The sequence below is a fragment of the Caloenas nicobarica genome, chromosome 15 (assembly GCF_036013445.1).
Source record: "Caloenas nicobarica isolate bCalNic1 chromosome 15, bCalNic1.hap1, whole genome shotgun sequence".
Classification (NCBI taxonomy): Eukaryota; Metazoa; Chordata; class Aves; order Columbiformes; family Columbidae; genus Caloenas; species Caloenas nicobarica.
The window spans coordinates 9,984,893-10,045,840 of record NC_088259.1 but is presented as its reverse complement, the minus strand read 5'-3'; the positions used below and the strand labels follow the sequence as shown (position 1 = coordinate 10,045,840).

The 60,948-nt window shown below is 48.4% G+C and overlaps 1 protein-coding gene across 1 annotated transcript; it reads right to left on the bottom strand.

Annotated features, from left to right (window-relative positions):
- Positions 1 to 524: 524 nt before the first annotated feature.
- On the bottom strand, positions 525 to 31,657 carry MYT1 (myelin transcription factor 1). Its single transcript, XM_065645511.1, has 21 exons — positions 31,603 to 31,657; positions 29,749 to 29,779; positions 26,493 to 26,555; positions 25,209 to 25,456; positions 23,565 to 24,434; positions 22,760 to 22,894; positions 21,273 to 21,363; positions 19,582 to 19,695; positions 18,003 to 18,217; positions 15,228 to 15,352; positions 14,280 to 14,549; positions 13,673 to 13,827; positions 12,627 to 12,689; positions 12,355 to 12,423; positions 9,006 to 9,068; positions 8,320 to 8,403; positions 4,451 to 4,672; positions 3,786 to 3,877; positions 2,754 to 2,857; positions 2,498 to 2,641; positions 525 to 665 (listed from the first exon to the last, which is right to left on the bottom strand). The coding sequence occupies exons 1-21, from the start codon at positions 31,655 to 31,657 to the stop codon at positions 525 to 527; spliced, it is 3,354 nt and encodes a 1,117-aa protein (XP_065501583.1).
- Positions 31,658 to 60,948: the final 29,291 nt, after the last annotated feature.

Here is a 60,948-nt window from a genome sequence, read left to right as displayed (position 1 = left end):
TTACAGGTAGCTTGCCGCTCCAGCACTTGTAGCAATACAGAACGTAATTCATGTGTGAGTAGGTGATCTGGACATACGATCATAGACGACATGAGGGTTTAAGCCAGTCTTATGCTAGTCTTGGATCAGACAAGACCCTGTTCTTGAAATGTTTCAACCCTTGGATCAACTCTGCGAGAGCGTGGCAGCTCAGGAAAGCTGTCTGCTCTTCACCAGCTACCAAGCCCCACAGCCTACTGGAGAATTTAACCTTCCATCCTCATCTACCTTGTGGTCCAAGTAGAAAAAATCCCACTTTTCTCAAGAAGGTCCAAAGTTAAGTAAACGAGAACATTGAGTTCGATCAGTTCCACGTCTCAGAAATGGCCTCTTGGTTACATTTTGGTCCTTTTTTTTAAAAAAAAGTTTGTTGTTTTTTTTTTTTTTTCATTCATTAAACAAGTTTTCTAACTTGTAAACCTGAATACTTGGAGGGAAAGTTCCATCTTACGGTCTGTTTGTTTCCTCATCTCCATCCCGTGGCACTAAACCTGGATGCCCTTGACAGCTTGCTTGATGCTCTCCAGCAGGTCCTTGTTCTCTGGGTTCTGGTAGCAGTCCTGGTTGGTGTACATGTCGGTCAGCGTGTTCACGTACGCGTCAAAGTTCTGCTCGCTAATTGGCTCCTGCAGCCAAAAAAGCCAAATAAAGGAGTTAGCGGTAGAGCAGAAGGCTGAGATGTTTCTTTGAGGGACCTGGGGGGTTCAGCTGGAGAACAGGAGCTGAGGGGAGACCTTCTGATCTCTGACCTGCCTGAAAGGAGTTTGGAGCCAGGGGGGGTCGGGCTCTGCTCCCAAGGAACAAGCGCCAGGACCAGAGGAAACGGCCTCAAGTTGCACCAGGGGAGGTTGAGGTTGGATCTTGGGAACAATTTCTTCCCCAAAGGGCTGTCGGGCACTGGAACAGGCTGCCCAGGGCAGTGGTGGAGTCACCATCCCTGGAGGGGTTGAACGGACACGGAGATGAGGTTCTCAGGGACATGGGTAGTGCCTGGGTTGGAGTAACGTTTGGACTTGATCTTGAGGGACTTTTCCAACCAAAATGATTCTATGATTCTATTTGCAATTAATCATCTGTATGCATCAACAGCCGAGGGTCTCCAGGTCAGAGCCTTTTTGTGCCCGTGCTGTACGTACGGGAATCTCATCGTGCAACCCCTGATCCTGACTTATCTTAACTGGGTCCTTAATTATATTTATTGGCCTCGTGGAACTATTAACAGCATCAGCTTAAGCGTGTGCAGGCAGCTGGATGGACTTGAGGCTGAATTAAGCCGTGGAAATGAAGGGCTGGGGGACAAGAGGAGGCAGGGGCTGCTGGAGCATCATGGAAGGAATCAAAGGCAAAGCCAGGACAGAAGCCGGGTCACCTTGGGCTCACATCTGCCCACACCAGCACCCTGCTGCGGCACAGCATCGCTTTTGAGGGGCGTCGTGGAAACCTTGCAAATATCTAACTTGGAGTTAACGGGGGGGGAAAGAAAGGGAGGAGGAAGAAAAAGAACAGGAATAAAAAGAGCATACAGGTCTCGTGGGCATGATTTAATTGGAGTTGCCTGAAACCTTGAAAAAAATATTTGCTGAACAGTTTATTTGACCTTTATGTGTCAAATACTTTACAGAAAAGCACTCAGTGAGTGGTTTTCTGCCAGTGAGGCAGCTGGGTGAATACTATCCAAAACCGCTCTGCTGGAGGGTGGCTCCTCTCCAACCAGCCTGAATTTAAATACGAACCCCAATGAAAAAGATTCCGCCCCCACTTCCCCCCCCCCCAAAAAAAAAAAAAGGCAGAAAAAATAAATCAAAAGCTCATTCCTCTAATCATTGTGATGGTCTTTATGAGTTATAAGAGGACAGATTCCCCGACAACACGGGCCCCCCTCCATACACCTGGTTTTGACAACAGTAATTACATCGCTGTGAATAGCAAGGAGGTAATTAATAGCCTTTTGTGGTTTTACTATTTTAATGCAGTCTTTTCATTTTGCACTAACTCTGTGGTAACATGCTGTGGGCTGTTAGACCTTGTTAAATTAAACAAAATACACTCTCTTTAAGAATGCTATTCTTTGGCTGCCAGCTATTCAAAACTGAATTGAAACTACCTGCATTATAATAGGAGCTTTAAGATCTTTCTGACGTTGAAATCCAATCCCTCCTGATCTCTGCTGGTGCTGTCTTAGCCTAAAAGGCGCTGAGTGCCCTTGATAAAGTTTCCTATTTTGTGATAATGCTCCCAGATGTAATGAGACAGAACAATAGATACAAAGGGAGATCAGCAGAAAATGACAACAAAAGGGAGATACAATGCAAGCTTCAGAGATAAGGCTAAAGTACTGATCTTATAAAGGACGTATAGGTGTATGGAGAGAAATTCTCCCACTTTAATTGTACATAAGCCTTATTGTGAATTTGGTTTGGCACAGCTCCCTTGATCGCACTGGCTGAAAGTTTCTTACCATGTGCGGAAGGCGAATATTGGCAAGACTTTGGATTAGAGCCTGGCTCAACCCTGAGAGCTCCAGGAACAGGGCTTCGTTTTGCTCCTCTATGATTTTGTTCTCCTCCTCAATGTTCTTCAGGTTCTTCTCCATGGTGGAGATCTGCAGAGCAAGGAGCACAGCAGGGTGACCAGCCCACATGTGACAGCACCCACCACCACCCATGGCTTGGCCACGCATCCCCGATCTTGGGCACACAGCCGAGGACACAAACCTGCGACTGCAGTTTCACCATGGCCGCTTCCATCTCCGAGTTGGACTCGTTCAGCTCACTGATCTCCTTGTTCAGCTGCTTGATCTCTTCATCGTTCTCCAGAACTGCAGGAGAGAAGGTCATGGGCACTCAGCAAACACTCATGGGCAAAGCAAAAATGTTGGGTTTTCTGCTGAGCCCGTCCTGATCACAGACATTAACACTCGCAAAGTCCTCACCTTTGTGTCCTCAAAATAGGATCCACATCTCACCTGTGGTTTTTATTATTTAAAAAAAAATTTTTAGTAACATTCTTAGCATCATGGTTCAATGATACTTTAGAGGTCAATATGTAAATGCAAAAGCCAACAACAGTGTAGCAGCTGGAGTCCAGCATCTCCACACACCCTGCAAGGTTGATTGCCCTGAAAACTCAGGTCATTCTCTCCAGTCCTGAGTTTGGGAAGATGCCGTTTAAAAAACTAATGCATGTCTTGGTTAGAAATTCCAAGGTTCATAAAATAAAGCAATATTTCTAGCAGAGTGTGGGTATTTATAGGTTCCAAACTGTATAAGTATTCAAGTAAAATGCCTGAACCTTGTCCAATACCACAGAAATCTCAGTAATAGCAATGGAAATGCAAAGTGCCATCGCTAACAAAATTCCAGATCCAGAAATATCTGCGGGGTTAAAAGCCCTGACTAGGTGAAAATTGCTGAATGACTGCAAGGGATTTGTAAAAACGTCAGTCAATATTTCAAAAAATATCTCAATTTCATCATTAATTCTTTTTGCCTGGAATTTCGCCCTGGAAACTCCTTCTTTATCATTTCACCTGCTCCCTCCCAGGGTGTCACTGGGGAGTGGTGCCGGTACCACACCACCCCAGATAGACAAGCAACCTGAGAAATGGGGGTTCATAGCATGTGACAAGCTTGAAAATCTGAGGCCAGATTTCAGTTGTCAAAACCTCCCCAGTCTACAAAGAAAAAGATAAATGGGCTCAATACCCTGACACACACCTGCAAGGCAAGAGGAGTGAAAATCCTTACCATCGCTGGTCTTGAACTTTGTGTTGAGAATTTCATCCCCTGAGAGTTTTCCTTTCTTCCCAGCAAAAGTAGCTCTTGGACACCCTGACAAACTGAAAAGCGAGTAAAAATGGGTTTCATAAACTCTCGGTATTTATAGGTGCTTATGTTCCCAACAAGAGCACGTACCATTTGGTGGAGTTCATGCTGCGAGACAGTTCTTCTAAAAGCTTTTTACGGTACAGAGGAAATTGCTTTATGAATAATGCCACAAAACTCCCCATTTATGAAGCGAGAGCAATTTTCTCTGAACAAAGATTTTAAAACACATTGTTTCCTAAAAGACAGGACATGACAGGTGAGGAAGGTGAGATGAGTCTAGTTGGTTTGGGTATCAAACACTCTCTTTGGGGTGCCCAAGTTTGGTTCATAAAAGGACATTGTATTATTAATTTTCATTATTTTGCCCAATCCACATCTCACCATTGCAATATTAAAACAATAACGCGTTTTCTTCCATGCAGAAAGCTCCAATGTTGGAGCAACCTGACTGAGGCCAGCACCAAAAGCACCAGACACTGAGCCTTCATGAAGAGCTGAGCGATGCCCAAGCAGCATCTACCGCCGGGTGGAGCTGTCCATGGCAATGTTGTCGCTCTCCTGGTGATTCCCACCCCGTGATTTACCTTCTGTGAGTGAGGAAGCTCCCGTTGGCGTGGCCGGAGCCATCACAGCCTGGGGTAGGGCAGGTTGGACCTTCGTTCTTCAATGATTTCCAGGAAAACGAGGAGCCATTGAGCGATCCTTCCTTCTGCCTGCGGGCTGCGAGGGGACACCCCGACGCGCTCCGGTGAGAGGCGTATTTGCCACTGATGTGTCCAAGCCCAACGCAGCCAGGAACCGGACACCTGGGCAGAGGGAATTACCAACATTTGCAGCATGGGAATGAAGAGGGATGTAAGAAAATGAGAGATGAGCAGGAACGAGGGAGGCTGGGAAGAGAGCTTTGCATTGGGGAATCTCATCTGGGCTTCATGCTTAGTTGATGGAAATGGCAGATGGGAAATTAAGAGCTAAAAGTGTCCACAACTGTGGGTTTGGTGCCTCATTGAGAGCAAAGACAGCAGGCTGGGCTTCCTGACTTTGGACCCTGACATTACCCCGAGCCTGACACGCTCACACTGAACCATCACACATTTACAGCTGGCTCTGCCCAGTGTTACTGCCGAGGAACCCAAGGTCATCAACTTCATCACCCTACACCAGCATGGTCAATGCGATCCAGAAGACTGCCTGTGCCCCTGGGGACACAACCCTACCCTGGGGACCAGCCCTTGCACTGGGAACCAGTCAAGCTGCAACCTGTGCTCCAAAAAGCTGCAAACCAGCTCCTGTAAGGAGAGTGTCCAAGGGGTTTCCGAGCCCATAACTCACCGGACAGGATGAATGAACCCAGGGCACTGTTCAGCCTGCAGCCTCAAGTTGCACCAAGGGAGGCTGAGATTGGAAATCAGGAACAATTTCTTCCCAGAAAGGGCTGTCAGGCATTGAAACAGGCTGCCCAGGGCAGTGGTGGAGTCACCATCCATGGAGGGGTTGAACGGACGGAGATGAGGTTCTCAGGGACATGGGGTAGTACCAGGGGTGGGTTAACGGTTGGACTCAAAGATCTTAAGGGTCTTTTCCAACCCAAATGACTCTATGATGCTATGATTCCCTCCTCTTGCTTCACATCCCATGGCTACTGAGAGATCAACCTGCTCTCACAAGGGGATAAAACTGGGAATTACCATCAAACCAGCACACAAACCCTCCTGCCCCCACCATTTACTGGTTAGGGTGGGTGGGAGGTGCAGGGGTGGAAGCTGCTAATTGCCAGGAAGACGATGAACGCCTCTAAAAAGCTCACAAAACTCTCCATCTAATGATATACTCACTAAATTCAGCCATTCAACAGAGCCCGGTGTATCTATTAAGGTTTCTGCTGTGGTTTGCATTTGTTTAAAGATGCTAGCCAATTATAAATACACTTAAAAGTTTATTACTCAAGGGAGGCTACTCTAAAAAAAGCGGGAGTGGGAGGAAAAATAGGTAAGAAATGGCAAAAATAACCCCGTGTCCTTGGTTTGAAAGCAATTAGGGACTTAAGTTTCCCCAGCAAAATATCCGCTGAGCTGCTCCTGAAAATCGCAAGCTGCGTTTCACCGCAGAAATGATTACCCTGATTGTTTATATTTCGTACAAAAGGGAGATGACAGCAGAACGGGGGGAGTTGCACACCCAGCCTTTTCCCAAGATAATTTGAAAAATGCTGATCTCGATTTTAATCAGCTGCAAATGCAGCACAATTCACTTATAATATCCCTGCCAGCAGGATCCTCAGTAAATTCATAACATCATTGCTTTTATATGATCACGAGCAAATTACTGAATCCTCAGGAGGAAAAGGAGAAGGAAAAAAAAAAAAAAAAAAAAGAGTGAGAAAGAGACGAACCCCAGCAGTTAGAACACAGCCGTTATGGTCCAACCGTTACATATTTTACACTGTTAATTTAACTTTCATTACACTTTCATTGTTAAAAAAATAAACCAGAGCCTTATTGTGCAAAACAGCTGGCTTAGGCTTCTTTTTAATAAATTTTTTTTTTAATTGTTATTATTTAACGGAAGCATTGGTAGCGTTTGATCAATTAGGCAGCGGCGGACGCTTCCGTTGTATGGCAGGGCTGGGCTGGAGGTTGAGGTGATCTGTTCAATCCCATCTTGAGCAAATTACTTGAAGGATGAACAGCAGAAACAACAGGGACTAAATGACTTTCTCCTCGGTGACGATGTGCAAAACTCGGCTGGGTTCCAAGCGGCACTCAGTGCAGACGGAGGATGGATTTATCGAGTCAAAGCTCCTTAATGCAAACCTGCACCGGGCACATCCAAACCTGCACCGGGAGTATCCGAACCTGCTCTGGGTGCATTTTGCTGCAGGAGGTGGAACAGGAGCTTTCCAAGGGCTGGGGGAAGATGGTGGCGAAGGGACCACTGCACTGTGTTGCTTTGCAAATCTCAGAGGAGCTTCTGCTCCTTCTGGGCATTTTGGAGGAGCAGGGTTCCTGCTCCTGCCATGGGACATTAGGGAACGGCGTCATGCCCCCAAGGCCACCCAGGGTGGTAAAACACTCGCCCAGGTTGCCCAGAGAGGTGGTGGGTGCCCCATCCCTGGAGTTATCCCAGGTCAGACTGGACGGGGCTCTGAGCAACCTGAGCTGGTGCAGATGTCCCTGCTCGTGGCAGGAGTGGCACTGGGGGAGCTGGGAAGGTCCCTCCAACCCAAACTGTTCTGTGATTCTATGAAATGTGCAACAGCCGGCAGTTGCACAGCAGCATTGGCTGCTTGTCCTTTCCTTCACTGTGTGCTCAATGGCACGGCATTACAATACCACCAGCAATTCAGTGTATTTCAGCCAAAACAGGATTTTTTTCCCCACAGATTCTAAAGTAGGTTGCTTAATTTTTAATAAACTCTGCTAACTCCTGCTAATTATCGCACGGCTCATTGAACCGGGAGGCTTTCCTTCCTGTAGACTGAGGAGTAAGAACAGAGCAGATGGCTCAAATATCATCTTTCCTAAAGGTCCTTCCCATGGCTCCTGCATCCCAGTTTCCCGCAGCCCCCTGGGGCTCTTCCGCACCCAACGGTTTATGCTCCAGCTCAGTCTTTGCTCCAGGGCAAAACCCAGCTCTGCGGAGAGACTCAGCTCTGCAAGGACAAGACCTGCAGTAGGGCTGAAATGGGGAAGAAAAGATGCATTTGAGGACAGCCTGCAGAGCCAAAGGGGTTTAGATGGAAATGCCATCACTCCTGGCCATCCAACAACTCTGGGAAGGTGTTGATAAGTTTTTCCACATTTCTTTTTACCCAGCTCCACCTGCACTTGCTGGGTGAGTGGGGATGCTTTGGGTTAACCAAAAGTAAGATGCTGGAGTCAGTGCTGGCCCCGGCCTGGCCATAAAGGCTTTGATGTCCTGTAGCTGTGTGGGGTTGAGGTACAGACCCCAAACCCGAGCCCGTGATGCTCAGGCTTTCTTAAAGTCAGAACAAATGGATTTCACAGAAAATAAAAGCTCTTGAGGCAGACCAAGAGATATTTAAAATCTCTGTTCACACTAGGAATAAACCCTAATAAATGTTTTGCTTGACTGTGGGGTTTTACCCTCATTTACAACACTGGTGGGGGTTTTTAGGAATTATATAAAGTGCAGGTAGGAAGGAACTGTTTATGCTCTACCAGCCTACCTTTCACATCTGCAAAAACAAATACGAAAAAAATACACCAATGCCTCCCCACCACCTGACTTTCCAAGCAAATTTCAAAATCACAACACCATTGCTGGGATCAGGGAGAAATTCCCCGGAAAGCAGCAGAAGAGCTCGGGCAGATGATGCTCGGAGCAGCGTGAGCCGGGGGGGGATGCAGCACGGATGCTGCTCCCCCTGCGTCAATCTGTGCGAGCCAAAGCCAAGTAAAAAGCTCCGCTTGGGAGCTTCATCCAGACTTACTTCATCAGTTCTGGGTCTTCTTTATCATCCTTTGTCGGTGTGATCTTGATCCCGCTTTTCTTGGCACGAGGGCAGCCTGACAGACTGTGGTTAAAAAGAGAAGAAAGGCCTGTCTGACTGGCAGAATCACTGCATTTGCTATTCCCCCGCTTCAGTCATCTCTCCCTTGAATTTTGCACAGTATTTTTTGATCTCTCTCTTTTTGCAGCTTCACATCACGAGGAGAAGTCAGGAGGAAAAAAAAAATAAAATAAAAAATTGAGGGAGATGGACAGTAATTAATGGTGTCTAGATGAGACGATATCTGCTAACAGCCTGCGATGTTTAATGGAATTGTTGAAACAGAAGGCTCAGATCTCTGCTATTAATGCTCTAAAGTGATAATAGAAGTCATAAATAGGTAGCATTATTAACAGGAACATTGCATCAGCTAAAATCTGACCCTTTGTCTTTTATTCTGTTGAAGGGGGCTTCTAATCAGATGCTGGAAACATCAAAAAAATAAAAAAGAGAAGTCAGATTAAAGAGATGAAAATAGGCTTCAGTTGTCAGTAACATTAATGTTTTATTCAGAACTTTACAACTCTGCCCACTGCAGGGGAAAGAAAAAAAAAAAGAAAAAAGAAAAAAAAATAAAAACAAAACAAAAAGAGGCTACCGCAAAAATAATTTAAGGGAGATCTTACCTTCTATGCGATGCATAATTTCCTGTTATGTGACCAGAGCCATCACAACCAGGAGTAGGGCACCTGCGGAGGAAAGGGATGCTCAGATTAGCCTGGGGCCATGAGCAGGGGATCGACACTTTGCGGCAGCTCATTTCAAAGAGAAATCTGGGGGCCATCACCACAGAAGCAGGATTTTTTTTTTCTTCCTGCCACTTCTCCCTCTGTAAGAACAAGGTCTGGTCTGCAATATCCACGGCACCAAAGTTGATGCATCGCTGCACGATGTTGGTGTTGGAGAGGAACATCAGCGGGACACAGCGGGGACGTTGGGAGCACAGTGGGTGGCTGCTCTCCAGCACAGGGTCACAGGTCCCAGCCTCTGTCCCCACCCTCACGAAAGGGACAGCTCAAGAGATGACAATAGGCCCAAAATGACCTCCAGAACGGTATCTGTCATCTTGAGGAAGCCATAAGGAGACAGCAGGTACCACCCAGGGCCATAGGGCTGGATGCAAACATGGACAAGAAACCAGAAATACGGCCTACGGCTCTGAACAATGGGGCCACCTTGGCCACCACAAAGGGGAAGCCCAACAGAAGGTCTCAGCTCAGGTCTAGGTGACTTGGTGGGTGCTAATGTCACTGAGGGCAAACAGACACCCCACTGCAGGAGGGTCCTCGGGGTCCAAAATGGGCAGATGTCTCTGATGGAGGAATAGGAGGGAGAAGGTTGGGTGAACCTCAGGTCTCCTCCTTCCGTAACACCATGGGCAAGGGACAGCAGTGTCTGCAGGAGGACAACGGGACCTTGGGCTGGGGATCACCAGGTCACCACGCACCGTGCATCAACAGCTTCTGGTGCTTCGGTGCAAAATCTGCCCCTCGGTCCTCAACTGCTGCTGATACAAAGGGGACTTCGAAGATGCAGCCATGATCATGGGGCTGAAGGTAAAGCATCCAGCTCTCCGGGCCGTGGTTGAAAGCGAAGCCTGGGGAATCGTTCTGTGATCACACAAACCTGCACAAAGGCTGGCAGGGGCCAAGATAATGGCACAAGTTCAGCACCACATCATTAACGGTGCAAGAGCGAGGAAGGTGTGGGGTTATGAAGTACCACGTGCACAAAGATCTGCTCCGAATGCTGTAGGTGACGCAGCAGACATAAAAGTTGTCATGGGGACAAGGACGAGAGGCGAGGAGTGCTCGCCGAGGACGTGTCAATTAACCAGGGCTTTTTGAGCCAAGCGATTAGGACCGGGAGGAGAAAATCCACAGTGCTGCCACGGGATGAGTGGGAGATGCTCAACCACTCGCTTAGGAGCTGTTAAAATAGAACGCAAAACTATTTCTTGTTGTTGTTCTAGCTTCAGGGTGGGATGAAATAATGGAAACACTAACACCGAACTCCTTTTGCCTTTCAGGACTTTTAAAGAGGGGAGAGAAGTGATTTGATTTTTATTTTTAATTATCTGGAGACAAATCATACCGCCAGAGACCTTTTATTGCATGCTCCAGCCTGGAGCTATTTTTTTTTATAACAAGGATATTAACCCCTGAAATAGAATTTATAATAGAAACACTGACATGGCCTTATCTGAAGTTGTGAAAAGGTATGACTCTGCTATCTGTAATATCATCTCCAAATCCTCTTCCTCCATCCTCTGTTCCCATTCTTGCTAGAAAAAAAAAACAGTACTTGGGAAACAACACTAAAAAGCTTTGCTTTGGCCAAAAATCTCCTGGTTTACAGAGGATTTTGATAAAAAGTGCTGACATCAGGTGCCCAAGGGGAGTAGGGGACGCTGCACAGCAAAGCTTAGCACAATGCTCGGTCTCACAGACGAGCCCCTTTGCTTTATCTTGGGGCCCTTACTGGAAACAGGCACCGTTCTGGAGAGCTTTTAATATCTCTAACACTAATTGCCTGATCACTGGGCTATTCTTTAAGGCTGTTGGAGAAACACCAGTTCAGCAAAGCTCTCTTAAGAGGTTCTTGCAAAACATATATCGCCAATAATGCATGATTAAGCGTACTTAGTGCTAATCATGCGCATCCTTTCCATCCACTGGCATATTCTATTAATATAAACTAATCCAGCTACTTTTTCCACCTCTGTGATAAGTAGCAGGCGGTTAATGAGCATTTTTCCTGGTACCAGCACCCACATTGGTTCCAGACCCACGCTGGCCTCCGGACCACCAAGAAAAGGATTTGGGACTTTACCAACCACCTTAATGACCAAAGGGGCTCCCACCTGCCTCTGCTATGACTCCAGACATCACTTTTTGCATATACAGGACACAGGGCATTATTATTTTTTTCATTACGAGCCTGTGCAATGTGAAGTCCTCCATGAGGTTTTACCCTCAGTAGAGGCTCCTCAGTTATAGTTATGAATATTTCAGTGTCTAAATAATCCTGAAACTGGATTCAGCAAAGTGGGAAGCTCAGAGGAGAATTGGACTCCAAAGGCAGGCTGGCTCTGTGGAAGAGATGCTGAAAAAAATTTCACAATTAGCTTTCCCCCAAAGATGCAGGTTGGGTGGAGGAGGGTTATGGTCCCACCAGTGTCTCCATCTATTTTAAATACAATTTCTATCAAACCTTTCTTTAGGGGAAGCAACCTACGAGAGTATCTGGGAAACCCCCTGTAAAGAATAAACTCCTCTTGAAAATGAGGACTTTTGGGAAGACAGCAGTAAAGCTGAAAACAGGATTCAGAGGAAGATATTTGAATGAAAATTTCAAAACCAGGTTCGCTTGTTCTTGCTTCCTCATCCATTCCCTCACAAATCAAACAGCAAATGAACAAATGAACAGCAACCTCTGTCACTACATCCCAAATGGTCCCTCAAATTTAGCATTAAAATCAGGTTCTCCAAAAGCATTGGCTTTGCTGTGTCCTGGCAGTGTTTTCCCAGCTGTGTCTCTACCCAAAAATAAAACGCACGCCTTTATCTAGGCTTTGGATTATTTGAGAGATGTACAAAAAATGTTGAATGAAAAGGGTTGTGGCACAAATTAGGGAACAAAAGCTTGGGGAAAAAAATGTCAAATGAAGAAAAAAATAGCATACAGATTTCTACAGTGCCCAAAGGAAACCTGCCATGGGTCCGCGTTATCTCCAGTTACTGCCATGATCCCCCCTCCCCAAAATAAACCTCTTCTCAACGCAGCAGCTTGAGGTTGGACTCCACCAGAGCTCCTTGCAGGCAGATTTTCATCAGCTCTTTGAAAGGAGGAGGGAGGGGATGGAAAAGCCAAAGCAGAGCAAGAGGAGGGGCAGCAGTGAGGGGGAAGAGAGAAAAAAGGGTGGGAAAAAAAAAAAAGAAAAAAAAGGGAGTTCCAAGTTGAGCGCAAACATACTTGAGGTCAGCAGAGTGGGCAGCCATGAGGTTTCTGAGGCTCTTGTCAGCAAGAGGACAACCAGAAAGGCTGAAAGAGAAGAGATGGAATATCTGGATAAGCAAAAAAAAAAAAAAAAAAAAAAAGGAGAAAGAAAAAGGGTGTGGGGAGGGAGGGGGCAACAGAAGGTGGGGAGGAAATAGAACCAAACTATCCACATGGTCAAAAAATATACTAAAAAAATTTAAAAATGTTGTCTTGGAGTCCAAATTGTGAAAGAAGGGTCAACCCACCTGCGGTGAGAGGCATAGTTTCCCGTTATGTGTCCACTGCCATCACAGCCTGGGGTCGGGCAACTGGGCAACAAAAACAACAACAGGAGGGTCAGTGCTGGGAAGGAACAGTCACCCTGAGCCGCAGGACCGCGATGTCCCCTGAGCCCCCCGGTCTGGCTGGGGCAGCTCAGCCAGACCCCCAACACTGGCTCCTTCCATCCAACCGCAGCATGCGTGCATATGTTTGCATGCAAATAAACCAGCTGTTTCCCCCTTGGCTCCCTTTCCTCCCTTTTTTATTCCCAAAAGATCTCAAGGATTCTCAAAAAAATTTGAAATAAAATGAAAAAAATTGTGGAAAATGTGTAGAAGATGTTCAAAATACTTAGCTGCTTGGTTTGCTTGGCAGTGGAAGACTTAAAGCAGCTTGTATGTGGCACAAACACCAGTGCCTCAGTGCTGCCAATATTGAAGCTCTGGCTGCAGGAATCAGTTTGTTCCCTGAAAGCATCAGATTTCAGCTTTCTGAAAGGATTTTTTTTTTTTTTCAGCCCTTATAGCTGCAAAAATAGCTTGATAACACTGCCTGCCCAAAGCCAGGGGGTGTGTGAGAGAGCAGGGATGTCCTGGGACACTGCAGGGATGTCCTGGGACATTTCAGCCCAGTGTCCCCAAATGAGAGGGCAGGAGATCAGGCAGTCTCCATCACTGTGCCAGAAACATCATTGCAGTAAAATACCAGGGAGAACAGGCTCTACAAGGAGGTTTCCACATCCACAAATCCTGAGAGCACTGAGCTCCCCAGAAAGATCCCTTATCATTGCAGACTTTCAAGGCCACATGGAAATGTACTTTGCCTCAATGATCTGCAGTTGTGTGAAAACAGAGTTTCTCTCTCAGCTTTCATTTGAACTGCTTAGATAAGACCAATCACAATAAAAAAGAGAACTACACTTCTACTTTTTAAAATATATTTGCTAACAACTTTTGTCTCCTGCCAACCTGTCTGTGCTGGGTACATGTTTTGTACGTTTTGGAAGAAGAGCCAAGAAGGCAAGACTTACGTGAGCAGCTCTTTCTTGATGTCCTTGGAGAGGAATTTAAGCTTGAAGTTGCTTAAAGTAACTTCCCCGGGGTATTTTCGTTCTTCAAAGTTTTCCTCCGACACTTCTTGCTCATCAGCTTCCGAGGAGGCAAAAGAGTGGGCAGCAGGCTCTGACTGCAAGAAAACAGCCAGAAAAAGCAGTTGTAGTGGTGGTCATTGTTGCTGAGCCACGGTGGGAAAGGAACCCAGGCTCATCCATGTTAGTGCAGCATTGCTGACACTCCTGAGCCCTTTGCAAGCACTTTGAAGTGCCCAAAACCAGAGAGCAAATAGGAGAAAGTCACCAGGAGCAGTGCTGGTGCAATGGACTGAAAGGATTTACAATGAGGAAAACACTGCAGAGCCAGGAGAAGGCAAGTGGTGGGATCTTCCTTGGCAAAAGCATCTGCCTCCTGCCCAATTGTCCACAGACGATGTCTGATAGCACTGATGAAGCTAATAATACTTCTCTCCTAGGCTCAAAGGACAAACTAGAGGTTCTAGGGGCAAACAGGACAACTGTGCAAGCACACATGGCATTCAGTCCCCCATGAGATGTTATTTAAGCATCAAGAGTCACTGCTCACCTCTTCTGGCTCCTCTTCCCGCTGCCGGTTTGGTTTCGTGTAGTCGATGGGCCCATCCCACTCATCCTGGCGGGAGGTCTGGCTGGACTGGGGGGAGGTCATGGTGCTGCTCGTGGCACTGGTGCTGTTTTGGCGCTGGGACATGTCTGGGGACTTGACGCTGGGACTGCTGCTGCAGCTGCTGCTGCTGGGAAAGGTGCTCTCCCGCTTGCGGTGCTTGTTCATACTCAAGTCCAGGGTCCCGTTTTCATCCACCTCAATGTCCATGGACTGGAAGGTTGGAAACATGCCCAACATTACCAGCTGCCAGCAATTCCCTACAGGGATCTTGTCCCCATTTGGCTTTTGCCGTGTGCGGAGCAGGTTATTCATGTCCCATCCTCTCCACAGTCAGAAGGAACAGAATGGAAGGGATGTTCTTTCATAAATATTTCAGAAACATGCCATGCAAATGCACTCCTCTACTACCAGCAATCTGGCATTTTGACTCAGTTGCTTGAACACAGGCATCTAGTGCCATTTAAGATGCCCCACAACAGCGAAGACATCTGCTCAAGGCTGAGGGTGCAATGTGGGACTTCTGGAAAACCCATGTTCCTCTGAAAAACAGCTGGAGGTCAGCCTGGGTGCAACTGGAGAATCTCAAATGGCATCAGATACAAACCAGCGAGCAACTGAAACCAGTCCTGAGACTCTGCTTGGGAGCGGCGCTCATCTCAGATGGGTAATTTGAGCCGTGATGCATCTCCATAACACACTAAGAGCCAAGATTACCTCCTCCAAACCGCATCACCCAATGCAGGGAGTGAAAGGGTGATATGAGTCTCTGAATTTTATCAGTATTTAAAGATTAAAATGAAAAGGAATGCAAAAAAGGGGTATTTCTCCCATCCCAAACTTCATTTTAATCCCTCTGCTGCGTGGCGGTGGGGTGGTCCCTGTGCTCACCTTGCTGGGGGCTTCTTGTTGCTTGGTGCTGAGATTCTCCGGCATTTCCCAGCAGCGGGTGGAGAGGTTGAGGATGGCGGTGGCCGCCATGTGCGCGGCCTCGGCGTCATGGGAGTAGTCGAAGGCTGTGGAGGAAGATGAAGTGCTCTTCACGTAACTGCCGGAGGGGCTGTGGCTGGGGGAAGAGGCCTTTGGAAAAGGTTTGGCTGGAAGAAAAAGAGGAGGAACAACACAAGGCTCATGTATCACGGCACAGGCAGCATTGAGAGGTTAAGTCAGTCCAAAACAGGTAATATATAGGTAGTTCCAGTGGTTATTGCCCATCCACAGGCTATTTTGTTGCCCGGGATGTGCAATAGGAGTGGTCCTGGCTGTGGCTCGTGTAAATGGTCTCTCGGTGTGAAAACTTAATTCATTAACTGACTCTGCCATCAAGTCCCCAAAACATGCATGCTTTTCTACAGTCCTCAGTGGAAGTGGTTAAAGGAAAAAGCTTAGAGAATCTTCCTGGCTCTTTTTTTTTAATCGTTGATAACCTATCTGCAGAGCTGAATTATGGGGAGATTTCTTGTAGCACGTTTGAAAACTTACAATTTAAAAAATTACATTAATAGCAAAACCATGGCCATGAAATAAGAGCTTCCAATGATAACACCAGTGAAATATGGATTTTCTGGCAGCTGACATATCATTTAAATAAGCCTGAATAACAGGATTTATTACACAGCCGCTCATGGTCACAGCACCGCACGGTTAATGTCTGTCACACCATGCAGCAGCGCAACCCTGGAGAGAAAATTTCTCTTTACACCCTATGAGTGTAAAGAGTGAGTACTTCCCAGGGTTAACCCACAATAAAACTTGCCCTAATCTTGAACCTGGACCCATTCAGGAGGGCCCTGACCCACACAGAGTCCATCTGGATCAGTAGTTCCAGTGGGTGCAAACTGGGGATCATTTGATTTTGAACAACCACAAGATTGTATTCTGAACCAATGAGCAAAATCTTCAAATTCCTAATTCATTTCACTCTGCCATTTTTGGTGGAAAAAAATCCACCCCCTTCAGTGAGAGTCTCGCCAGGGAAGACTCACAAGCTTTGGCCCGACAATGGCAAAGCAGCGAGACAATCCTGGCTGACGTGGCTACAGAGCAAAGCGATTTCATTATTCCCATTACAAACTCATAATATAAGACACTATAAAATGCTAATCTTCCCGAGGACTGCTTTCTTCCTCATTGTGTGCGTATATAATGCATATTGACATTAATGGGAGTTATGCACACACATGCAGAGGAATATAAATCCCTCTGGATGAAGATCTCTTTAAAATAAGTTCTGAGTGAAAGGAACAGATTTCCCCACTATGATTGGCAATCATATTAATCTTGTCGCTTTGATTAACTCATTGGCGGTTTGCCCAAATGGTTATTCTTGTGTATGGCTACTTGTTTTCGAGTCCGGTTTAATCCATGTCTTTGCGGCAGGGTGCAGGTATTCACCAGCCCAACCTGACAATATCCAGGACTGTGAGATGCCAATTGCAATTTCACACCACAGGCTCAGCGATGCTTTTCCATTTCATAAGTATTTCTACCACTTATAGACTCGCAATCAGCAAATTAGTAAAATAAGTGATGAGAAAAAATAGAAAGGATTATCCTAGTGGGTCTGCTGGAATTATTTTTGTCAGTACAATTACCCTGAAAATTCTTTGCTAATATTGCAAATAACACAATCTATTCAGCAAGAAAATCACTTGTGCTGGGAAACAAATTACTTTTCCATCAGCCCTAACCCAGGATGACAGTGGCAGTTGTGCTCTCTGGCCTCCATCCAATTTCATTGTCTGATCCTTTACAGATTTAGTACTGTAATAAAGGGCACTTGCATTGTAGTGCAACAACCGGGATGCTTTCAAGTACGACCACTTCTCAGAGAGCAGCTGCCTCAGGATTAAACAGGATTGTGGAAGTGGGATTAGCCAGACAGAAAGCCCTCTTGAGGCTGCTGACTTCTGCAAACTGGGCTCCTAAATCTATTTATTTTTTTCCTCAAAAAATGTCTTCAGGTGCACATTTCATGTCCAAGGGAAGAAGGAGGTTGAGCATCAGCCTGTGCAGCCTGGCTCCCCGTGCAGGTTCCCTCCTGTCCCCAACAGCCCCTGAGGGTTTATTTAACCATTCCGTTTTCCCCCATGCTTTCATCGCACAGTGTTGTAACCAGCACCAGGTCCTCGGTGCGGAGCAGAGGCGGGTGGCTACACTAGGAAAGAGCTGGGAGACAGGAGGCAGGTGATCGATAGGTAGCAGAGCTGCAGAGCAGGGCAGAGAAGACAAATGGGCAGAGTGGGTCATATAGAAGATGGAAGAGAAGAAAACTGTAATCCATTTAGCCAGATGAGGCAAGACAGATCAATAGATATGAACTGCAAAGCAACGGGGACCGACCGAGGACAACTGTGTAACTTATCCCACCTAAAGACGTTGCTCAGATTAATGTTTCCAGCACTCGATGCAATTCTTCCCAAAGCCAAAGCCACTCTCCCCAAGCAAAGCTTTCCCGGCAGCCGCGGGCTCCTCTCTCCACCAAAGGTGCACAACTTGGGACCAAGCTCAGCGTCCCCAGCCCCGTTTCTCCCGCCTGCATCCACAGCAGCACGATGGATCCAGCAGCTCAGCCCCAGGACTCCCCCATCACCCCAAAGCTACGATCCCAAGATGCTGAGAAAGGCAGAAAATGCAAAACCCGGCCCATCCTTGCACCCAACTTACATTTAAAGGCTTTAGGTGAGGTTTCGCTAGTCTGAATCTTTGGGGCAAGCATGCGTTTGCCAAAAACCTGAGCATCAAAACTTGCATAATCGAAGGTGACCTTGGAGTACTTCTCCAGCTCCTTGGCCAGGTTGGCCCGGGGGGTTGCTGGGACCATGTTGGGCCGGTAGCTTCCATACTGAGGGATCTCCAGTTGCTTCACAAAACACATAGGCCTGAGGATGAAACAATGAAAAACAGTGATTTCTCTTTCCCTCAACAAGATGGCTGTTGGGAGGAGACAAGATGTGATGGGGACACATAGCTGCATCTTGTCCCTGAGGTGTTACTGGGGAAGAGGAGGCAGTGACAGCCCTTTTGCTCTCCCTCAGCAAGTCTGCATCTCGTTTGGACCTCTTAGATTCCTCTTTTTTTTTTCCCCCTTTTTAAAAAATTTTATTTTCCTTCTCTTTTTAAGCAAAATACCAAGGTGTCGATCTCATTCAAAACAATATCCTTGCAGCATTTTCCAACAGCAACAGAAACTTGGGCATCCCTCACCGATGGGACCCATGCCACGGGATGGCACACCAAGGCATGAGGACCCCAGTTTAGCTCCACTCCCTGCTGCATGTTCATTGCAAAGGCACCAGGGCCTCCCCCCTGCCTGCAGAGTCCCTCTTAAAGCCCCGCTTATGCTGGGCTGCCTATCATGAATCAATTTGTCTTGCATATAAATTGTATATAAATGGCTTATTGTTATTCTCCTTCCCGTGACCTCTTTGCACCAGTGAATCCTCAGAGCGGGAGCTCCTTGGAGCGTGGACCGTCCTCGTGATGCGCCCAGAGCGCTCGGCACCCGGCGTGGGCTCTGCTGCAAATAAATAAGTAATCGCCCTAAATGGCCTTTCCAAAGCACCAGGGTGCTCAGGAGCCCTGGGGAGCAAAGAAATAAATTAATCAGACCTGGACGCCTTTGTGGGAGTGCTGTTCAGGGATCGTGCTGTGGTTTTTGTCCTGCTCTCGTTGCAAAATAACTAACCATATTACAATCCATCTGTAGCCTCATGAATCACATCGGCTACAGAAGCCAGCATCTATCAGGGACATCCTTAATGTGCGACAGCCCTTTCTTCCGGGAAGATAGAGATGGGTGAAATAACAAAACAAATGCGACTGGTTTGGAAATGAGTGGCAGGTTTCTCTCCTCTGAACCGTGCGGGCTAAGGAAGAAAAGCGAGTGGACTTCTGCGAAACTGCCATGGAGTGATTTATATGTAGCCTAAATCTCCTCTTCCCCCTCCCCGAGCCCACCCTACTTATAATGCTAATATAATAGCCGTCATTCTCTGGCAGTTTGCGTTGCAGAGCAATCGGCACAAACGCCTTCTGCTGCACTGGTAAAACCCTTTGGCCTGTAGCCTCAGCATTAATTGATGCTACAGAAGCAATTCATTGTCCTCAATGCCCTCCCTGGGATCATCAATTAAATATCTCCCCACCTTGGCGAGACCTATGATGATAATAACAGGGCTCAGCAGTATCAAGATGCAGCCGGGGGAGCTGTGACGGCTGCCGGTGCCAGCGCGGTCCCATTTACCTGAGGATCCGGTCGGAATTGGAGCTGGTCTTCGCGGGATCGCCAGACTGGGTTTGTTGCTTTTCATGTGATTTGGCTAATTTTTCAGCAGCAGCAATGGGGCACCCAGATAAACTGTGTTTTGTTTTGTTTTGTTTTTAAAAGGAAGAAAAAAAGAGAAGGAAATGAAGTGTGAGAGTTGAACATGAACATCTTCACTCATTTCAGCGACGCAGAGCTGCACTGAGCCCATGGGAATAGTGTTTGTATTTAAGGGGTTTTTTTAATTATCATTATCCTAGTTTACTTTTAGTCTTGGCAAGCAGCAAAGCAGCCAAACGTCGAGTGTCAAACCTCTCCACGATGAGCCCTGGAGCATCCCCAGGGCCTGAGGGGACCATGGAGGCAGGTCCAAGGGCTGAGCACAGCAGGGGCAGAAGGGGATGGGTTGGTTTCTTGGAGTGGTTTTAGCAGTTAAATGGCATTTTTGATTTGAATTTATTTGGATCTTCTGCAGAGGCTGTTTTAAGGGAGCCTTCTGAGGGGCACTTGCAGGGAAACATTTGCACTTCTGATGTGCATGGCTGCCAGCGTGCCGGTGCCTGGGGACGCCGGGGGCTGTAATGGCTTTTGCTGGCACGCACCCTGGGCACGAGCCTGGCTCTGCCTCTTCAGGACTGCTTGGATCTTACCGTGATTGCTCGGAGAAAGTAAAAACCCCTCACAAGCAGAGCTCACACCCTCCCAGCCGACCCCAAACCATCACAGGCATCGCTGGAGCAGCCAGCACCAAGAGATCCCCATCTCCATCTCCAGGCTCCAAACCCGTTGGGTCTCAGCCTAAAGTGTTGTGCCCAAAGCTCTCTCCATAACCCACCAACATCAGTGGATCAACCTCATCCTCGCCGCGATCGCTTGCTGCCTGCACCAAAATGAGCTTCTCCATTAACCAAACAGATTTCCCCAATTTTCCTCTAGCAGCTATGGCCATGATGAAGCATCCAGCAGCTTCCTGCATGGCTGAGCAGGGAACGCCACAAACTCACCTCGCGTCTGCAAACACACTGGAACTCAGAGTCGTCACTCTCTGCCAATTAAGCTCAAGCGCAATGAATGGTAAACCATAAACTTATGAGTGCATCCCTGCAGCACAAGCTAGTCTGGCTTTTTGGAAGGTTTTTAGCTTTTAAGTGCAAAATCCTCTCCACTTTCAGCCTTCTCATTTGTGAAAGTGCTCGAGTTTAACCAAAGCCAGAGCACGGGGTATAATTAGAGGTCCCAACACACAACTCTGTCCCCTCCTGACCACATCTGGGCTGAGGTCCTACAACAAGAGGACCTAAATCCCCAGTTTATCAATAATTTCAGCCTCAATATTGTGGAAATTCCTAGAAATCCTGCCATGTGCCACACCAACATCACCCACACCAAACACCATTTGCTTCCCTAGTACCAAATACCTCTTCCCTGAACCTCCACCTGCATCTACCCCTCCATAGTCCCACCTGGAAGCATTGTTCTGCTCTGTTGTCCAGCCAGAAATTGCTACCCTGTCCTGTTTTCACCACATTATTCTTTGTCTTAGGATCATCCCTACTTCACCTATCTTAGTTACACCACCTCCCAGTGCAAGAGCAAAGCTGAGGCTTTTTGGGCTGGTTGCCCTCGTGCCATCCTTGCCCTGGCCATGAAGAAGAGGATGAAGCCAGTACCTCCTGTGCGTGTTGCGGTTGCTGTTGACGTGACCCTGTCCTGTGCAGCCTGGCGTGGGGCATTTCAACACGTTCTCGTGCATCGCCAAGACTTCGGAGCAAGAAGGGGAAGGGGAGAAGGGAATGGAAGCAAAAACAACTTGATAAAAAATCAGAGGAAAAGAAGAAGAAAAAAAAAAAGACAAAATCATCAAGTCTTGTACGTTGGTTTCCTAGAAATCAGGGAACTTGAAATGCTGTAATTAGAATGCGTCTGCATAGAGAAAGAAAAGATTTACAAGGCAGCAGTGCTCAGGTCAGCACTAGATTAGCATCTCTGCACACAGCTTGGGCTTTCTCCTCATTTGCTGATTGCAATCCAGTTTCCCCCCACCCAGCCCCTCCCGCCCACCACTGGTTTGGAGCCAGGTCTCCTAATTTCAGGTAGTTTTAAGTGATTGAAGTTGTATCTCTGCTTTTATCCTTAGGGCTAGTCTTTGTTTGATTTTTTTTTTAATTTTAATCTTCATGATTATTGCTTCCTGCAGTGCTGACCTTAAAAGTAAAGAAAATCATTTAATTCACAAGCCTTTCTAAAGCACACAGCTTGTGTTAGTTATTTATTAATATTTTTTTCTTGCATTCAAGCTTGTATGAAGATAGCTGTACTTCCTCCGCATTTCCTGCATTTCTGTGTTTATGCCAGGCCTGCAACCTTTGAAATTACTGATAAGTAAGGGCTCTTTTTTTTTTTGGTCTATTATGCCATTATCATAAACATACAACATTGATTTTTATGTATATGTACAGGGAAAGCTATTTAGGATGGTAGTAGAGAGGTAGAAATAGAATCTCTATGCATATATACATATATATAAAAATCCGTTACAATGACAATAAATATTTTCTGTGGAATAGATGAATCTTGGCATAGCACCTTGTGAATTTTATAGTGATGTGAGTGTAGGAGGAGACTCAGCAATCCTGAGCATCCTGAACAACTTCAGCACATTAGGACAGCAAGAAAGAAGAGTTTCCCTTTCTCCCCAACAGGATATCCCAAATAGGGAAAAATGTGCGGCATTCAGTGTAAAGATGGGAACTGCTTAACACACCTCTGGAAGTGGGAGCATCATTTTTAAAGCACCTCTTTGATTTTTGGAGAAGGGACCTCATTCTCCACAGGATGGTGCTAAAAATCTTTAAGAACTGTAGAAACTTCTTAGTAATCTTCATAGCATTTTCTATGAAGAGTGATAACACTTTGGCAGATAGAAGCAGCCTAGAACAATTTGGAAAAGCACCATCCCATGCCAGAAGCTCTGTTATACCCCAAGGATTAACATCGGGCTTGTGTTAGGGACTCAGTCACAAAATTCACACATTCGGGACTATTTAGAGTCCTCATTGGCCTTGAGACAGCTCTACCCATCAGGTGTGAAATTCCCCTAAGGAAATAAGGATTCAGAGTAATTTCAGCCACCCTTGTTATCCCACCGTGTACTCACTCTCGGGAGGGATCCTGTCTTTGTGCGGACACCCAGAGAGGCTGCGGTGGTGAGGGTAGAGACCCGTGACGTGGCCAGTCCCATCACAGCCAGGAGTCGGACATTTGATTTCTCGCTTCTCAGGTCTTGAGGGATCTAGAGATTGTGGGGAAAGGGCAGTGGGAAGCAGGTCAGCGATTTGGAAGGGAAGAGGGAGAAAAATTGCTGAGGATGCTTCCCACCACTTTTCCAGTCAAACAAAGAAACCTTTGGGTTTGGAGGGTTTTTTTACCCGGAGATGGAGTTGTAACACTGGAAATTTCAAAAATTAAAATTGGTAAATTTTAGTATCTAACTGGGCTGGGAGCATGGAGCTGCTCACAGCCACCAAGCAGGCAGCCCAGCCAAGGGACTCCGCAGCCTCTGCCATGTCCCTCGTGTTGCTGTGGCCAGACTCCTACCATCACTTTAAAACCCACTTGCATTTTAAAACCAGCCCCACTGACCAGGCTGAGACTTTTGAGGCCAACAAAAAAATTAGCCAGGTTATTCCCCTGCTGGTATATAGAGGACACCATTACTTTGCGCATTCACTATTGATCTCTAGGATGGTGATCTCCTAGGTGAGCTCCAGAGGTCCCTTCCAACCAGAACTACTCCGTGATTCTGTCCCCATCCCTCTGGGCACTGAGGATTTGTGGCTAAATTCCCCTTTGGGCTGTGAAACCCCCCAGCAGCCAAGTTTTCATGGGGTGCTGAGCAGAAAAATCCAGCTTTTTCACTGGGGATGGGAAGGAAGGAGACACATGAAGGCTCATCCCCATACCTTTGCCATAGTAGCTCTTTCGGATGCTGTCCAGCGGTTTGCTCTGTTTCTCATCCACCTGGAAGTGCTTGACATGCTCTCCTGGCAGCCGGCTGGGCTCTCGCACGATTTTCACCTGCTCGGCTTTCAGGGCAATGGCTTGTTCCAGCAGCCCCAGGTTCCCCCTTGTCATCATGTCGTACATCTCTGACTCGTCGGTCACTGCCGATTTTTGGGAGCGGGCATCGTCGTCTTTGTCATCATCCGACCGGACCTCCACGATGACCGAGTACTCGGGCTTTGGGCTGAACTGCCCTTCGCAGTGACTTTTCTGGGTGTCCTGAGAAGTGTGAGGAGCTTCTTCACAGATCACTTCTGGAGCCATTTCCTCATCCTCTTCATCCTCCTCTTCTTCTTCCTCTTCCTCCTCCTCTTCCTCTTCCTCCTCCTCCTCATCATCGTCTTCATCCTCCTCCTCGTTCTCCTCATCCTCTTCTTCTGCTTCAGCCTTTTGCAGTTTGCAGGACTCCTCGCAGTTTGCATCGTCCCGGTGCTCCGGACACAACTCGCTGCTGCGTTCGCTGGTAACCTCAATGACCTCCTCTGCATCCTCTGTCTGGATGATGATCTCCTTGTCACACTCCTCCTCCACCAGCTCCTCTCCCGCATCCTCGTGGACCAGGTGCACAACATTGGATGGCGGCTTGGAGACCTGCAGCTCAGCTTCAGGCAGCTGCCCTTCGATGGCGAGGGTTTCCTCCGCTATCTGGCCGAGGTTGAGGAGGGAGTTGGCAATTATTTCTTGATAGCTGCTGTAGTTGGCCTTGCTGGGCCCAGATGTACTTGTTGCCGTGTTTTGTCCATAATGGGTTGATTTTGCTGGGCTTCGCTCTGAGAGGAGGAAAAGAAAAAAAAAAAAAGGGAAAGGGGAAACAGGCAAGAAAAGGAGAAAAGGAGAAGGAGGAAAATGGGAAAAAATGAATATATAAAAAGGGAAAAGAAAAGAAAAGAAAAAGAAAAAGAAAAAAGGAGGAAAATTTTTAAAAGGGAGGAAAGTAATTATAGGAGCTCATAAACATCTCTTTGTCTTACTTAAGCCTATTTGAAACCAGAGCCTGGCTCTTATACCCCGGAGCAGCCTAATTTATTGCACTTGGGCACAGCAGGTAGAAAGAGGATTTCCACGTGGAAGCTTTCACGAGGCTCAGATGCTCACGGCTTCCCGACCACCAACAGCCACCTGCCCCCCCCTTGTTCCCAGTGCTTCCCAGGCCAGGGGCTCCAAACTGGGGTCTCACACAGTGCCTGGACCCCGGCTCCTTTGCCTGTCACTCCCGCGCTGGGGGAGGTGACCGAGCCCCTCGAGGCAGCGCGGTGGGACCCCAGCTGCTGTCCCCACCGCCATCTGAGCCACACCGCCACCTCCTCTGTGCTTTCCATGGGTCTTTCCCCAGGGAGCATCCCCGATGGAAAAACTCTCATTTTTAGGACACCGGAGACAATCTGTGCATGTCCCCTCTCAGCTTAACCAGAGCTTTGCTGTTGTGCTTCCACCAAACGTAATAATGGAAGGACCCATCCTATACATAACTCAGAGGAGCTATAACTCCTGGTTATTTACACTCCCTGCCCTTTATTCATCTGCAATCAGTAATGATAAAGTACCTTCTGCCAGCTCGGGGCTGTGGGTCTCCTCCTGCTCCACCACCTCAGACTCATCCTCCTCCAGCGTCCCCTCCGACTCTTCAGAGCCGGACTCCTCCTTTGCCTCGGCCTCCTCGCTGCCATCGCTGTCGACATTGTAGCCTTCATCCAAGGCCAGCTTGAGCGGATGGGATTTTCTCTTTGACACCAGATGTTCGGTCTCCACATCCTGAAGTTTCCTCTTCTTTGCCAGAGGGCAGCTTTGTAAACTGCAGATGGGATCAAGGAGCAGAGAGGAAGCATTGCCGAGTGAGAAAGGCATGGCTATGGCATCTGAACCCATTAGGCAAAGACAAGGGAGACAAATACGCAAATACTAAAAAAATAATTATCCAGCAACCCAGATTTTTATCGGTTTGAACCCTTCATGGCCAGAAGATCTGCTCTCAGACCTTGGCTTTGTGCAACTTCGTCAGCTTTACTCAGAAGTCAGTGCAAGGATGATGCTGAGCTCACTCCAACCACCTGGCCCACAGGCAGTGGTTGTCCAGGGAGCAGCAGGACCAGCAGCTCCCAGAACCACTGTTGGTGATGGCCACCAGTGCAGTCATGAAACCAGGCAGGGATGCAGAACAAGCCCCTGGGACATGTCTACCAACTGCTCCGATTCCACCATTACAGGGTGATGAAACCCATCACTTAAGGCTGGCACAGCCTCCAAGGCAGCCAGCAGGCTCTCATTTGCCCTCCCCGTCCATAGAGGCACCAAACAGACCAAAATCTCTGCCTGCTGACAGCTCCTGTCAACCCCGGGCACCTGAGCCGGGTAATTTTGCCTTGGTTTGGGGTGCGTGGGAAGGCTCCATGCAGCCTGGGGAAGCAGCTCCCCCAGGATCCCTCCTGGACCGATGGAGAGACAGAAAAGATGTGCCAGGGGAGGTTTAATTTGGACATTAGAAAAAGGTTCTTCACCCAGAGGGTGCTGGACACTGGAACAGGCTCCCCAGGGAGGTGTCACAGCCCCAAGCCTGACAGTGTTCAAGAAGAGACTGGACAACGTCCTCAGACACACGGTGTGAACTGTGGGGTTGTCCTGTGCAGGGACAGGAGCTGGACTCGATGATCCTTGTGGGTCCCTTCCAACTCAGGACATTCTATGATTCTATCATAAAATGGGCTCTTTTATGCAGATTCGGGGCAGGTGAGTTGGGTTGATGCTCTGAACCAGTTTCTCTCCAGTGTATGTCTGTCTTTGGGTTCCTTTCTTGCATTTTTCCACCCCAACTACCTTCGACTCAGCCTCACCTTCTGTGTCTTGCATACTTCCCACGGATGTGTCCTGAGCCGTTACAGCCTGGGGTTGGACAGCTTGAGAGGGAAACAGGCAACCGTCAAGAGCAGCAATAGGACTCTGAGAATTCATTTTTAATTAGAAGCATATAAACTATGGTCAGTTAAACAGATCCTGTGCACAAAGAACAAAATAACCGCAAAAGGGAAGATAATTCCCCGCAAATGGTTCAGCTTGTCCCTTTGAATTCCAAGGGAGGAGGGTAGGAGAGCAGCCTTGCAGTTTTCTAAAAATTAATGAAATGACTCACCCCATTTAATTAGATGAACGGTTCATTATAGTTTTATGAGTATGTTTAATTAAAGATTTGCATGTGTAAGAGCAAGCTTTTAAAAAGCAGACAACTACAGCACCCTGCCTCCCCACTGCCACTCTGCAGTTTTCTATTTTGCTGCTGCAGGAGGAAAACACAGGCTTTTCACTGGTTTGATGGCTTATCAGGGAACTGGGGTTCCTTACAGTAAGAAATGGGCAGCTTGTTGGAAAGAGCAGGCTGGGAACGGATCGAGGAGTTTTTAGCAAGAGCACGTTGGATGGAGAACACCAGGACAAAAACCTGCAAAACAACCTTGGAATCTAATTTGGGGGGGAACAGAAGGGATTTATGTGACCAGATCTCTCAAATCTCTGCATTTATTCCTGCTGCTCTGCAGAAGAGGACGAGTTAAAGGTTTCCAGGGAGCTTTCGGCAGCACGTTCCTGCTCGCTGCATCCCTCGGCGCAGGGCCACACACCTCCCCTGCAGCCACGATCAGTCCCAGCTCCGGGATCTATAAAGGCCTCAGATAAGCAGCATTAAAGCAAACATTTTCTGGCAAAACCAGATTATGGCATTGATTATAGGATGCCCAAGTGACTTGCCTGCCGTCTGAGGAATCCTGGAGTCGTGTAGGATTAATAACTGCATTTAGCACCGTATCACCCTCAGCCCGGGAAGTTGGAAGCACTAATGAAATCTCTTGATGACAGTACAAAAGGAGAAGGCATTGCCAGCCCAGAGGGCATCTGGCCAGCCTGTTATTCTTGGAGTAAAAGACACGGGAAAATATTTAATAAGTACCAAGTGCCAAGTCAGGCTTTAGGGACGCAGAATTCCTGCTCTCAGCAGAGAGCTCGGCCCTTGCAGAAAGCTGAGGATGAGGAGGATCCAAGTGCACTAATTGATGCAGCAGCTCTGGGTGCACCAGCGGGTTATTAATGGCTCGGCTCCCCAGAACACCCTGCACAAGTCAAATCTGCGTTCAAAGAACAGAATTCAACCCAAAACAGGGACAGGAAAGGGCTACTGAACAATTCCTTTGGGGAGACCGGCTTGCTTTAGCTTAGTAAAGCTAATGCTAAGAGGGCAAATGACAGCAGCATGTCCCCTATGGGGACATGGATTTCTAGATGAGGTGGATGTGTAGCTGTAAGCTGCACCTCCTGGCCCCTCCAAGACAAAGTCCCCCCTTTCTACTGTTCCCTTTGCTCGTGGCCCAATGTCAACCCAAGATCCTGAGCATCTTCCAACACCATCACTTGAGGAACAGCTCCCAAGTTTTTCACTGTGCACACAACCTGAGCCCCACCACACCTGGGGTCCTGCTGGCCACCGAGCAAAATGGTCCAGGTCATACACAAAAAGATCTCATCCCACTAGTGTGCATGATTAGAAGAGGGAGCTCCCTCCTTTGCTGCTCCCTCTGCTGATGATCTGAAAGACTTATTTAATTTTAATTGCCCTCAGCCCTGACTGAGGCAGCTCTGTCCCAAGCAGCCCCAGACACACTTTAAATGGCTCTGCACCAAAAGACAGAGCGATGTTTATGTTACCAGTGACTTGCCTGAAAAAGGCCTTATTCAGTGGGGAACAAGAGCAGCTCTGATGAAGATGTTACAGGCTTTTATAAGCTTTCCTGCATCAATTAAGGCTGATTCCCCCCATTCCGTTTTTGATGTGGTGAAATGAAGCCTGCACTAAAGAGTGAGCAGGAAAGAGCCAAGTGGTTCAGCATCAAGGTTTTCCAAAGCAGGTGGTGATTTGGGATGTCTTGGGCTTTGGCGCCTTTAGAAAACACCAGCACAGAGGTGATGCTCAACATGGCCAGGCTTTCCAGTCCCCAGCCTCCTCCAGGGAGGTTTCATGTATTTTGGCAGGAGTCCCAAAAGGGGAAAATGGCTTCGATATCCATTAAAGCTGCTCTCCTTCCCCACAAGAGCCACCACACCGACCTGCTCTCCCCTCCTCCCCGGCCTTCATATGCTTGACAAAAGGGCCTCTTATTGTTATGCAGACGATGCCCTGCTTCCAATTAGTCGATTAATCGTCCAGTTAATCAGGCAATTAGGTGACAGCTGCAGAGATGGCTTTGTGGAGCACTCTGTCCTGCCCCTTATATATGTCACCTGCTCCAATTACCACCTCCGCTCAAGTGTTCAGCAATAAAAGTTGGAGAAGTGGCTTGTTCACTGCTTGCTCCTCCTGCCTCTCCGGAGTAATGGGAGAGCGGAGGAGCAGAAATGCTCTGAAATTGGGTTGGATAAGGTCCAATTACTCTTTGACACACACGGCTTTCGAACGGAGGCTGCTAGGAGAGGCATCCCCTGCTATTAGCGCCAGTCCAGGTTAAAGACTTCTACCTCTTGTGTAAGCCCTTGTGCAGGGTTTAAAAGGAGCTTAGAGATGGGGGAGGCTATTATTTATAAAGAGAAGCTCTGTTGGGCTGCAGAGGCTCGCTCCGGCTCTTTTGGCTGCTGCTGTTGGCATGCCAGCGCTGCTGAGTGACAACAGGAGCTCGGTGACACAATAGGGGATGTAGGGCCAAAGGAGGAGCATCTGGCACAAGAAGTGATGTGACAACATCATCTAGGGGCAACAAGAGGATGCAAAATACATGGAAAAGAAACTCTGCTTATTAGAATGTTGTTCCTAATGACCCTGCAATACAAAAGGCGCGCATCAGGTTTTGCCAAGGTTTAGACCTGAGGTGGGACAGAGGATGGCTGGAGGGTCTAATGTGACCCATCCAGAGCTTGTGTTTTCATCCCTTTAACTCCCACAGTTCCTCTGATGTGTGTCGTCAAGTGGTGCCCCAAGAACTTGGACACAATGAGTAGCCCACTGATATAAGCCCCCCAGCAAGCCTTCCACCCCATTATTCCCCAGTTCCCAAGCCAGTCCCAGCACAGGTTCCCCCCCTCCCTCCCAGCGCCGAGGAGCAGAGTCCTTACCTCACCTCCTGGCCGATGAGCTCCGTGGGCACTGGGCAAGGGGACAGGACACAGCAATGGAAACAAACACAAGGTCAAAAACACAAGAGGGATGCTCAGCCCCCCGAGACATCCCCCTTCCTTGGGGATCCTCTCCTGCCTGCTGCTGCATTTCTGTTGCCTCCTTGGGCATCCCATTTGGGAAAGAAAGGGCAAATCTATCCTGCCATCATTTACTGCATGCCAGCCTGTGGTAAATCATAATCCTGCCTGTAAATCCTCATGGCTGTGCTTAATTTCAAGCACGTGAGTGTATGTTTGCAGCAGCAGTGACCACATCTCTCTCTAAATACATGATGACTTCAAAGTCCATGGAGCTATAGTGATATAAATGCATATGACTTTTAAGTAAAGACTGAGTTTTCTCATGCCTTCGTCTCTATGTCTGCCTGTAAAAACACCCCTCAATTACTCTTTGCACAGTTCACTACTGTTTTGCTGCAATGGCCATATTTACCTCTAACATGCACAGGCATGTTTTTCTCCCCTTGTCACACCGAACTGATGTGGCAGCCCCTGACTATGCTCAGACACACGATAGGGATGTGCTACTTGGCTTTTAGGGTCAACAACAGTTTGTAGGGATTATTCCCCACTTGTGAATAAGAGAACATGTCACTGCTTACAATAAAAACATACAACATCTCATCACTGCTGAAACCTTACATCCAGCCAGGAATCCAAATAATCAGGAGAAAAAAAAATACCCACAAGTCTAAATTTGCCTGGGCTAAAAACCATAACACGTTTGCTCAATCTGTTTGAGCTAATTGGTTTCCTGGGATCCAGCTCCCAGTGGGATGACTCACAAGCTTCAACGAACTGGAGGCAGCGGCAAGTCCCAGGGTGTATGCAATAAATTACCTTTTCACATTAAGAAATCCAGATTTGAGTGTGGGGAAGGCAGGGTGTGAGAAAATAAATAGAATCTGGGCACTCTCATTAGTAACCTGAGCAAGGACCTTTATGTACGTGCAACAAAGCGATGAAACTCAAATAGCTGAGCTCATTTCAGCACAACTGGCAGCATCTAGGTTTTGTTTTTAAAAAGATGCGGATGCTGAAAAGAGCGAGGAAGGTGGGTCAGGACAAAGGGAGGTGTCCAGCACAGCTGTGTGGGTGACGCTGCGGTCCCTGCGGCTATTGTGTTTTTTCAGCCAGCCTTGTTTGTTTTTCTCCTCCAGCCACCTCTAAAATTTATCAAATCCACATCCACAAAAAGGAACCAGAATGGAGAAACCAGTCCGTAACCATCACACGTGGCAATGGGGCCACCCAAGGTGCCACCCTGTGCTCTGTACCTTCTCCCAGACAGAAAGCACCCCAAAACAGACCTGCACATTTTTTTAAAGCCGGAAAATAAACAGCAATCAAGCTTCGCATTAACAAGCCGTTTGTCCTCACGTCCCTGCCAGGGACAACCCTGTTTGCCTCTCCAGCACGCACGGCTTCTGCCAGGCGCTCTCAGATGTGCAACTTCAAAGCTGCTGCCAGAGTGTGCGTGATGAAAGCCCCAGGAACTGATCTGAAGCTCCAGTGATTGCAATTCCCCTAAGGCAAAGCATGCAAAGGGGTTTTTCTCCCCCTACTCCACCCCCTGGTTTTTTTTTTTTCTTCTTCTCCTGGGTGTAGGGTACGAGGGTTAAATGTTACGAGGACCTGTAAAGTTTCCTAGACAAATTCTGGTGGGGAGACAGTGAGCATAACTTAAAGAGTTAAGCCTGGACCTGGAAAATCAAAGCTTGTTTGGAACAAGCAAAATGCAGGGAGGTTGGGTCTAAACATCCCCGCGCTGCAGGATCGCCAGCTGCTCACCTCTGATAGACTTCGATCGCGTGCGTGCTCTCTTATCATCATTTTCTAAACTCATCTGGAATGGAAAGAAAAGATAATTGTTGAAAGATAACAAGAAAATCATTGTTAAAGGACAACCTTACTCGTGGTTGCTGCTCTGTGTGAATACCCGAGTGGCAGGGAAATCTTTCCCACGTTTTTGAAGCAGAGGTTTCTTGCGTTGATTTTTATCATTCAACCCACAGTGCTCAAATTTAGCAACCTTAAATTAATTTCCACATCCTGGGACACAACCAGGACTCTCTGCTGGTTGGGTGCCACACAGGGACAGACACCCAGATGTGATGCCCTAAGATAGAACACAGCTATGTCTGAGGTATCACTTATTAAGGCCAGAACTGATCTATCTGGATTTACACCACAGAAGTGCTGTGAGCACCTAGGTGAGTAGCCAGCACATATTCAGAAATCTCTGAATTCGCAGCCTAGCTGATATTGTGCCTGGGAAGGGCGACTTCTCATGTAGTGCCCTAAAGAGCAACCTCTCCTCTCCACTTCAATTTGACACAAAGAGGGTTGCATCTAAATAACCCCTGCAACACAGACATCAAACAGGAGGGTCTGCGGGGAATACGGGCATGAATAAGTAACATCGGGGACTTCAAAGAGCTCAATATTAATTAAACATCACAACATGCCACACGGTAGCGGAAGGCTGAAGTGCAGCCACTTCTGGGGTGCAGCATGGGCTCTGTGTCCCAGCGCCAGGGGCTTTGAAATTGGGTTGTACCCAGGGTGGGAGCAGCAAAAGCTGGAGACTCTACGGTGGGGTAAAGAAACATGGCCAGAAAAAGAGCAATGGGATTTCATTAAACTTGTCAATGAAGTTTCTGAAGTGGTCAAGGAGCCGGTTCTACATCTCAAAATAGATGCTCTTGTGGGCAGGTGCGTTTGGCAGCACATTCCAGGGTTGTGCAGGGGGTTGGAGTGTGAGCAGGGAGGTGGATCAGAGCTTGGTAAGTTGGGGACAAGGCAATTTGTTTTTTATTAGAGTATTATGGCCTGGGACATTTCTTCCTGGGAAAACAGGAAGGAGGAAGAATGCGGTGGGTGAGAAGGACCATTCCCAAGTGGGATTTGCTGTACTAAACACAAATTCTCTTTGACATGTGCTCTTTGGAGCATCCTCAACAAGGTCCATCTGGAGGGGAATCCATCCAGCTCCTGTGGCGTCCCTAAATGACGAGGATCCATGGATAAATCCTCTGGCACCCCCAACGGAGGTGGGACAGCAGTGGATGCTCCCCCTGGTCAAAGGGCAGGAAGGACACGAGGGGACAATGCACCCATGACATGTTCCACCACAGCCCCATATGTGCCTTGAAACCCAGCAGAAGGGGCTGGGGGTCCTCGCCCATCCCTCTCAGAGGATGCACTAATGGTTGGGGACCCTTTTGTCCTCCCTGAGTTTTTGGTGTGGTGGGGAGGGAGGGAGGCTGCTGGGCAGGCAGGGAGAGGGGACAGAGGTCCCAAGGTGATGGGACACCACAGCTGAAAAGGGGAGGGATGACAGCTCCCCAAGTGCTTCTATCCATCCCGCCCTCCAGAAACGCAGCATTAACACACAGTGATTTATGTGATTTGTTAGATGGCGAGATTGGAGAGAAAAAAAAGAAAAATCAAAACCTGGAGCAATTTATGCATCCTGTCAGCATTCAGCTCATGGCACCACGGTGTTGTGCTCCACGTTTATTACAATCTTCCCAATAACACAGCAGACAATTACTATAATTTCTATTTTTAAAGCCCCGGCTCCCTGCGGACCAATGGCTCACGCTTAAAGTGTGGAGAGGAGCAGGTGTCAAAGGGACTTCATTACATTTATGAGCCTTTCAACGCCGGTGCGCACTGAGCGAGCCAGTTAATGCCACCGCCGCACGCCGACAATACGAGTAATACGTTTGATTGCTGGGAGCTGCTTCCAACCAAAATGAATTTCGCAGAAGGCTTTTTCTTTTTTTTTTTTTTCCTAATTTTTTTTTGACAGTTTTCCCAGGGAATTGGCACATGTTGGGCTGGTGCCTTGGCAAGATGGGTTTCCTGCAGATAAATTATTGAAAGTGGCAGAGGAGGGAAGGCTGTGGGAAGCGGAATGGGCACCGCCTGCAACATGCCAGCTCTGGCCAAAATAAGAGGAAAAGGCTGGGACCCTGCAGGGACCGTGGGGGAAAAGTGGAGCAAAACTTCCATTTTCTAAAACCTGCCCTTCAAGGACAGGCAGGTGGGAAGGGCTCAAGCTGCTTGTCTAAAAATGGGAGAGATCCCATTTTATGTCACATTTGTCTTCAAAATATTAGGTATCACATCTGAGCTAACATCCAGAATAAAAAAAAAAAAGCCAAATAAGCTGCCTTGCCTGACCTGCTGTCCAAAGAAGCCTTTTTTACAAAGAAAAAAACTAAACAAAAAAACCACCAACAACATACCAGCCACACACACACATATATATACACACCAAGAAAACCCACAAACTAAATTATTGGGGTTTTTCCCCCATAGAGAAGACCCCATTACTTGGTTAGAGAACCTGACACAGCCGCACCACTGTGTATTTATCCTCTTTCACTTAGAGCACCGAGGGATGGGGTGGGCTCTGCACACCCATACTCTGTTTTCTACCATCAGGCTCATTTTCTCAGCTTAACTCAACAGCAGCATCACCTCAAAAAAAAAAAAAAAAAAAAAAAAAAAAAAAAAAAAATCTTCCTTTCCCACCGAAGTGCAGAAACACCAGGAGAAAGATCCATTTCTGAGCTCAGTCCCTGCTCCTCCCAGGCAACTTAAATTAACTGACGTGGCCATTACAGCCCTTCTGGAGCCTCCGTGGTTATCGGGCTTGGGTGCATGAAGGTTACATGAAACCACTGTCCTTTATTGCTCGCCTCCTTCAGCGAGAAGCCCTCTAGACAGATCGTTTTAATGCGAAATTTCAGGTCACATAGTGCATGTTTGCAGTCTTGGAGACTGAGGGGGGTATTTTCATTTGTTCTCTTCTCTTGCTCGCATAATAACCAGGCTGAGAAGCTGTGTGGATTTCACTCTTATTATTTTAACTCTGAATGGAAAACAAAACAAACTGAAAGGAAACCTGCAAATACATTATTGGTACCAGATGCCCGCCTCAGAGCATGTTAGTCCAGCTAGAAAACACAGAGGTTTATTCTGCACCTTAGTGCTGGATTCTCGGTCACATTAAACCAGAATAAGCCTCTAGCAGAGTTCCTAACCTAACGCCAGGACACAACACAGGGGAAAGGACCCTGTCTCAGGGTGTTTGCTTCAGGATTCAGCTCCAAGCTCTGCCACTGCCAGGCAGGGTAACCTTGGGCACATCACTTCATCTCTGGGTACCTCTTTTTCCCCCCTCTTCTCTCTGAAGTTTGTCCCACACTAAGGAGCCTCCTGACATGACCATAACACAAGCTCAGTTGGTGATGTCCCGTTGCTGCAAATCTAAATCAACGAGGCTCAGACAGATAAACTTGAAAGACACTTTAACCCAAGTTCAATGCGAATTTTAAACAGCCTGCTTCTACAATAACGGTCTTGCTCTGCTGCTGCGATACAGTGCGGGATCTGCAGCTGCAGTTTATGGAGTACCTACAGGGTTGATATTTTCTTCTTTCTTATCTTAATACACATTTATTTTCTGATGGAAGACTGAGGTGCTAACATAAAACCGCTGTTGCCCAGGTGTGCCTGGGCTTTGACAGCTCTATGCAAATAAACCATTAAGGGCCACGCTGAAATTCCCCACGGTCAGCGGTAATACTTTATATGTATTCAAGAGCATCACGGAGCTCAGGGAAAATAAACACGCTGAAAAAGCTTTCAGCTGGACAAAGGGAGGTGAGGATTCAGTGGGAATATTTATTTTATTCTGAAATCAGCAAAGCTTCCATCAGCGCTTATTTGTGGATATAGCAAAATGCCATTTGCAAGAAGCTGTGGCTGAGTTTTAGAGGGACAGACAGAGCCTCTGTGTTTAGTTAAAAAAAACCCAAAACATAAATTTGCCTAGCAGCAAGATGGTCAAGCTCTCACAACCGTGTTTCAAAGCCAGGATGAGGGAGGGGAATGGAGAAGGATGCTGTGTGGGAAACCTTCACCACCAACCACCTCATCCCAGCAAACTCCTTCAAGCTCTCACCAGGAAAGATTACTTTGCTGGTTAATTTGCTGCTTCTCTCCTACACAAGCATCACCTCACCAGTGTGAGACAATGAAAGGAGCAAACCTCAAGGTCCAGCTGGATGTGAACTATGGGGCAAATCACAGCCAGGCAGCAAAACCACCTCTCAGCACCAAATCCATCCTCACCGCCCGGTGGAATGGCCACCCTCGTTTCTTTTGGAGGGTTTTTATTTTCCGCCCCACGAGGAATTTCCCCATTGGCTGCTGCAGGCTGAACATGGGTGGACAGACCCGGATCTGGGTCTCTAAATCTCTCCTCCTGCTCTCTGCAAAGTGCCATGCAGGACGTGAAGAGGGCTTCATCCCACTGGACCTTCTCTAGCTATTAATTTTAAAATAAAAAAATATTAAGGGGTGATGGCGGGAGAAATACTCCTTGATCAAGAATCTCGCTCTACTTTTAAAAAAGGCTCAGTAGCTCCCAGTTGCTATTTTATAACCACACTCTGAGGTTAGGGTTGGGGTTTTTTTCCCTTCTTCCCTTAGGGACTTCCCTGCTGCTTGATTTAAATCCTCCTGACGTTCCACCTATTGTGAGTCCCGTCCTCAGCTGAATAAACTACCGTCTGCCTTTTGCTCTGGCACAGCTTCCAGGAAAGGACACCCTGTGCGATGTTCTCGGGCTCAGAGTTGGGGGGAGGATTTTGCTTTGACATCTCTAGATGCAAAACTGCAGCTTGTACCGACCTCAAATTAAAAACTACAGCTGTGGCGCAAACATCCTCCTGAAGCTGTGCTGTCAGTTTGCATTTACAGAAAGGGTCCAACCCCCACCCAAAAAGGAAAAAAAAAAAAAAAAAAATCCAATGCTGCGAATGAAACACTTACAGAGCACTAACGCTTTGTGGTGATAGCAGAGGCATCCTCCACACGGAGGAAGCGGACCAGAAAAGATGCTCCTGAGCATCACGCCTGACACAGCTGCAGCTGTATCGTGGGCCTGACATTCAAGTATTAGGCTGAGGTGATTTCATATGCGGTAGTTTAAGTTGACATATACTTTCCTCTTGACTGTTTGCAAGCGCTACAGCACACAATCCAAACATCATTTGACGCGCGGAGGGACCTAAGTGGCTCCGTACATGCAAACGGCTCTTACGCCAGAAGAAAAGGGGTAGGGGGAAAAAAAAAAATTGCAGTTCTTCAACCTCATTGTTTTCAAGCTCAGTAATAAGCTGTCTTTTTAATAAGATTATCCTCGAGTGGCACAATGCAAGGCAATGGCTGAAGTGAGCTCTGTGCACATCTCCAAAGAGAACAGCAGCAGCTGGTGCTGATGGCGGGGATGGGACCTGGTAGTCCCATCACCATCAGCCCTACCTGTCCTACCAGCAGCCTACCCGCTAGTTAACAGCACCCTCAGCTAGCTCACCACAGCACAGGAGAAAAACGATCTGGGAGAGAAAGATTCATTTCTCCATCAGCCACCGTGGTCCAGGATGAGCTCAGGCAGGAGTGCCCGTGCGGACAGTCTCACCTCACCCCAGCGCTCGGCAGAGATCTCATTTCAGACCCGTCATGGGAAATTTTATCCTGTGCCTGGGCTTCTTTAGAAGCAAAAAATAAATAAGTAAACGTGCCCTGCATCCCATTGTCCTTCACCGTTGAGCATCCTGTGGATTACGAGCTGTAACTGGCATGAAAAACTACATTTAAATGCAATATGTATTTATGAGCACACACACAAGTGCAAGCGTGCGCACACGATGCAGATCCGAAGGTTAGAGAGGGACTGAGACCTCTCTCTCTGCTGTGAGGTAAGACGGCTGCACACACACAAAATCCAGACCTAAACTATCCTAAGTTCCACCTGGATTTTAGGAAAACGTAGCAGAAAAATAAATGTGACTGCACTGATACGCAGAGAAATATTTTTTAAGTTTGTCTGAATAGATTTAAAGTAACACATGGGGAAAACTGCTCCTAGAGAGCCAGCGATAGCCTTATTGAAGCCGGCCTCTTCCTTCACCTTTCCCATTCAAATTTAATTTGGCTTTTATAACAAAGGACCAGAATTCATCTATCGCTCACTCAGAGCCCTCGGACCATCAGGCTCAGTCTTGCAGCCAAAGATGTGCAGGATCAGGCCCTTGTGCACCCTCAGCATCCCACGCTGGGACTCTTCGTGGACCTGGCTTTGCAGGACCAGCACTGCCACCTCCTAAAGCTGCAGCCCCTCAAGTCCTGCTCCCCCCTAGATACCCCCCACACCTCCTCCTCTTGCCCCCCTCTGTTAAAACACAGATAAGCAGAGCTGGGGGTTGCAAGCAACGGTTAACACGAGCAATGTGCTCAGCAGAAGCAGAGCACTAGATGAGCACCAGGTACTATGAATATTACCTTTTGTAATCATTGCTTTATTAACATACAACAATCTTATTAAATCTAATTTAAGTGCTTATTTGGCAGGTTCAATAGAAAAGCCTTAATTGAGCTCATTTTAAATACAGCAACAACTGCTTACTCTGCCTTCCAAGAAGGTGTGAGCTTTCTGGGCAACACCTGCTTGCAGCTGACAGCTTGTTAGGGAAGAAGGATGGTTTTTAAGGGTGGATTTTTGCTGGTTTGGGGTTTTTCCAGGGCTCGGTTTATTTGGGGATGCAGGAAGAGTCAGTAACATCAGTCACTGAAGAAGAGCTTCCTCCACTGCCCAGGTGGGTCCATCCGCCCATCAGAGATGATGCCTCATTACCGAGGGGCCAAAGCGGGCCAGGAAGTGCCATTTGCGTAACGAGCAGCCCAGTTCTATGCTTAATTAAAGCTTCCTAATCTGCTGGCATTGAATCTGCCGGGAGGTTTGACAGCCTTGGCTAGACCTCTTTCATTAGCCACAGCTGCAGCAGTAACTGAGGGGCTCTGTTGAGCCCCCGGAGTCACCCGGGGTCCCAGGGGGGATGAATGCCTTGCTTGTCTCCTCCAAAGGCACCACGGCTTCACCTGGCGTACGAGGGGCTTCTTCCGACCAGCCGGCGCCTTGGAGAAAGGGCCTATTCTAAGAGGCCTGGGACTGACCTAAATATCCAGATCTGAGCCATCCTTGAAGGATGAGACCGGAGAGGAAGGCGAGGATTTAAATATCTGGACTCAAAGCCAAATCATGACAGCTGGAAGCTTTCTCTTCCCGGATTCACCAAGCAGGAGGTTTGGCTATAGCAAGGAGACAGACTTCCAAGTCCTGCCCATTGCTTTAGGGACTGGAAAGGCTCCATCCCCCCAGGACCACCTGGTCCATAAGGGCTGGAGCAGCACATAGCCTTTGTCCTGGGGCAGAGGGTCACCATACCAAAAAGTTACACGGCCATGGAGGACTGAGGGCTTTCTGCTCACCTTGATGTGTGTGCCGTGCAGGCTGGCAGCTCCCTCACAGCTGCTGATCTTCTCTCCACAGGTCCACCTCTGATTCAGCAGCTCGCCCCGAAACTCATTTTCTGGGGACGGGAAAAGGAACATAGGGTCAGGACACATCGCCAGCCCAGCAGCCCGTCAGCAGCATCAGCCAGAGGCAAAACCACAATATTTATTCCCCGCCTGCTTTATTTAATGGCCACACAAATCCAGCCTGAGGGTCTCCATGCCCTGAGCAGGATCCCAGGGTGACACACCAAGGCCAAGAGCACCAACCATGACGAATTTTGTGTGTGCACCCTCAGCCGAGCCCAAACACTGTGCAACGCTGCTCAGCTTGGTCCTCAGCTGGAAAACCCAGTATTAGCAGTGAGGGTCACTGGTGGGCTGAGCAAAGGGCTTCTTCTTCCTTCCACTCTCTTCTCTTTCCAGAGATTAAGTGAATTTTTAATCTTTCAAAATATTTGCACATCTACAGCAGTGGATGGGACCCATTAACAGGGCATCGCTGAGAGCCAAGTGGAATCCCCACTCGGGTTTCCATGACAACTCTCAGTGACACTGGCATTTTGGGAATGTGTCATTACAAGGATATGTAGTGAAAGTACAAAATGGGAATCTTGAAGTTAAGGCTCCCTGACACACAGCTGCTTTGCGCACAAGGGAGAGCAGGCAGAGAGGAGCCTGCATCTGAAGAGAAAATTATGGGAAATATGTCCTTTACAAGCAGATTCTTGAAACTTTCCCTTCACCTCGTACAACTTCAAACATCTCCATGGGTCCAGCACCAGCCCTGCCGCACACAGCTGGATCTGCAGCAGCTGTTGTGGTGCAGGAGCTACTGGCACAGCTTCCCCTCCCACACTGTTATTGCTCATGGTGATGAGATTAAGAGCTTTTTCCCCCAGACTGGCCTCTGGCTCCCCAGTGTCACAGCTCACCTTGGCAAACCCTTGTCGCTTTGGGCGCCGGCGCCGTGAGCATTCCCCTCACATCTCTAATTGTGGCTCCCTCTGGCACTGAGTATTGAATAATTTACTGCCTGTTCTCCAAGTCTTGCTCCATGCATTTTCTACCACCCATGCAAAAGAAAGAGGAAAGCATCCCCCACAAGGACGCATGTAAGGAGCTACATGCTTGCCGGCACGCTCATTCATTTCAGGATGCTAATAGCCCGGGGAATAGCTCAGGGCAGAGGTTTCGTTTCCTCTGCTGAACAGACTGCCATGCTTTCTTGACTTGATGTTTCTATTGTTGGGGTGATGTCAAAGGCATGGAAAGTAGGGAGAAGGTCTCACACACGCTAAAGGAAACCTGCCCAAGGTGGGTGTTGCCAGCAATGGACACCAGCCAAGCAACTTTAGAACTGCTCTGCCACAAAGCAGCTTTTAGGAGAACGCACAGAAAAGAGCTGGGGAATTTATTCCTCCCCTGCCTGTGTCTGTTCTCTATCTGCAAGACATTAAGGAACAACCAGCATGTCTCACAGCGCTCTTGTAAGAATGGGTACATTGAAAGACTGGGAAAATTCAATCCTATGATGACATACAATCCAAGTTAGTGCCTAAGACAGGTAACCGTGAAAGTCACCTTCACGTATTTGTCCCGAGACAGAGCTGTTCGGAAGTCAGGACAGCAGCTGGGGGGATTATTCTAGCTTTCACAGGAGAAACATCTGTTTTGGAGACTCTACTGCAAACCCTGTCTGAAGCATTGTGTTCCAGTCTGGATCCACAGGAAAGGCACAGGGCTTGGAAACAAAATCCAAGAGTTGTTGAAACGTTATTCTGCTTTGGAGAAGCTCCGAGGAAAGGGAGCAGAGAGGCACAGATGGCCAGGCAGATGATGACGACCAAGTGAAATGTGGGAAAGAAGCTAGAAAGGGACAGAAGAAAGAAGAACAGAGAGGAAAAACACATCAAAAAAGGAAAAATAAAGATGTTTCTATAGCACATTCATAGGACAGTACAGCCTGCCTGCTTATCTGAAGCATTTCCCTGAACATCCTTCTCCCAAGCAGCATGTTTTAAAGCAGGAACACGCTCTCTGGTATGCAGTGGGTGCAGAAGCAGAGAGTTAAACCATAGAAACAATAGATAACCCCAAAGAAAGCTCAGAAGAGTTTTGAAAGGTTGAGAGGTCACAAGATTCAACCCTGAGGAGGAAAAAATAGCAAAACACACACACTTCTGCTCTTTGGGCCAGTTTTGCTCACATGTGCCTAAGTCACAGGCTAAGGGTGAGCTCTAGAGGCTGCTGTGGTAAATCTGGCCCAAGACGACAGCTTGTCCTTGTCACGGGCCCTGTTCCAACTTCCTGTGTCTTCATCCCGCTGAGCAAGAGGAGGGGAAGGGGCTGCGTGTTGGAGTGATGAGCCTTGGCCAGGCTGAGGGTGCATTTGCCACTCCAGCTCAGTGCCCTCCTGCCTGTTCCTGTCCCCTGCCCAGCCCGGGTCCAATGGCCAAGGCGGCTCCATCAACATACGAATCACATTTCCTCCGCTCTGTGCTGCTTAAATGCATCTGCTCTCCGGAGGGGATCAGCTTGCACTGCTGGCTGTGCCCTTTCCACCTCATCTCCAGACCCTGCATTCAGCAGAAATGCAGCTCACCGGTGATGTGAAGGACACGTCATTTAACCCCTCCCTGGACCACCCAGGAGATGCAGAATATTGGCTTAAATGCAAAATTTTGCCCATGGGAAGCAGATCCTGGAGGGAACAGCATGTCCTGATGTCCCCTCCTGGCACTGAGCTGGGACAGGCAAAGCACAGAGCCAGGAGCACTCGCTTCCACTCCCTCTTGAAAAATAACCCAGATGCTCAGCTGGTCTGATAGATCGATGCCTGGTGTTCCCATCCCAAAGGGAATCACCAGCTTTCCCCCACCTGCTCCATTCTCAGTTCCCACCACACATTGGGGTCCCTCGTTTGTTCCCTATCAACATTTCTGACAATCTACCACCAAAACATCAGTGTACCCTCTCCCAAATGAGGTTCATTCCCAAACCTTGTATATATTTGTCCCCTTCTCTCCTTCACAAATATCTGCAGAGAAAGGGTCAGCTGCGAACCGAAGCACTGCGAGTTGCGCAGAATCTTGGCATGAAAGAGCAAGTTCTGTGAATCCTTTGGGTCACTCTCATCAAGCCCAAACAAGAAAACCTGGAAACCTGGGAGGGAGACCACACACAATTCTAAGTGTTAATCAGACTTACTTTCCATTCCCAAATTGAGAAGAAAGCATTGATTTCCCAGAAAAAAAAAAAAAAATTAAACCCTCTAAAGAACGGCAGAAGGTTCTCCCAAAAGCAAAACAAATAAACCTCAAAGGAAGCTTTGGATGCAGAAGGTGAATAGAAATCGAGGCAGGACGCTGCAGGAGGGGCTGCCTGGGTGGCAGCCGGTCCCACATGTCCTTATGGGGAGCCCTGCTTGCAGGCTGCCCCCAAATCTCTGCAGACATTACATCTGCTATAGCACCGTGATGGGGTGAGAGACAGGTTCCGTGGAGAAAAGATGGGAGGTGAAGGCTTTGTTTCCTCATAAAATGTGTCACTGCATATCTAAACTGAAAGACTAGAAGAAAAACATATCAATCTTCATTTGCTCCCCCAAGTGCAAGAAAAGAAAAAGGAAGAGAGTACAATTTTTCTTCATCTTTGTTCAGGCACATTTTTCACAGGGAGGGTGAACCCTGCGTTAACAAGGCAGCAACGTGCTGAGAGCAGGCTGGGACCTTCTGTGTCCCACCGGACAGCACAGGCTCCCCATCCAGAGCAAACACAGCAGCAACATCAGGGACATATTCATTAAAGAAAAAAAAAAAATCCCAAATCCAAATTTTGCATCTTTGCTAAGCTGCAAAAGCCACCCACGGGCCCCTCCGCCCCCTTGCTGGCCAACACCTCTGCATTTTGCAGGGCATCACCCGCACAAGCAGCTCTCCAGGGCCACCAGCCATCACCAGGAGAACACCGAGAACTGAATTTTCTTGTCCCCAAACCCACAGTGCAGCGAGGGCTTCTCTTCCTGCAGGCAACACGAGTCTTACATTTGATTAAGGCTTCAGTCTCACAAATGAGCTGCACCACTGAGCCCCCTTGCAAAGCCCCAGGACCCAGCACAGCCCATCCCAGTCTGACGCAGCACTAATTGCCTCCCACACTGGTTGCCCCCAGCCCTTGCCAAGAAAAGGCTCCTCCAAACCCATACTCTGCACAAGCCCCTGCCAGTTCAGCCTTCACACTCACAGGAGTGCAGCAGCGATGCATCAGGGTGCTTTTTTTCAAGGAAGATGAATGAAAACCTCCATAACGATCAAAATACACTGGAAAAGTAGAACCCAGCTACTTTAGCAATTCTTCTCTGATGCCAGGAGTGTTGGTTTAACCGCCTCTCAGGGCACAGAAATACTGTCTATTCAACACAATTATTGCTGTTTTCTGCGGCACGGCTATGTTCAGTGCTTTAAATTTAGCTTCCCAAACATGCATTTAATTTAAGATCTAATACTGGATGTTAATTGTATATTGCACAGTAAATGACTGATCATTAAAACATATTAATTGAGGTTTAACAGCTGTATAATAGATATTACATCTCATACTTAGCAAATATGATTTAATAATCAGTTAGGATGGGATGTATGGATGGGAGACATAGCAAGGCCAGCTAGATTGCAGGTTGTTCTTTGTTGTTTGTTTGCTGACCTAAAGATACCTTTCTTCTGCATTTTTGCAAAGCAGCTGGGCAAGCACCAAGCAGATGTTGAACTTTGACGCTCTCACCTGGGGATCTCGCCTAGACAAGCCGCAAAGAGCTTATGATCTCTATAAAAGGAGAAGTGTGGAAACTGTGAGCAGTTTCCTCCTTTCTAGTGCTTTCGCTGCCAAATGGACACTTGCAGCACGATGTGCGTTGCAAACCCACTAAGTGACCAGCTCAGCCCCAGCACAACTCAGAGGAGTTTGTTACCAACACCCAAGTACAGCCCCGCTCAGCTCTGCGGGTCTGTGGGGCACAGAGGAGAGAGGAGCACCGGGGTTTCCATCTGGCTATGCAAAAGGTCACCAACATTTCATCCTGTGTCACCCAGCACTGCCGGGTGGTACAGGAGGAGCTGGAGCCCTCAGTGCAGCTACGATGCAAAAGGCAGCAAATGAGGCTGCAGGCTCTCCTCATTAACAGCAGTATTCATGCTCCAGTGTTCATGGCCAGTTAATAAGACTCTTTATTAGAGTCTTTTCTTCTACACAGTGTCAGAAGGACACTACGCAGCGCTGCAGAAGATATAAAAGGCGGTTTTCCCCTTCCATCCTTGCATCACTTGTGTACTCTTCAACAGAGGAACAAATGCTGCATGCCCACATTAGCACTGTTGTCTGTGCATTGTTCTTAAGTATATTGATCAAAAAGAATAAAGAGTGAACATTGTCCAACATCCCATCCTCCCCCAGCTCCTTGGGGGAGCTGTCAAAATGCAAAGCTGCTCCAAGCCTGGCAAGCAGGACCACCAACACGAGGGAAAACAAAGCCACGAGGTTCTCCACTGGAGAACCCCTTTGGGGTTTCTAAGGCCCAGGGCAACATCAAGGCTTGGAAAATCTCTCAGCCGATGCTGATCCGCTTCAAGATGAGAGCAAGAGCTGAGCCATGGGCATCTCTGTCTCCTGCCTTTGCCCTGCCAGCCACTAAGAGCTGCCCAAAGTGTGTCTTTTCCTAATGCTATAGCAGGAACTTTGTACAAGCCTGCTGATTAATTCCTTTCCAAACATACCTGAGCCTGAATAAAATATATAAAAATATTTATCTTTATATATTTATATATTTTTAATATATATTTATATTTTTATACATATGTCAAGCAAGCCCTGGCTTATCATGAGTGCCAGCATCCCCTCCTCTGCCAGACTTATCCACCGCACAGACAGCTCCTGTCGCTGGTTCCATCTCCAGCATCCATCCTTCAGTGCACGCAGAGGGACTCTGCTCAGCAACACTCCTCGGCTCGTGCCCAGCACGGGTGCAAGCAGCGTATAACGGGTCAGGCACGCGGGAGAGTATCTCCGAGAAACGGGATGTTGCTTCTTGCACATTTTCCTCATTATTTTGTTCTAATTTGGCTTTCCCGGTACCTTCTCTATTCGACAAAAGCCAAATGCAAACCGCGTCCCTTAATCTCTGAAACAGCAGCTCACTGCTGAGAAAATAATATAGATGTAACTTCCAGCATCACACACTTTCTTTTCCATTTATATGCAAATGCCGACCTTTCACCCAAGCTGTCTCAAAGAAGTATTTCCTTAAAAATGCAAATAGCATGTTGCAGGCAGTTACTCTGGCTGAGTCTTTCTTATATTATTATTATTATTTCTTTTAACCTTACCAGCACTGTAAAACACAACTGCTAAACTGCACCCCAGTAATAATTACTTTTCCTACCAAATTGAAAGCCTCTGTGGAGCCGATGTGTCGAAACACCAGCAGGAGCATTCAGCACAGATAAATTTTTAGAGATGGCTTTGGATAAGCCTGTCCTGGACCAGGGCGAAGGAAGCAGCTCCGAGACGTGTTGCTGCCGAAGGCAACGAGGTGATGGTTCAAGGTGAGGTTACAAGAGCATTTTCTGTCTTAAACCCTTCCTGTGGTGCTGCTGAAACACAGAACCCTCAGGAAGGGGAAAATAACCTGCAAAACCTGGGGAGGTTTGACAGCCTGTGTCCAAGCTGCTCCATCAGCAGTTTGGAAACTGGGAGAGAAGAGGAAGAGCAAGTCCGGGCGTTGTGCCTGCGGAGGGGGAGACAAGGCTGTGTCTGGCGGGGAAGCCAAATATATAAAGTAAAGGTAATAAATGAGGTCCTTCACACAGAGAAATAGCAAGTGAGAAAAGCTCCAGACGGCCTTGCTGGAACAGGGCAACACATCGTTCAGCTCAGTACCTGTTTCTGAGCAGCAAATATAGATTTTTTCCATCATGTAGGGACTAAAAAAACCAGGTGAGATATGAACTGATATTTCCTCTGTCATTTCAGTCATCTACAGATTTAGCTCTCAATGACTCTTCAGTTCTTTCTGGGCTCCAGACCTTCGGAGATGCCCCAGTGTTGACTGTCACAGCCCAGGTGAATTGGAATCTGCCCTGGGACCTTACCCTTGCCAAAAAACAAAACAAAAAACCCACAAAAAATGACAACAAACAAAAAGAAAAAAAAAAGAAAAAAAAAAAAGATAAAATTGCAAAACCCCACATTGCTGCTGCCCCAAACTGGGCACACCGAGGTGTTCGAGGAACACAAACCCTTTTGCCCTCAGCACAGGACTGGGGCCCAGTACCTGCTTGAGCAAACAATGTTGATTTTTCTGGATGGAGATTTCTGCCATGTGTGACACCAGGTCATGCAGAGGATGGAGAAGCTGCCTGGAAAAGCCAGGGAAGATGCTGGCAGCACTTCTGACGCAGAGTTGGATGACTAAGTGGGCTCCTTCCCAGCTGCCAGCTTGTCTTTATGATATTAAGCTTTTCCTCTCTGCTGCCGTATAAGAAGTGAAAAGTTGACACGTAAGCATGTGTCACACGGAGTCAGAGAGACAGAAGCAATAAGGCATAAAAGGAGGTGAGATCATCGTGTGGCAACAGCTCCCCAGGGGTCGGAGGCAGTGCTGCACGGTGCCCGCCGGCTCGCAGCCCCCCGTAACCCCCAGAGCATCCCCTCTTGCATCATGGGCTCGGCACCCCCAAACCAAAGCCCATTTCCACACCAAACCTCCTGGACCAGGGGCACACCTGGGGTGTCATACACGAAACAAGGCGATGGAGCCGACCCTTCCAATGTCTTTATCCAAAAGGAGCCCCCGTCACAGTGCACGGCTCTGCCAGCCCTAATGTCATGGCCCCCCGGGATTATCACCGCTGAATGGGGTGGCTGCTGTGCACCACTCGCTTGAAAAGAAGGAGAATAGTCAAATACGTTAAGTTTATAGCCCTGCTGGCACCACTCTTAGCACTCCTGCGGACCCCGTGTAATTGAAATTAGAGGCAAGTTATACCTTTCTGTATCTCCTACGGCAGCCTGCGCTTGCTTGTGAATACGAAGTGGGAACAATGAGGCAGAGGGACAAGGCAGCAGCTGGGTGCCCATGGGCTCCCGGAGCAGCTTTCATCCAGCCTCTTGCACAGGCTGAACCCCCTGGGCTGCAGCAGTTTTACTCCAAAGCTGAGTCAGGAGAAGGGAAACCCCAAGCGATGCATTTGGTCCGTAGAACCCCCAACCCAGAATTAGCTCATATCCTCTAACTGGGAAGTTTAATTCTCCTCCAAACCTTTATTTTCCCAGTGCTCCCCTCTCGGATGGGGTGTTCTTGCTCTCCTCAGCAACGCTTCCTGCTTGGGGATGCAGCCGATCCACCAGAGCCGCTTTGCTGGCCCAGCAGCGACCGGCATCCCCGGCAGCCAGGAGGGAGCTGAAAGTTTCTCAGGGATGCAGGAGAGGAGCTGACAACCCTGTGCTCCTCCAAGACACTGCAGGCAAAATTAACTGTTTAGACTATCATTTTTCTTAAAGTAGCAACATTGCTCCCAGGCACTTTTTTTTAGTAAAAAACCAGAGCAGCTCTCTCCAGAAGGCTATTAATCCTCTCCTGTCACTTGCGTTCTTGGAGAGAGCGTTTCTCTGGGCAAAAGCAGCTAGTTGCTCGCTGACTAATTACATCAAAATATTTAGGGCAACAGACAAACCTTTAACTCCACTTGCCAGAAGCTCGTGAGATGCAAAGCTTCAGAATTGTGAAGGAGAAACGTACGTATCAGCAGGAGAACCTGGGACTCCAGACTCGCTCATGGCCACATCATTTTTCAAAGGAACAAACTTTCCTTCCTCTCTGCAGGGCCACTCGTGTTGGGCTAACTTTGCCCAAGATAACCTTACTCAGAATATCCCCCACTCGAGGTTCTTTTTGGTTGGAAAAGACCCTCAAGATCATCAAGTCCAACTGTTAACCCAACACTGGCACTAAACCGTGTCACTAAGAGCCTCATCTCCACGTCTTTTAAACACCTCCAGAGATGGTGATTGTATTTTTTATAAATAAAGATTTTTTGCCTTTTCCAGGGAAGGGAATTAATTTATTTTCTCTCATTCCTATGCAGGTGTACGGGGTTTGGGTACAGAGTGAGGACTGGACTCACATACCCAAAGGAAGGCTCTTGCTAAGGCTTTGAGCCCCATCACAAGAAAGTTTTCAGAATGTCTTGGCTGAAATCAAGCAACTCCTCTCAAAGCCCATCTGACACCTTCTCCTCTCCCAGCAGCAGCCTCTCCTTGGGACATGGCTTGGCAGACCAGAACCAAAACTCTCACTGGACGTCCAGCCATCAGGGTTTGGGCTCTGATTTACTTTACATCCCATCACCCCACATCACCTGTACAGCCAGAATGGGAAAAGCCAGTGCTGAAAGAGGAAAGCCAAATTTTGCATTCAGGTGCTAAACCTGATGTTCTTCCAAGGGGATTTAGATGTCCGAGTGCCAAAACAAGCAATTCAAACACCAGCTGTGGCCCCAAACTCACAGTGACCGGAAAGACACCCCCTTCCACCCCTCAGAGCTGCCTGTCCCCATCCAGGGAACAGCAGGGACAGGGAAAGGTGACAGATTCTGGCTCCAAAACATAGGTTAACCCAAGGCAGCTGCCGGGAAGGCTTCTCTGACCCACAGGGTGTTTCTCCACACAGGTAATGGGGTACTCATCACTAAACTTAATGAGCCACACTCAGGGAGCCCAGCGACAAGAACAAGGCAGAGTTATTGTACATAAAACTGTTGGTTTCAAGGAACTGTTTAAAAAAAAGGAATTCAAAAGTGCTCAGAGTATCACGTACAGATTTTGCCAGCAATACATTGGTTTTTAAATACTATGTGCATGAAAGCTTCCCCAGAGCCACCTCTTCTACCTTATAACAACATTCACCAGGGGATCCTCCTAATGTGGGGTTTGAATACGTTGCTGTTGAACACACCTGACTCCTCAGCTCACAGAGAGTGTTCAGGTAAACACACCCATGAGCTGCTGCTCAAATGGCAATTACAGTCCTCAGCATCGATTGGAAAGTTCTGATCGCGCCCACAAGAAGCGAGAGGCTTCCCCAAAATCAGCACAGACCTGGCTTGCGGATGCTGTCCCAGGGAGAGCCACGCACTTGCCAAATGGTTCCAAGCAAAGGAACGATGAAACCCAGGTCTCTACCGCAGTGTATATTTAATTAGAGGAAAGGCAGCTTACGCAGCAGTTTCAGAAACATATTGTCTTACAGCATATTGGATATTTGTATCTTAACAGCTCAACATCGATTTCTTTTATGTAACGGAAGAGGTGGGGAAGAGAACTGTGTGCCCTAAGTTGTGTTAGCTCCAAAGAGACGCCTGTACCGCTTGGACTAATGTTTAGAGTAATCAAAGGCGTGAACTCATGTATTATGTATGGGAACGAGAGTTTTCAGTCTTCTGCAAAGAGGAATCTCCAGCGTTTGGTATTTTGTTAGCAGGCTGGCACCATATGGCTCTCCCCTGCTGATATTCTTTCACACCAGAACTTTATGTTCAGATGCTTTAGTTAATATTTTACCCAGCAAGCATAAACAAGATGCAAAGATTGCAGTCGACAGCAACCTTCTCTCAAACCATATACCCACGTTAACAGTGAAGGCTTCTTTCAGCAAGTAGTTTACCAAACACATGCCTGCCTTCCTTTTTTTTTTTGTTCTTTTTTATCTTAAGGGTCCAAGCTGGCCATTTGCTTTAATTGCCTCAGCCTCAAATAAAACACAAGCAGTGAACCCACGCAGGTTGTTTTCACTCCCTTTCTACTCAGTTTTCTGGCTGGTCCAAGGCAGCACTGGATGCACACAGGTGCTGCACAAATACAAATTCTTATTTACGTGCAATTCAAGGCTGCATCTCTGCTTGGTTTCCATTTCAGCCTAGTTATTATCTCAGGGAGGTAAAGCTGCCTCTTCTCCACTACTGAAGCAGGGATGGAACACCTGACAAAGCTCAGAGCCCGCAGGGAACCATCACCTGAGCTCCAACAGTCCAACCTGACCACACAAGAGCAACCACATGGAGTATCCAACTTGAGGGGCTTCACCAAGACTGGCGTTTCCCCCAAGTCAGACATATAATCACTTTGGAAAACTCCAGCTTAGACATTTGGCTCTAAATATTACATTTAGATTTTCTCCACTCCCCTCCACCCTTCAATACTATTCTTTAATATTCTTAAAACAAATAAGACCTAACAGATGTCTTTCAGCCTGCACTCTTATTAATGAGAATATTGTAAGAATGGAAATCAGGTCACAAATGTTTAATACTTTGTTTTAAAAGTCTTCAGCTTCTTTAAAGAGTTCCACTAATCCCGACATGACAGATGTACAAGGCAGTTTTGCTTGGGGCAGATTAAAATGCTCGCTCTGATTTGCTCTTTCATTTGGTCTGATTAAAATAACATTGCAATTTTTTTTAATGTGCTGACTTCAAAATAAAAAAGGAAATAATAAAAAGTGACCAGTAAAGGCCAGCAGGATCACAATAAAAGCAAATTTATTGTTGTTAAGATAAAAAAGCAAGACAAAAGGAACTGAGGGACAGCCAGCCCATGCCCAGGTTAGCGTTAAATCTCTGTGTTAAAGATAAAAGGGGGACCTTTCCAAACTATGTTTTTCCATTTGAAAGTGTTTATTAATCTATTCTCTCTGAAGCAAAAAGTTCAATGAAAGACAAAGATCAAAAGTATTTTAATTCAGGTGAAAATTGTGGTTTATCCTTTAAAAAAAAAAAAAAGAAAAGAAAAGAAAAGCAGAGTGTTACAGAGTGGGTCACTTCATTATTCTGCTGTAAGACTGACACTTGCTGGGAACACCCTGTTGGCAGGACAAAGTGGTCTCAGCCACCCTTTCCCCAACTAAACTGCACCCGGAAATTCTCTGTTTCCTTTCCTGACCCCCTTTCACACCAGACCACCCTTCCCAGGACAAGTTTTCGCAGCTAACTTTATTTCCTCACTGCTGGAAAACACACCAGCATCCAAATCACGACTGACAGCATGCACAGCAATGGATGCCCCGGGATGCTTCGGTGGGATCGCAGTGGAGCAGGGAAGCTGGATGGAGCCCTGGTTGCACTCACAGCCCATCTCCTCTCCCCATGCTCATCCATAAATCAGCCAGAGCCACCAGAGCTTTTTCCCTCTTGGCTCTGCACAAAAGCAGCCACAGCTCCCAGTGTCGGGTCCCTCCAGGGTGTTGCTGGACCAGTTTCACACAGGCACTGGACAGACGTATTGCTTTACAAAGAAGCCAGCGATGTTCAAAATTAAACACCTGAAAAGCAAACATTGCCCTCCCACCTCTGAAGGGAGCAAAAGGGATGCCCCAGCCCTGCTCTGTGCCATTACTCTTGACCTTGCTCCCAGATTCCAGAGCAGAAATCTCAAGTAAATTCATTTCACTCTAAAAGCAAGGTGGTTTGGGGCATTTCTCCCATCCCAGAAACTTTTTGTAGCGTGTGCTTATCACCAAGCTTCTCTATTCACACCATGTTCTCCTCTCTAAGGATTAGGTGGTGGGCCAAGTTTCTACTTTGGCAAAGGTAAACAGGCTCAGCAACTTCTGCCCTGACAAACCTCTAGAAATACCTGGGAACTGAGAAGATGGGTAGAAGTTAATCCCAGCCTGCTAGTCCCTACCACACCACTGCTGTAGGGCTCTCTCCCCAAAAGACAAACAACCCTGGGGTCCGTTATCCTCCCTCCTGGGTGTCAGCATCCTTGTCTGCACAGCCAGAGAGTAAACAGCATTTGCACAACAAATAACTCAGAGCGAGGACTTCTTAGGGAAAGAAAAGTAACACATGGTGGTGTATTCCTAGCTCTAAGTTTACAGCGTGGATCCTCCACCCTCAGCTCCCATGTACGAGAAAGGAGAACAGCTACAAATTGGTGATGGGCATGTCCTTTGTTATTAAGAAAACAGCTCGAGCAACACCACCGTACAGCTTACAGCTGTAAAACTAGGTCCTTTCCATTTACAAACTGACACATACACAGAAAAAGCAAAGGGGAGACCGGGTCTTGCCCCCTGCTTTGCCATTAAATTCTCGTGTCTGACTTCCCAGTGGTGAAGCGAAGCGATGCTTCCCCTCCCACCCCCGTTTCCCTCCCCTGCCCACGGCTGATTTCATGTCTTCTGGGAAGCCCAGCCCAGCTGCGGCGACTTCCCCCGCATACTCCGGCCTTTCCTGTAAACTTGACACTTCCCCTCATCACTCAGCTCTTGGAGGGGCAAAGAGTCTCCCCAAACCTTCGAGTGGGGTGGATAGCAGCACCGCTTGCAAAATAAGAACCCGCAAGTTGCAAAAAGAGTGCTCTATCCCTCACTGGACAGGGAGCTAGTGACAAATTTTGCGTTGCACCTCCTTATTTTTTCAAGCTCAGGAGCGTGAATTCGCTCTCCTCAAGTCCTGGTGCAAAACCACGGTAGGATCTGGGGGAAGGAGAAGAGTTTCTATTCCTGAGCACCCAAAGCTGTGTAAATCAGTCTGTTTAGGGTGTATTGCTGACTTAGGGTGCACTGCTCCCCCCAAAGCCCAAGATGAGCAGCATGCCCTAACAAGAAGCCAAGTTTGGAGGCAGCCGCTCAAAGCGAAGGCTTCCGCGGGGGCGGAAGGAGGAGTGCGGGGGAGTTTAGCGCTGTCTGATAAAATGGCAGCTGCTCTGACGCCAAGCTACGTCTTGCTAAGCCAGCCCTGCCCTCATCATCTGACTGCCGGGAACGGGGGCCGCTCCGCTGCCGGCCCCCCCGGGGACTCCGAGGGACGGGGGGCGCAGAGCCGGAGCTTCGTCTGCCCACCCCCAGCTTCGGATTGTTAGGGAAAGTCGCGGCCCATCAGGGTTAGTCGCCGGCCTAATGACTTCCCCCAGCCCGCGGCTGGAAGGCGCCGGGGTTCGCCGTGTGCCCCCCCGGGGCCATTAACCGACACAGCCCGGCTCTACAAAACAAAAGCTGGGGGAGGCATGGGGGCCGCTGCCCCGACCCCTGGGCTGCTCTCCGCCTGCTCTGTGTCCTCCCTGCTTTGGGGACACGGAGGAGCCTGGAGGCAAAGGGAGCAGGCACCGACTAGCCACACGGCGGGGCGGGGGGGGAGGGAAGAAAGGGGGAGGCGAGGGGACACCCCCGTCCCGAAGCCACCAACGCCTCCCTCAGCAGCGACCGTCAGCACCGTCCCGAGGCGGGACGCCCCCCCGGCCGGGCCAAGCCCCGGCATCTCCCTTGCAGGGGAGCCCAGGAGGGTGCGGGAGCTGCATTCCTGGCTCTCCTGCGGTTCGAGCTGCCCCCGCTGTCCCCTCTCCCCCCGAGGGCTGGGACGGGGAGCGGAGGTCGGATTCACGGCCCCTTGTTCGGGGTTGCGCAGGGGACAAGCGGCTCTGCCCGCCCACACGCCTCCTCGATGAGACCCCCGGGAAGTTGCCGCCCACCCCCGGGGAGACGGTGCCCCCGCCGTACCGGTGCCTCGGGCCAGACCCGGACCCGCCGCTCCGGGATACACGGACCCCATCTCCGCCGGGATAACAAGGGGCAGCTCCCGTCTGCTTTATGTGAAGGGATAAACTCAACTTTCTGGAGGACTTTTCCGACACTTCTAGCCTTTGGGATCCTACAGACCCCTTAAACCACTTGCAAAAAAACCCCAAAAAACCAACAACAAGCAAACAAAAAACCACGCAAGCAAAAAGTTATCCTTGTTCTTCCCGGGGCAGGAGAAAGAGGGGAAAAAAGGAGAGAGAGAAGGCAGCTTTGAGAGAGAAAGAGCTAAAGGGGACAAGTCGTGCCCGGGCTTCTCGAGCCGCAGCAGCAGGCGATGGTTTGCGCTTTGCAACATGCGCCTGCTCCAATCTGCGCCGCTCGGGAACAATAAACAGGATCATACAAAGAAGTGGAAAGGCGGCATCTTTGCTTCTGGTTTCTATGACAGCATCAGAGACAAACCAACTATAAACTCTAATTCCTGTATTCCTCCTCCCCTCCCCAACTCCCTTTTGTCTGCCATTAATTAAAGTGGCCATATGGAAAAGACTGATAATAACAGCAGATGAGCCAACGAGAGAGAGGGAAAGGGAAAGAAAAGAAAAATAATAAAAGTAGCGGCAGCGCAATGGCGAGGATTTATCCTGAGCTTTTTGCACTTGTTTTCAGCGGCTGCTCGGGGCGAGGGGGCTCAACAATAGCGGGAGGAGAGCGGAGCGGTCGAGCCCCCTCCTCTGCCCCGGCAGCCGGGCTCCGGGGGGGCTTCTCACTCCAGGCCTTCTGCTCCGAAGGGGCTGATCCCCAAGACTTGCCTCTTTGTGTAAGGGACGTTGGGAGGGTGCTTCGGGGCTGCCTCCTCGGGGAAAGTCCGTCCTACCTACCGGCAAACTGCGCCCCAAACTCAGCCTAACTCGCCGGGGTCGATCGCAGTGCAAGCACATCCTCAGGCACCAGCCCTCCTCCCAAATTACCCACAATACAACAACAACAAACAAACTTTGCTAAAATTGATAGAGAGATTAGCCAAGCAAAGCCTCTTCCGAGCTAGCTAAAAATAAGAACCCGCAGATTTCTGTCGTGGTCAATGTATAGAGAGAAATCCACAAACATGGCACACTTCCCTTGTTCCTCACTGCTATAAATAGAGAACTCTCAAGCAGTCAATGTGGGGGAGTGGGAAGGAAAAAAAAAAAAAAAAAGAAAGAAAAGTGTGCCAGTGGCAAGAGTGAGCACCCGGCGGGCGACTTGCGGGGGCAAACGCCAGCGCTCCGCACCCGTAGCCATCGGCCCCCCCGCCGGGGCGCGCAGCTCCCCAAAGACCCAGGAATGAGAAACTGCAGACTCGGGCTGGACTTTTTGTAGAAAGGGGGTAGGGGTAGCGGGGGATAGAGCCCAGAGAGGGACGCGCGGAGCCCCTGTCCCCGCACCGCGGGCGCGCATCGCCATCAGCACCTCCGAGAGCTCCGCGGCCGCGGAAACTCCTCCCGGCGCCCCGGAGCGTCTTCTGCTAAAACCGCACACGGTTCCCTCCGGATAAACATCCACCGATCTCGCGGTCCACAAACCCGGCAAGCATCCTCTTCCAGAAATATTCAGAAAGTTTCCTGGTCGAATGCGATGTTGTGCCTTTTTTTTTTTTTTTTAATAGATCTCTTCCTTTCTCGGCTTATTCAACCTCTTTTCAGTCAGAAGCATAACATGTCCACTAGCGTCTCGCAGACAGAGAGAGAGTGAGCGAGCAAAGATGGACCTAAGAGCATGATGATCATCATAAAAATCCCCTCGGTTCTCCAGTGCAATTTTCAAAACAACAACCCAGCCTTGGTGCTCTAAAGGCGAAACGCCTGCGTCTGTTTACATCAACTGTGTGCTCCGAAAGCCTTTCCCCTCTGTCTCAATCCAAGGGAGGGGGAGAAGGAAAAGAGAAGGAAAAAAAAAAAAAAAAAAAAGAGACACAGGGAAAAAAAAAAAGAAAATAAAAAAGCCAGCATTATCTGCCTTTGTCAGCGAAAGAACATAATATTGACTTACCTTTCCCCACAGCTATTGTCTGCCCCTTTGCAAAATGACATCACGGAAACCAATCATGAAATTTGCATGGGGGAGGTTGTGGGGGGAGAGTTCTTGGAGGGCAGCCCACTTCCCTACACCAGTAACACGCGTGTAAGACGGGTTGTTGGTTTCAATTAAATATCTGATACTCCTTAGTGTGTGAACTCTTAAGCCTGCTAAAGGCAATGTCTCATTTACTTAATGACCGCTCTCATTAATGGAAATGGCACAGAGGGGGCTTGCTGCGCCTTCCCTTTGTAAATACACTACCCATGAACCCTTGGGGTTGCAATATATCTGTTTACTCTCTGAGGTGAAATAAATTTACAGTATAGCATCAAAAAGAGAGAGAGAGAGAGAGAGATGGAGCTGCTGACTTGAGTGCACGGAGAGCTGGGGCTCTCCCAGCCCTGCCAGCCCCTCTCGCCGAGCCCCCCCCCTCCCCGAGCCCTAGCAGAAGGTGATTTTCCCCGAGTTAATTCATAATTAATATGCACGAGGCTCGGGGCCCCTTTGATAGCAGCAACACAAAAGGACGGCGAGCGCGACAAGCGCCGTGCCGTGTCCCCCCCCCCGCGCATCCCAACGCGTGGTACGGCCCAATAATTCCTAATAGCAGCAAGCAGCGAGTGACAGATGCCCTGGGTTAGCACAGCTCCAGCGAAAGTACTTTACAATATTTATTGGTGGTTAGGAAGATGACCTATCACCATAAAGAACAGACTGGGAAATTTATCGCCTCTATGAACCTGGAAGTATTGCATATTAACTGATATACATATTCAAAAGCGAGCAGTTAAAAGGTGTATAAATATTTTTTTTCCTCTCCTTAAAAAAAAAAAAAAAGACAACGTATTCCCAGCAGACATTGCCTCGTCCCGCAAAGGACGGATCATAGCTCAGGCAGTTACATTTGGGCTTCGTGATGGGAAGGAGAATAACACAAGGATAAGTCCTAAAAGAAAACGGTGACTACAATAGTTTGGGGATTGTTTCTAAGTGAGAAAAGTGTGTGTTCTTCCATTTCCTCCCAGGAAGAGCCGCACTCTCCAGGAGCCAGCAGCATCTTTACTTGGAAATACTTCTGTTTGGTGGACATCTGCCCACCCCGGGAGGAAAAAGTCCTCGCCGAGCTGGAGGCTCTGGGGAGGACCTCGGCTCCATGCAACAGGAAGGGCATTAGCACCGTCGTCACCCGCCAGACGGGAGCATCAGCACTGGGATTGCAAATTTTCGGAAATAGCGGGGGAAAACCCAGGCATGCTGCAGCCCCCTGGGGCGGGGGGGTGTCATCTTTCTACCCAGCACTTTTTCCCACACTGTCACGCCATCCCCAGCATCTCCGGGACGACTGAGACTTTATTGTCATCTTAATGAACATTTCCGAAAAGACACACTAGCTCACAAATGGATGGAAACCCCAGGAGCCTTCACAGAGCAGAGGCAGAGGCTGGCATGGAAAGTTGAATCCTGCGGCAAACTCCAGCTCCAGAGCTGCGGGAGCCCAAACCATTCCTCCCCAGCTCCCCACCACCCCGGCAAGGTTCGGAGCAGACAGGAAGGGGGAAAACCCTCTTGAGCCGCCCAAAGTTTCAGCCCATGCCCATTATTAGCTCTGCCAGACACACGCCTGGCAGCGGGGGCTCGAGTGGGCACTAGACACAACCCTATCTCACCCACGGACTGTTACAGGGGCACAAGGCAGGGACGAGTGATTCAGTTTCTCATTTCATGCATTTTATGGAGGACAGGATAACAGACATACGAATTTTAAACTGTTTGGGCTGCTTCGGAGATTCTTACAATGCCCATTTCCACAGCTTGCAAGCCTGGTGTGCTCCTAAACCATTAACAGAAAGGAGGTATTCAGCAGAGAGTACTCCTGAAAAGCCATTTTCTGTCTCCTTTGGACACACCACGAAGACAGGGATATTTTACATCCTAAACCTTTGGCATTCAGAAATTCTATTAAACTCTTATCTGCAGGCAGCAGGCCTGGTGCTACACGGCATCTCCATTGTTCTGCACCCGCGATAGAATCAAAGGGAAAGACGGGAGGACTCAGCTCCTCTCCCCTCACAAAGCTGCCTAGTCCTCTCCACCACTATTTCATTTAGAGACATAATGCTAAAACTTGAGAAAAAAAAAAAAAGGACAACAGATGGGCTAGAAGGCAGGAGGGGACTGTGTTTACTTGCATGTGTTTCCACATAAATTTGTGTCCACCCACACTATACGTATATGAACACAGACAAATATGCAAACATACCTGTGCCTGTGAGTGTTTTATTATTGCCATTGTTGCATTTAATAATACACAATGCACCGAGGAGCCCTAAGGCAGCTCACAGCTTTGATACCATTCTACTAAGCTCTACGTTGCAAGAGGGTGTTTGGCTTTCTTTGTTCCCAAACTCCCCAAACTTCCCCCTTCCCTCCAAACCTCCCCAAACGCTGGGAACAAGCAGCTCCTGACCCGCAGCTACTAATGACCACCCACAACTCCAGCAGCCGCAAGAATCCCCATCTCGCAGCCCCCAAATCCCTCCCCACCCCCTGAATCTCTCCGGGTCAGACTGGCCAGCAGCAAACTCCCCCAAAAAACACGCTGGAGGAGCCCACAGAGGGACGCGAGGCCACGCGTGAGCGCAGCGGCCGGTCAGCACCACGGCGCTGGACAGCTCCGCCCGCTCCCGCTTTTCAACCCGTTTGATCCTTTTTAGGCATTTTTCGATTCCGCCCCCCCAAGCTTTACAGAGTCACTTTACAGCTGTTTTCAGGGAGGAAATAATGATCGCGCATTCCCAGGTCTGAAAGAGCTGAGGCTTCCCGAAAGGGAGCCGTACAGCACAGAGGGATAAAATAAATATTCACATATTTTCACTTTTGGAGCGGTGGTTGAGTCGAGTGCTCCAAGGGTCCCTCCGTGTGTATCGACTGCAGGAGCAAAAGGATTGTAAAAAAGTAGATTCTCTTCATGCCATCTCCCGTGCATTATTTTTTTTAAACACCTTACTATGCTCATGTTTTCAGATCAAGCGTTTCAAGTTTGAGATTTTTTTTTTTTTAAGTAAACCTGATTTTGCTTGTGTAAATACAAACTTAAAACTACTGTGCTGCATTTTGTGTTCTTCTTTGAGTCCATTTCAAAGTAAATGAGATCTCAAACTTTATGCATTTGTAATTGGCACCAACTTCTCCGGTTACCAGCTGGGGGTGAAAGATTTTTTTTTCCCCCTTGTTTCTTTCTGAAAGCTTCTATGCAGATGGGCTGGCTGCCTTAATGCCTCAGACTACAATTAGTGCTGTTGTATGCCGAATAGAAATGGCCAGCATTAATATTGTATATGGAACAGCTGAAGGGTTGAGAAGAAACCTGCCCACTACAGGCCCCTGGCAGATGGAACAACATGCACAGGCACAAAAAAAACTTTTAATAACCCTTTGCTCTCCCCTTCTTCCCGATTTGGGCGGTTCCTTCCTGAAGAGGCAATGCCTTTGTCTAACCCAAATCTCGAGCTCTTTTTTTTTTTTCTTTTTTTTTTCCCCGAAGAACAACAATTGGAGCAATCACCATCTTTTGCAAAAGGGCACCTCACATAATCCCCCAAACTTTCTCCTTTTGTGTTTTGTGCCTCGGTTAATGCAGGCACTGAAACACACCCAGCTGAACAGGCACGAACTAACTTTTTATTTAATAACACCCCACCTCGCCCTTTTATTATCCAGCAATTTGCAAAAAAAAAAAAAAAAACCAAACCTGCAAAAGCAACCCAAACGCCACGCTCCCCGCCCCCCCAGCAGAACTGTGACCAGAAGTGGCAGAAAACAGGATTTTCTCTCTCCCTCCTCGTCCTTTGTAATCAGGTGAAACCCGCGATAGTGGGGACAAAGCCCCTCCGGTGCCTCGGAGCAGCAGCACCGGGGGCCGCGCATTACCCCCCCGCACTCACAGCCCGGGGTGGGGGGGGAAGGAAACCAGCACCTCACTTGCTAAACGCAAACACGGGAAACCCGCGCTCTGAAACGCCCTCGGGGAACCGCTTTACCCCACGGGAAGATAAACACCTTAAAACAACAGGATAGTTTGTGGGTCCGCGATCTCGCCTCCCCCGGCCGACCGACCAAGCCCCTTTGCCAAGGCGTGGCGTGGGCAGAGTTAAGCTGCTCAAGTGCTCTAGAGGAGAAACGAGGGGAGGCACTGAGGAACCCACCCCTCCACACACACTCACAACCCCCCTATCCACCGGCGAACCGCTACGAACCGAGGAAAGTCCCGCAGAGCTTCATCCTTGCCGGGTGTCGGTGGCTGCCTTGGCTCGGGGCGATGCGGGGGGAGCCCGGGGGGAGCCGGGAGGGAGCGGAGCCGCCGCGGGGTTTTACTCCATCATCCCTGGGAAAAGTTGCCGTCCGGAGCAAAACTTATGGGCGGCGGCGGCCAATGGGACCTCGGCGCAAAATCACTGCAGCGCACTCGGCGGCCAATCCGCGGGGGCCCCGCACAATGGCTCTGGTGTGTGTGTCCCCTCTGCCCCGGGGATACTTTTCCCTCCCCCCAACCCCTCCTGGCTGGGCAGGAGAGGAGAAGATAGGAAGGGAATCCGTCCTCCCCAGTGGTCGGGGTCTCAGTGCCTCAGTTCTGCCTTTAATTAGGATAGAGATGAAATGACACATGCAGATCCCAGTGGAGGGGTGGACGGGCTAGAATCCTCCCTTACTTCCAGGCCAAGCATCCCCAGGGAGCCCCATCCACCTCCACTATGTCAGAGTAACCCCAAAAGACACTGTTTCTGCTTGTGAAGTGACAGTCCCCCCAGCTCACCCAGGGGACAGGGGTAACATGGGCTGGCAGGGCTCTGGGCAGCCCAGCGGTCAGGGAACTGGACCCCTTACATGTCCCAGTCTGTTTAACATTCACGAGGCTAATGATGGCCACAGACAGCTCGTTTGGTGCTTTGGACAAACCCAGGGTGTATGGGAGAACGGAAAAGGGGGAATTGCTTCTGGGAGAGATCCGGAATGGAAGAGGATGGGATGTCCCTCTGCCTCAAAGGACAGATGGCAACATTGGACTGAACTGATCCCAGCTGGAGAGAACTGGCTATGGGCCAGTGAGGAACAGTCTCACTGGCCTCCCA

Excerpts from the sequence above, each read along its gene's own strand:
- MYT1 (XM_065645511.1), bottom strand. The coding sequence starts at position 31,657 with ATGAGTTTAGAAAATGATGATAAGAGAGCACGCACGCGATCGAAGTCT. Across the intron at positions 26,556-29,748 it reads CTCATCGGCCAGGAGGTGAG|CTGTCCAACCCCAGGCTGTA; the intron begins GTAAGGACTCTG and ends TTCCCTCTCAAG. Across the intron at positions 12,690-13,672 it reads ATCAAGAAAGAGCTGCTCAC|TTGCCCGACCCCAGGCTGTG; the intron begins GTAAGTCTTGCC and ends TTTGTTGCCCAG.